This window comes from Gossypium arboreum, chromosome 12 (genome assembly GCF_025698485.1).
Source record: "Gossypium arboreum isolate Shixiya-1 chromosome 12, ASM2569848v2, whole genome shotgun sequence".
Taxonomy (NCBI): Eukaryota; Viridiplantae; Streptophyta; class Magnoliopsida; order Malvales; family Malvaceae; genus Gossypium; species Gossypium arboreum.
The window spans coordinates 85,305,277-85,377,365 of record NC_069081.1 but is presented as its reverse complement, the minus strand read 5'-3'; positions in this window follow the sequence as shown (position 1 = coordinate 85,377,365).

Here is a 72,089-nt window from a genome sequence, read left to right as displayed (position 1 = left end):
GGGCCAGAACGGTTTCTGGGTCCCCTGTCTCGACTTTGAAAATTTTCCATAAATTATCCAGAATGAATTAGAAGTCATGCCTTATATTTGAAGATTCCTTTTTGAGTCTAGTTTCATTGGAAACAAACGGTATCAGTATTGAAACCCTGTACAGAGAGATATTCAAGTTGTAACGCGCGAAGGTCAGTGTAGTCGACCCCTGTAACATGGGCGACTTTAACTAATAAACTGTACCAATTGGGCCGACCAAAAATTCTAGAAATAAATCCATGGATGGATATATGAGTCTAAATTCAGGTAAAATTTACGGAATCAGTTTCCGAGTTGTGAAACTCGAGATATGCTTTTTAAGGCGACAGCGACGCAGTTTTCCAGCTTGCCTGGGAATGTCAAATTGGTCGGTGCCATAAGTGGTTTTGGCTTGTTAACCCCTCGTGTCCGACACCGGCAACGGTCTCGGGTTTGGGGTGTTACACAAGCTCCATATTAAGTGATTCCAAGCCTCGTTTTTAATGTTCTTTACGTTTTTAGAATCCCGGAAGCTCGATTAAGCTTATGCTAGCAATAATTCAACCTAGGGTTTATATTTGGAAAAATACCCATAGGTGAAATTTGTGTATTTTGATGTTTTATGATAGAATATGGGGTTTTAAATTATGTTAGACAACTTGTGCTACACGGTTTTGAGTGAAAACGAGTAAAAGGGCTTAATCGGCAAAAATACCTAATAGTCACAGGTATATGTTAGAGTGAGAATTTGATGTTGCCATAGAAGGGAAAAGTGATCAGCATGTTATAAAACATAAGAATAAGGAATAAAGTTTAATTCCCGAGCCTAGGGGCAAAAGTGTAATTATGCAAAAGTTTAGGGGCAAAAGTGTAATTTTTTCAAAGTTCGTATTAAATGCTGTTTTGATGAATGTATGTATTAAATAAGATTAATTTGATTTTATAGATCAAGAGAAACGAGATTCAAGTCGCGATCGAGGAAAAGAAAAGATGGTGGACTAAATTGCAAAATCTTTATATTTTGGTACCAAGGTAAGTTCATGTGTAAATAATGTAGCATAATTGTTATTTTTAAGTTATTGATGTTAATTATATGATACGCTGATTTTTAATCGTGAAATATTATGCTTTGTGGTTAATGTTGAGTAATATGCAAAATTATGTTTACTACTTGATAAATATGAATTGCTACCGAGTATCGGTTTCGATATTCCATGGAAGACGACAAATGTGAGATTGAGGGAAAAAGCCCGTTTGAACCTTAGGAATAGATTAGGATACAAGTGACATGTCACTAGGATGGTTGAGCATCCGAACTCGTTGAGTTGAGTCCGAGTTCACTTATGGATGCGAATGTCCGAACTCGTTGAGTTGAGTCCGAGTTCGTGAGATGTAACTAGGCATCCTAGCTAGTTGAGTTGAGTCTGAGTTCACTTATGGATGCGAACGCCCAAGCTCGTTGAGTTGAGTCCGAGTTCACTTAGGGGCGGGTTACATGATTTCTTGATTACATATGAGGCACTTATGTGCAAATTATCCATGTATCCGAGTTGTATTCCGATGTGTTCAACGGGTGAAATTTCTAGTGAAATAAAAGAACACTTAAGATGCAAGCGACGTTTTGGTAAGTGTTGTGAAATGGACACTTTGGACAGGTATGTTCTTAACCCTTAGGTTGATAATAGATACAACAACGATAAGGTGGTAAGATGATAAATGATGTTTAGAAATATGATATATGTTTTGGTGATACCATGCTAAAGTTGTTTGGTATATTTGTATTGTTATGTTACTTGTTATTTACATATGAACTTACTAAGCATTTATGCTTACTCCCTCCTCTTTATTTACTGTAGTTTTGAACAAGCCAGCTCGGGAATCGGGACGGGTCGAAGGTTCGATCACACTATCCAAAGGACTTTCATCTGGGTAAATGGCTTGTAAAACTTAAGTATGGCATGTATAGCAATATACTTATTTTGTGTAAATAATTTTATGATATAGCCATGATTGGTTGAGAAAATGTTTGATATTGATAAGTCATGGTGATGGTTAAATTTAGATCATGTTTGATATCATGGAAGTTTAATAGGTTATCTAGTTCATAACAACTCATGAAAAGATGAAACTTGCCTTAAAGCAGAATATTGCTGCAGCAATGACATGAATTTGAAAAATCACTAAAAATAGTATAAATGGAACTAAATGATGAGTAAGTTATGAAATTTAATCTTAATGAGTCTATTTTCATGTAGATTGAACAAAACAGTCATCTAAATTATATTTTATGAGATATTTAAACTTTTGTGAAACAGGGCCAGAGTGATTTTTGGATCCCCTGTTCTAACTTTAAAAATTCATAATAAATTTTAAAAAAATAATTATAAGTTTTTCTTTATATGTACCGATTCCTTATTGAGTCTAGTTTTAATAGAAACAAAGTTCATAGTCATTGAAATTCTTTATAGAGAGATATCTGATTCGTAATACACAGAGGGCAGAGCAGTCGAACCCTGAAATAGGGGAGACTTTAACTAATAAACTGTACTAATTGGCCCAACCAAAAATTCTAGAAAAAAAATTAGTAAATAGATATATGAGTCTAGATTTAGGAAAAATTTACGGATCTTGATTTCATGTTTCGTAACTCGAGATATGATTTTTCTTGTAACTGTGACGTGGGTAGCTAGAAAGCTGTGAATATAGAAACAAATGATTTGAAGTTCTTAATTTGATAAATTATGTTCAGTAACTCCTCAAGCTCGACTCCGGCGATGGTTTCAGGCGTGGGGGCGTTACAAACGATGTATGATGCTGTTGTGAATTACAAATGAAAGATGATTGATTTGAGATGTTAGAATAATGAAATTATCCGGATTGAGTTAGATGATCTGAATGGTTTGCTAGCAGTGATTTCATTGATATTGGCTCAGAAGTATGTGAGAAAGGGTTGTGAAGCTTACTTGGCTTATGTGCTTGATACGAAAGTGACTAAAAAGAAGATTGAATCAGTTCCAGTTGTGTGTGAGTATCCAGATGTGTTTCCTGAAGAGTTATCGGGTTTACCACCGATACAAGAGGTTGAGTTTAGTATTGAGTTAATGCCGGGTACAATGCCGATATCGATAGCTCCGTACAGAATAGCACCAATAGAGTTAAAAGAATTAAAAGCTCATTTGCAAGAATTAACCGAGAGAGGATTTGCACGACCGATTTTCTCGCCCTGGGGTGCTCCTGTGTTGTTTGTGAAAAAGAAAGATGGCACGATGAGAATGTGTATAGACTACCGATAGTTTAACAAAGTGACGATCAAGAATAAATATCCTCTGCCCAGAATAGATGATTTGTTTGATCAGTTAAAAGGGGCTACAGTGTTTTCAAAGATAGATTTGAGATCGGGCTATTATCAGTTACGGGTTAGAGACTCAGATGTGCCAAAGATTGCATTCAAAACAAGGTGTGGTCCCTATGAATTTTTAGTAATGCCTTTCGAATTAACGAATGCACCTGTTATCTTTATGGACTTAATAAACCAGATTTTCAGACCGTACCTAGATCGATTTATTGTTGTGTTCATTGATGATATATTGATATATTCGAGAGATGAAACTGAGCATGCCGAGCATTTTAGAGTTGTATTGCAAACTCTGCATGATAAGCAGTTATTTGCAAAGTTTAGCAAATATGAATTCTGGTTGCGTGAAGTTGGTTTTTTGGGGCATATTGTATCAGCATCGGGTATTCGAGTCGATCCGAGCAAGATTTCTGCAATAAAGGATTGGAAGCCTCCGAAAAATGTGTTTGAAGTCCGCGATTTTTTGGAACTAGTTGGCTATTATAGAGGATTTGTGAAAGGCTTTTCGATGATTGCAACTCCATTAATGAGATTGCTTCAGAAAGATGTAAAGCTTGAATGGTCTGAGAAATGTTAGAAAAGTTTTGATCAGCTGAAGGTTCTTTTGACTGAAGCTCTAGTGTTAGTACAGCTAGAATCGGGTAGAGAATTTGTGATCTATATTGATGCATCGTTGAATGGCCAGGGTTGTGTTTTGATGCAAGAAGCCAAAGTCATAGCTTATGCCTCGAGACAGTTGAAGCCGCATGAAAAGAATTACCCAACTCATGATTTAGAGTTAGCAGCCATTGTATTTGCATTGAAGATCTGACATTATTATTTGTTCAGTGAAAAATGTTTTGTTTATTCAGATCACAGGAGTTTAAAATATCTGATGACTCAGAAAGATTTGAATTTACGACAGTAGAGATGGCTAGAATTTCTAAATGATTACGAGCTAGTGATGACTACCATCCGGGAAAAGAAAATGTTGTTGCTGATGCATTAAGTCAGAAATCTTTGTTTACTTTATGTGTAATGAATAATCAATTGGCTCTTTCTGATGATGGCTCGATAGTAGCTGAGTTGAAAGCGAAACCATTGTTTGTACAGCAGATTTATAAAGCTCAGAAGGCTGATAATAAAATGTTAGCTAAAAGAGCTCAATGTGATTCTAACCCTGATTCAAAGTTTCAAGTTGATTTTGATGATTGTTTAAGATTTAGAGGTCGAATATGTATTCTGAGGAATTTCGAGTTAATTTGGATGATTTTGAACGAAGCACATAGTAGTCATTTATCTGTTCATCCGTGAAGTACGAAATGTATAATGACTTGAAATAGCTCTATTGGTGGCATGGCATGAAACAAGATATCTCAAAGTTCATTTCTAAATGTTTGATTTGTCAGCAAGTTAAAGCTGAGCATCAGGTACCGTTTGGTTTATTACAACCGGTTATGATTCCCGAGTGGAAATGGGATAGAGTGACTATGGATTTTGTTTCGAGTTTGCCCCTATCTCCGAGAAGAAAGATGCAATTTGGTTTGTTGTTGACCGGCTGAAAAAATCAGGTCATTTCATTCCTGTGCGTACAGATTATTCGCTTGACAAGCTTGCTGAGTTGTACATCTCCGAGGTTGTGAGATTACGTGGAGTACTTATTTCTATTGTTTCAGATAGAGATCTGAGATTCACATCGAGGTTTTGGAAGAAATTGTAAGATGCACTGGGTACGAAATTACATTTCAGTACAGCGTTTCACCCACAAATTGATGGTCAATCTGAGTGAGTTATTCTGATACTCTAGGATATGTTACGTTGTTGTATTCTTGAGTTTGAAGGTACGTGGGAAAAGTATTTGCCATTGATTGAATTTTTGTATAATAATAGTTTTCAATCGAGCATTAAAATGGCACTTACTAAGCTTTATATGGTCGTAAATGTCGAACACTATTGTATTGGACTGAGCTAAGTGAGAATAAAATTCACGGGGTTGATCTGATTAGAGAAACAAAAGAGAGAGTGAAAGTGATCCGCGATAGTTTGAAAGTAGCACCAGATCGTTAGAAATCATACGCAGACTTGAAATAGAAAGATATTGAGTTTCAGATAGGGGATAGAGTGTTTCTAAAAGTATCTCTGTGGAAGAAAATACTTCGATTCGGTTGTAAAGGCAAATTGAGTCCAAGATTCATCAGGCCGTATGAGATTATCGAGCGAGTTGGACCAGTTGCTTATCGGCTAGCATTGCCATCTGAGTTAGAAAAGATTCACTATGTATTTCATGTATCGATGCTTCGATGATACAGATCTGATCCTTCACATATTATTTCTCTGATAGAAGTTGAGATTCAACCAGATTTATCGTATAGTGAAAAACTGATCCGAATTCTTGCTCGTAAGATCAAAGAGCTGAGAAATAAAAGAATAGCATTAGTAAGAGTGTTATGGCATCGACATGGGGCAGAAGAAGCTACGGGGGAACCCGAGGATGCTATAAGAAAGCAATATCCAAACCAATTCACTGGTAAGATTTTTTGGGACGAAAATCCCTAAGGGGGGAGAGTTGTAACAGCCCAGTTTTAGCTAAATCAGAACAGTGGTTTTTGAACCACAATTTCGAGGTTGTAAAATTATTTTAATATTATTTTTGGTGTTTACAGCATGTGAATATATATGTGTGAAAATTTCGTGAGCTAATGTTATCATTTAATAGCTCAATTTGAGAAAAAGACTAAATCGCGTAAAATGCAAAAGTTGCATTCTAATAGTTAAACGTGCTAAATTGCTATGGCTTATTAAATGAAGGGTCCTTATGTTGTAATTAGACCATGGATAGTGGGAATGAACATAAATGGCCATTAAATGAATGTTTTTAAATGGTTTTAAATAAGGTTAATTTGGTAATTTAGTTAAATAATGTATATTAATTAAAATAAAAAATGAAAGCATGTTCATCTTTGTTTATTTCTCAATCGGAATTGAAGAGGAGAATACTCCATTTAGGGCTCACATGTTCAGCACCTTTAATCCTTGATTAAGGTAAGATCTTTGATCGGTTTTTAATGATTTTTACATTTTTGTGATCGTTGCTTCGTGTTCTAGCTAGCCCATGCTTAAATTTTTGAAACTCTTGAAGATTTTGAAAGTTTCCATTGATGAATGTTTGAGTTATTGAATGTTTCATGATGGAAAATGAGTATTTTTTGATAGATTATCATGTTTTGTAAAGTGATTTTTGGTGAAATTGCATAAAAGGGGTTAATTTGTGAAAATGTAAAAATGTGGGGTTAAATGTGTGAATAAATGAAAGTTTAGGGCTGCTAGAGGTCTCTATGAAATTCAGCTAGCATGTGTTTAAATTGAATTGTGTGAATTTTGTATATTTATGAAATAGGGACTAAATTGTAAGAAATGTGAAAGTTTATGACTAAAGTGTAAAAATCTAATTGTGGACGAAATTGAAATAATATTTGATTTAATAAGTTCATTTTGAATACATTTAGATAAAGAAAAGAGGAACCCAGACCTAGATCAAGGTAAAGACAAAGTACTGGACTAATCAACTAGTTTTGTCGTTTTTACGTCTGAGGTAAGTTCGTACATGATAAACATTGTTACAATTATGTTTTTAATGATTTAATTGTATATATGTGACTACGACTGTGTACGACGACCAATCTACTATATTTGACACTTAGTGTTAGTTTCGAGATAGCTTCAGCTATATACAGCACTTAGTGTGCGAATTGGAATAGCACTAAGTGTGCAATATCGAGATAGCTTCAGTTTAATATGATAGCACTAAGCTAAGTGTACGATATCGTTATAGCTTCAACTAATCATTTATGCACTAAGTGTGCGAGTTCTTTGAGCATTGAAAGATTTCCGAATGATTTAACGTATTGAATAAAGAGGTGAGAATGAAATAAATAAATACGGGAAAATATAGGTACGTAAGATACCTATGTGGTAGTTGATAATATGTGTATGAAGCTTGATGAATTTTGTAACACCCCAAACCCGTGACCGTCACCGGATTCGACCACGAGGTGTTACCGGGCTTACTTCCCTTATTTCCCTCTTGGAAATTATGAAATTTTTGTTTCAGGCAGGCTAGCTAACTGCGTCACTGTTACCTTAAAAATCATATCTCGAGTTCCAGAACTCGAAAACCAATTCTGTAAATTTTCCCTGAAACTGTACTCATATATCCATCCATGGATTTATTTCTAGAATTTTTGGTCAGGCCAATTGGTACAGTTTATTAGTTAAAGTCACCCATGTTACAGGGGTTGACTACACTGACCTTTGCGCGTTACCACTTGAATATCTCTCTGTACAGGGCTTTAATACTGGTACCGTTTATTTCTAATGAAACTAGACTCAAAATGGAATCTGCACATATAAGGCATGACTTCTAATTATTTCTGGATAATTTATAGTAAATTTTCAAAGTCGAGATAGGGGATCCAGAAACCGTTCTGGCCCTGTCTCACGAGAACTTTAATATCTCTCAGTATACTGCTCATATGGTCGTTTCGTTTCGTCCATATGAAAATAGATTTATCAAGGTTAAATTTCATAATTTATTCACTATTTAATTCTACTTATACTATTTTTAGTGATTTTTCAATCTCATATCACTGCTGCTGTCCGCAACAGTTACTGCAGTAGACTATGCCAATTTCATGAATCTTTCCTTGACCTTACTAATCATCCATCATACATGACACAAATTATGGCCACCTTATCAAAATTAAAGTTTCTAAGACTCGTGGCTATAGGTTCTAGCATCCCACTCAACGACCACATAGGCCATTTTCACATGGCTTAAAGTTTACAACCCATAATTCAACAAAACATAATAGCCTATACATGCCAATTGTTCTCCTAGTTCAACTACGAAGACAATACCAAAAGGTTTCCAGCCGGTGTGATGACTTCAACGACGGTTCCGAGCACGCGACAACACGAGTCCAAGAGACCTAAAATGGGTGACAAGAAAACATCGAGTGAGTTTATAACTCAGAAGTCATAAGCATTCATCAACCATCCATTAGTAAAATTTTCACAACATGAAACGAAGAACGAGGCTAGGTACTTCATCCATATCGGAACTATACCATAATTCCTCGGACCTTTTGATTCAATCTCATTCCAAGTCATACATCCACATTTCATATTCTATACAATAAGATAATTGAGGCATTTTTACACACCAACTCATTCACACCACAATCATACAATTGCAATCATCACATAGATTTAAAGCTTACCACGCTCAACCCCGAGCAAGAACGTATTGCCTATTCGTCATGAGCTCAAGGTACTTACCCGATCTGCTGTCCATACTCAACTCGATGGAGACACACCCTCCATATAATTGTTCGATCTGAAATATATATATATATATATATAGAGTACGCATACACAAGTGCTTAATACTCGATTTCGCACACTTAGTGCCATGCGATTTAAGCCCGCACACAGTGCCATACCCTTGAGCTCGCACACTTAGTGCCATATATTTCCAGCATGCACACTTAGTGCCATATATTTCCAGCATGCACACTCAGTGCCATATTTTTCCAGCATGCATACTTAATGCCAATCTCGTCACCGTACACTCAGATTGCCCGACACTTAGTGCCGAAAGCAACTTTCTACACATTTCACTATTTCTTTTACATTCAACAAATGTCATCATTCCATACACATACATTTTCATTTGTAAATATATATATCATCCCATTAAACACAATTGCATAAATTTTACAATCATTTAAGCAATATCAAATACGTGCTTAATGACTTACCTTGTGTTCGGTAAATAATTCCAAGTCGGCTACTCGATGATCTTCGATTTCCCCTTGTTGGACGCCTCTCCTTTAGGATCTTGAGCTTAAACAAATAAATTAGCTCATTCAACCGCTTTGGTACATATATTGGTATCGACATTTTAATGATCTTATGACATACGGAACGACATGGTAAAATTTTTATCTTACTACCTTACGTTCTTAGCTATTCGGCTAATAGCCTTATGCAATTACCATACTATCAATAATCCAATCATATTCATTACTCAAGTATAGTATTTTCACATTCGGCAATAGTATTACATACAATAGCCGATTCTTCTTACTTTGTATTTATGCATCTATTTGATCATTAGTAGTTCAAACACCCATACACCAAGATTTATCAAGTTTAGCATGAAACATAACCTTAATCCTCAATGACCACTATGGCCGAAAATCCTAGTCAACCCAAAATCACAATTTCTAACACATAATTGTTCATAACACAATTAAAGCATCCTCTCCATTCCAACACTTCAAGACACATACATTTCCCACAAATCTCCAACTTCATATTCGGCCTTAGTGTACATACACAAGCCGATTTTTTCTTCCTATCATCCAACCTAACTATATGAATATTTAACTAGCTCACACTTCACCCATCCACAATCACTCATTTAACACAAAGAAAATAATCAACTCCCTTCACTATCTACCATGGCGAATACTTCATGCACCACCCAAATCCAAAATTTTAACATGGGCTAGTTAAAGAACTTAGTAATCAACTTACATTAAGCTGAAATTTCAAAATCTAACATGAATTACTAACCTTGTTTTGAGCTTAAAGTTGACCAAATCTCCCTCCCCTTTCTTTCTTCAATTCGCTAAGAGAGAACCAAAGGAAATGAAGTTCTCTTTTTTCTTTCTTTGCTCCATTCACGGCAAGGGGGGCAACACACACACACACACATTTTTTTTGTTTCTCGTCCTACAACCTTAATATTTTATCAATTTTGACATCAACCATTAACAAAACATGTTTATGACATGTTTTCTTTTGCCCATCATCCTTGTCATGGCGGCCACTAGGCTATCTTTAGGGAAATTTGACATGCAAATCCTCATTTTCACAACATGCATTATTAGGCCACTTTGCATTTGCCTAGCACATTTCTAAATTTTCTCACACAAGTCCTTTCTAGTGAAATTCACCTTTATAACACTAAATCAAATCATCAAAATGTCACACACAATTTAATACATATCATAGGCATCACAATAAATTTTAAATTATTTTTATGCCTCGGTTTTGTGGTCCCGAAACCACATCCCGTCTAGGGTCAATTTTGGGTGTCACAACTCTCCCCACTTAAGAAATTTTCGTCCCGAAAATCTTACTCGAGTATCGCTCTTTCATAGAGTCCTCAAGTTCCCAAGTGGCTTCTTCAATTCGTGTTTATGCCACAACACCTTCACTAACGGGATTTTCTTATTGCGCAACTCTTTTACTTCACGCATCATAATGCGAACCGGTTCCTCTTCATAGCTCAAATTAGGCTGAATCTCAATCTCGGGACAGGCGATTAGGTGCGATGGATCGACCTATATCGTCAAGCATCGAAACATGGAAAACGTTGTGAATCTTTTCGAGCTCGGGGTAAAATTAATCGACGCTCATCGCCCAACTCGTTCGAGATACTTCATACGGACCGATGAACCTCGGACTCAATTTGCCCTTACGGCCAAATCTAAGCACTTTCTTCCGTGGTGAGACTTTGAGAAATACCTTGTCTCCAACCCGATATTCAATATCTTTTCTTTTCAAATCCGCATACGACTTTTGGTGATCCGAAGCGCTTTCAAACTTTCACGAATTACTCGAACTTTTTGCTCGGCATCCTTAACCAAATCAACCCCGAAGATTTTTCCTTCACTAAGTTCAGTCCAGAATAATGGGGTACGGCATTTACGACCGTATAAAGCCTCGTAAGGCGCCATCTTGATACTTGATTGAAAGCTATTGTTGTAAGCGAATTCAACCAAAGGTAAATACCGTTCCCATGCACCACTAAACTCAAGGATGCAACATCTCAACATATCCTCGAGTATTTGAATTATCCGTTCGGATTGACCATCGGTTTGGGGGTGAAAAGCAGTGCTAAAATGCAGCTTGGTACCCAAAGCCTCTTGCAATTTCTTCCAAAATCGCGATGTAAATCTTGGGTCTCTATCCGACACGATAGAAATAGGCACCCCATGCAATCGAATAATTTGGGAGACGTATAATTCTGCCAATTTATCAAGTGAAAAATCCGTGTGGACAGGAATAAAATGAGCAGACTTGGTCAGTCTATCAACAATGACCCAGATCGCATCCTTCTTACTCGCTGACAATGGCAGTCCGGATACAAAGTCCATGGTGACTCGATCCCATTTCCACTCGGGTATCGTGATCGGCTGAAGTAATCCCGATGGCACTTGATGTTCCGCTTTCACTTGTTGACATATCAGACACCTTGAAACAAATTCAGAAATGTCTCGTTTCATACCGGGCCACCATTGTACATTTTAGTACTATCCGGGTGGATTGACATTCGACTACTGTGAGCCTCGTTCAAAATCATCGAAACAAGTTCCGAATTCCTTGGAATACATAATCGACCCTTGAATGTCAAGCAATCATGGTCGTCAATCTGAAATTCCGATTCCTTATTCGAAACACATTCGGCTCGCTTAGCGACCAATTCGGCGTCGACCTTCTGAGATTCAAGTACTTGATGAATCAATAATGGTTTGGTCTCTAATTCGACTACTAGCACCTCATCGGGTGAAACGGATAGATGAGCATCCATCGCTCTCAAAGCAACCAGTGCCTTACGACTTAAAGCATCGGCCACCACGTTGGCCTTTCCCGGGTGATAATCAATGATGAGTTCATAGTCTTTCAACAACTCAAGTCAACGTCTTTGTCGCAGGTTTAAATCTCTCTGAGTCATCAAATATTTTAGACTCTTGTGGTCCGAATAAATGTGACACCTTTCTCCAAACAAGTAATGCCGCCATATCTTCAAGGTGAACACTATGGCTGCTAGTTCAAGGTCATGGGTCGGATAGTTTCTCTCATGCGGCTTTAGTTGTCTCGACGCGTAAGCCACAACTCGACCTTCTTGCATCAACACACAACCTAACCCAAGCAAGGATGCGCCATCAGATATGACAAACTCTTTACCGGACTCGGTTGTACTAGTACTGGGGCCTCGGTTAAACAGTTTTAGTCGATCGAAACTTTCTTGTGACGTTCCGACCACTCGAACTTAACATCTTTTGAAGTAGTTTTGTCATCGGTGCAACTATTATCGAAAAACCTTTCACAAATCGTCGATAGTATCCGCAAGCCCCAAAAGCTCCTAACCTCGGTAACATTCCTTGGAGGTTTCCAATCGACTATGGCGAAATTTTGTTCAGTCCACCTTGACACCGATCACGGACACCACGTGCCCCAAAAGCTAACCTCTTTCAACCAAAATTCACATTTACTGAACTTTGCGTATAACTGCTTATCTCGTAAAATTTGCAACATTAGCCTTAGGTGCTCAGCATGTTCGGTTTCATCTCTCGAATAGACCAAAATGTCATCGATAAATACAACTACGAACCGATCCAAGTATGGCCTGAAAATTCTATTCATTAAATCCATATATACCGCAGGGGCATTAGTAAGCCCAAACGGCATCACCAAGAATTCGTAGTGTTCGTACCTCGTTCTAAAAGCGGTTTTGGGTATGTCCGATTCTCGGACCCTCAACTGATAGTACCCCGACCTCAAATCTATCTTTGAAAACACTGAGGCTCCCTTTAATTGATCAAACAAATCGTCAATTCGTGGCAATGGATATTTATTTTTTATTGTCACTTTATTGAGTTGACGATAGTCGATGCACAACCTCATGGTTCCGTCCTTCTTTTTCACAAACAATACAAAGTCGCCCCATGGAGAAAAACTTCGTCGAGCGAAACCTCTATCCGTCAATTCTTGCAATTGAACCTTCAATTCCTTTAATTCCGTTAATGCCATACGACACGGGGCTATTGAAATCAGCGTAGTACCGGTACAACTTCGATGCGAATTCCACTTCTCGAACCGGTGGCAATCCGGTAACTCCTTAGGAAAAACATCGAATACTCACAAACCACTGGTACCGATTCGAGTTTCCTTTCCGTCTCTTTACTTTCAAACACATACGCAAGGTATGTTTCACACCCTTTTCACATACCTCCGAGCGGTCATAGAAGATATTATCATTGGCGCTCCTTTTAAATCGATGAGACTCGACTCGGACTACCTCATTATTTGCACTCCTCAAATCAATGGTTTTCCTTTTGCAGTCCACCAACTTGCATCATGTACGGTCACCAATCCATACCAAGAATAACATCGAATTCATTAAATGGTAGAAGCATCGGATCGGTAGGAAAACAGATTCTCGAATTATTAGGGGCATCTCTTGCACACTTTATCAACGAGCACGTATTGACCCAAAGGGTTTGACACTGAATTACGAACTCAGAGACTCAACGGTAGAGTCTTCTTGGATGCTAAGGTTTCACATACATATGAGTGAGTAGAGCGGGTCAATCAATGCAATCACACTAGTATCAAAGAGAGTAAAAGTACCAGTGATAACGTCAGGAGAGGATGCCTCCTCTCGTGCGCGGATGGCATATGCTCTAGCAGGAGCACGGGTCTCGGATCGGACAGCCGTATTAGAGGCTCCTCTCTGATTACCACCCCTACCTCCAGAGATTCTCGGGGGCCTACCTCCAGCCGTCGTTCCACTAGGTCTTGCACCTTGCATCTTATTCCTCTCATCTAGCTCCGTGCAATCTCTAATGAAGTGGTCCTTCGAACCGCATCCATAACAGGCCCTATTAACAGACTTACCCCAACATTCACCTAGGTGTCATCTTCCACATTGGGGGCATTCAGGTCTCTCTTGACGATTATTGCCCACACTAGCTACCAAAGTAGCTCGGGAGTCCGTCAATGGTCGGGCTCTAATGGAAATTCCCGCAGTCGTCCTCGACTTACTGGTGTCCTCCCTGAACCTCTTTACAGCCGAGAACGGAGCTTTACTCGTCGATCTTTTACGGTAATCTCTTGCTTCAAATTCAGCCTTCTTCTTCTCCTTCCCAAGTTCTTACGCCTTGCAGGCTCGTTCGACTAGTGTCACGAACTCCTTTATCTCCAAAATTCCCACTAGTAACTTTAACTCTTCATTCAATCCTTCTTCAAATCTTTTGCACATCGCAACCTCATCAGCCACACACTCCCGAGTATACCGACTAAGTCTTACGAACTCATGTTCGTATTCAGATACGGTCATCCGGCCTTGCTTGAGTTCCAAGAATTCCTTACGCTTCTGATCAATGAACCGTTGACTAATGTATTTCTTTCGAAATTCGGATTGAAAGAAATCCCAAGTAACTCGTTCATTTGGGACTATGGAAATTAAAGTCCTCCACCAATAGTAAGTCGAGTCTCATAACAAGGATATAGCACACTTAAGACATTCATCGAGTGTGCATGACAGTTCATCTAACATTCTAATGGTGTTATCGAGCGAACTCGGCCTTTTCGGCATCATCGGTAACTATGGCCTTGAACTCCTCGTCCCCACGCTTCCTAATCAAGTCCACGGTGGTTTACTCAGCCTCACGGGATCGAATCGGAGGCATTGCAGGCTCTTGGGTGGAGTATTTAAATTCGGAATGGTTGGACAGTAGGATTGGTTCGGGCATATTCGCGACCCACTCATTCATCATGGTGAAGAAGGCTTGTTTAGCCCTTCATTTTGATTATTCGCGGATGACTGAGGCTCAACAGGCGGTGTCCCTTGCGCGGAGCAGCCGCTACACTTTCAACGTCATCCGCCAAGGGTCTCTCTACCCGGGTTCCATTGCTAATCAAAACAAAAATTTCAACCGTCGAAGTCATCACATTATTAAGCACTAACAATTTGGCATGTATAGCTAGACTCACACGCGCTATGGTAGTCCTAGAACCGACTAAACCATAGCTCGATACCAATTAAATGTAACACCCCAAACCCGTGACCGTCACGGATTCGACCACGAGGTGTTCTTGGGCTTACTTCCTTATTTCCCTCTTGGAAATTATGAAATTTTGTTTCAGGCAGGCTAGCTAACTGCGTCACTGTTACCTTAAAATCATATCTCGAGTTCCAGAACTCGAAAACCAATTCTGTAAATTTTCCTGAAACTATACTCATATATCCATCCATGGATTTATTTCTAGAATTTTGGTCGGGCCAATTGGTACAGTTTATTAGTTAAAGTCACCCATGTTACAGGGTCGACTACACTGACCTTCGCTCGTTACCACATGAATATCTCTCTGTACAGGGCTTTAATACTGGTTCCGTTTATTTCTAATGAAACTAGACTCAAAATGGAATCTGCACATATAAGGCATGACTTCTAATTCTTTCTGGATAATTTATAGTAAATTTTCAAAGTCGAGACAGGGGATCCAGAAACCGTTCTGGCCCTGTCTCACGAGAACTTTAATATCTCTCAGTATACTGCTCATATGGTCGTTTCGTTTCGTCCATATGAAAATAGATTCATCAAGGTTCAATTTCATAATTTATTCACTATTTAATTCTACTTCTACTATTTTTATTGATTTTTCAATCTCATATCACTGCTGCTGTCCGCAACAGTTACTGCAGAGACTATGCCAATTTCATGAATCTTTCCTTGACCTTACTAATCATCCATCATACATGACACAAATTATGGCCACCTTATCAAAATTAAAGTTTCTAAGACTCGTGGCTATAGGTTCTAGCATCCCACTCAACGACCACATAGGCCATTTTCACATGGCTTAAAGTTTACAACCCATAATTCAACAAAACATAATAGCCTATACATGCCAATTGTTCTCCTAGTTCAACTACGAAGACAATACCAAAAGGTTTCCAGCCGGTGTGATGACTTCAACGACGGTTCCGAGCACGCGACAATACGAGTCCAAGAGACCTAAAATGGGTGACAAGAAAACATCGAGTGAGTTTATAACTCAGTAAGTCATAAGCATTCATCAACCATCCATTAGTAAAATTTTCACAACATGAAACAGTAAACGAGGCTAGGTACTTCATCCATATCGGAACTATACCATAATTCCTCGGACCTTTTGATTCAATCTCATTCCAAGTCATACATCCACATTTCATATTCTATACAATAAGATAATTGAGGCATTTTTACACACCAACTCATTCACACCACAATCATACAATTGCAATCATCACATAGATTTAAAGCTTACCACGCTCAACCCCGAGCAAGAACGTATTGCCTATTCGTCATGAGCTCAAGGTACTTACCCGATCTGCTGTCCATACTCAACTCGATGGAGACACACCCTCCATATAATTGTTCGATCTGAAATATATATATATATATATAGTATGCGCACACAGTGCTTAATACTCGATTTCGCACACTTAGTGCCATGCGATTTAAGCCCGCACACACAGTGCCATACCCTTCGAGCTCGCACACTTAGTGCCATATATTTCCAGCATGCACACTTAGTGCCATATATTTCCAGCATGCACACTCAGTGCCATATTTTTCCAGCATGCATACTTAGTGCCAATCTCGTCACCGTACACTCAGTATTGCAGCACACTTAGTGCCGAAAGCAACTTTCTACACATTTCACTATTTCTTTTACATTCAACAAATGTCATCATTCCATACACATACATTTTCATTTGTAAATATATATATCATCCCATTAAACACAATTGCATAAATTTTACAATCATTTAAGCAATATCAAATACGTGCTTAATGACTTACCTTGTGTTCGGTAAATAATTCCAAGTCGGCTACTCGATGATCTTGATTTCCCTTGTTGGACGCCTTTCCTTTAGGATCTTGAGCTTAAACAAATAAATTAGCTCATTCAACCGCTTTGGTACATATATTGGTATCCACATTTTAATGATCTTATGACATACGGAACGACATGGTAAAATTTTTATCTTACTACCTTACGTTCTTAGCTATTCTACTAATAGCCTTATGCAATTACCATACTATCAATAATCCAATCATATTCATTACTCAAGTATAGTATTTTCACATTCGGCAATAGTATTACATACAATAGCCGATTCTTCTTACTTTGTATTTATGCATCTATTTGATCATTAGTAGTTCAAACACCCATACACCAAGATTTATCAAGTTTAGCATGAAACATAACCTTAATCCTCAATGACCACTATGGTCGAAAATCCTAGTCAACCCAAAATCACAATTTCTAACACATAATTGTTCATAACACAATTAAAGCATCCTCTCCATTCCAACACTTCAAGACACATACATTTCCCACAAATCTCCAACTTCATATTCGGCCTTAGTGTACATACACAAGCCGATTTTTTCTTCCTATCATCCAACCTAACTATATGAATATTTAACTAGCTCACACTTCACCCATCCACAATCACTCATTTAACACAAAGAAAATAATCAACTCCTTCACTATCTACCATGGCGAATACTTCATGCACCACCCAAATCCAAAATTTTAACATGGGCTAGTTAAAGAACTTAGTAATCAACTTACATTAAGCTGAAATTTCAAAATCTAACATGAATTACTAACCTTGTTTTGAGCTTAAAGTTGACCGAAATCTCCCTCCCCTTTCTTTCTTCAATTCGCTAAGAGAGAACCAAAGGAAATGAAGTTCTCTTTTTTTTCTTTCTTTGCTCCATTCACGGCAAGGGGGGGGGGGCAACCACACACACACACACATTTTTTTTTTTGTTTCTCGTCCTACAACCTTAATATTTTATCAATTTTGACATCAACCATTAACAAAACATGTTTATGACATGTTTTCTTTTGCCCATCATCCTTGTCATGGCGGCCACTAGGCTATCTTTAGGGAAATTTGACATGCAAATCCTCATTTTCACAACATGCATTATTAGGCCACTTTGCATTTGCCTAGCACATTTCTAAATTTTCTCACACAAGTCCTTTCTAGTGAAATTCACCTTTATAACACTAAATCAAATCATCAAAATGTCACACACAATTTAATACATATCATAGGCATCACAATAAATTTTAAATTATTTTTATGCCTCGGTTTTGTGGTCCCGAAACCACATCCCGTCTAGGGTCAATTTTGGCTGTCACAACTCTCCCCACTTAAGAAATTTTCGTCCCGAAAATCTTACTCTGTATCGCTCTTTCATAGAGTCCTCAAGTTCCCAAGTGGCTTCTTCAATTCCGTGTTTATGCCACAACACCTTCACTAACGGGATTTTCTTATTGCGCAACTCTTTTACTTCACGCATCATAATGCGAACCGGTTCCTCTTCATAGCTCAAATTAGGCTGAATCTCAATCTCGGACAGGCGATTAGGTGCGATGGATCGACCTATATCGTCGAAGCATCGAAACATGGAAAACGTTGTGAATCTTTTCGAGCTCGGGGTAAAATTAATCGACGCCATCGCCCAACTCGTTCAGATACTTCATACGGACCGATGAACCTCGGACTCAATTTGCCCTTACGGCCAAATCTAAGCACTTTCTTCGTGGTGAGACTTTGAGAAATACCTTGTCTCCAACCCGATATTCAATATCTTTTCTTTTCAAATCCGCACGACTTTTGGTGATCCGGCGACTTTCAAACTTTCACGAATTACTCGAACTTTTGCTCGGCATCCTTAACCAAATCAACCTCAAGATTTTTCCTTCACTAAGTTCACCAGAATAATGGGGTACGGCATTTACGATCGTATAAAGCCTCGTAAGGCGCCATCTTGATACTTGATTGAAAGCTATTGTTGTGCGAATTCAACCAAAGGTAAATACCGTTCCCATGCACCACTAAACTCAAGGATGCAACATCTCAACATATCCTCGAGTATTTGAATTATCCGTTCGGATTGACCATCGGTTTGGGGGTGAAAGATGCTAAAATGCAGCTTGGTACCCAAAGCCTCTTGCAATTTCTTCCAAAATCGCGATGTAAATCTTGGGTCTCTATCCGACCACGATAGAAATAGGCACCCATGCGATCGAATAATTTGGGAGACGATAATTACGCCAATTTATCAGCGAAAAATCCGTGTGGACAGGAATAAAATGAGCGGACTTGGTCGGTCTATCAACAATGACCCAGATCGCATCCTTCTTACTCGCTGACAATGGCAGTCCGGATACAAAGTCCATGGTGACTCGATCCCATTTCCACTCGGGTATCGTGATCGGCTGAAGTAATCCCGATGGCACTTGATGTTCCGCTTTCACTTGTTGACATATCAGACACCTTGAAACAAATTCAGAAATGTCTCGTTTCATACCGGGCCACCATTGTACATTTTAGTACTACCCGGGTGGATTGACATTCGACTACTGTGAGCCTCGTTCAAAATCATCGAAACAAGTTCCGAATTCCTTGGAATACATAATCGACCCTTGAATGTCAAGCAATCATGGTCGTCAATCTGAAATTCGATTCCTTATTGAAACACATTCGCTCGCTTAGCGACCAATTCGGCGTCGACCTTCCGAGATTCAAGTACTTGATGAATCAATAATGGTTTGGTCTCTAATTCGACTACTAGCACCTCATCGGGTGAAACGGATAGATGAGCATCCATCGCTCTCAAAGCAACCCGGTGCCTTACGACTTAAAGCATCGGCCACCACGTTGGCCTTTCCCGGTGATAATCAATGATGAGTTCATAGTCTTTCAACAACTCAAGTCAACGTCTTTGTCGCAGGTTTAAATCTCTCTGAGTCATCAAATATTTTAGACTCTTGTGGTCCGAATAAATGTGACACCTTTCTCCAAACAAGTAATGCCGCCATATCTTCAAGGTGAACACTATGGTCGCTAGTTCAAGGTCATGGGTCGGATAGTTTCTCTCATGCGGCTTTAGTTGTCTCGACGCGTAAGCCACAACTCGACCTTCTTGCATCAACACACAACCTAACCCAAGCAAGGATGCGTCACTGTATATGACAAACTCTTTCTGGGACTCGGTTGTACTAATCTGGGGCCTCGGTTAAACAGTTTTAGTCGATCGAAACTTTCTTGACAGCGTTCCGACCACTCGAACTTAACATCTTTTTGAAGTAGTTTTGTCATCGGTGCAACTATTATCGAAAAACCTTTCACAAATCGTCGATAGTATCCGGCAAGCCCCAAAAAGCTCCTAACCTCGGTAACATTCCTTGGAGGTTTCCAATCGACTATGGCCGAAATTTTGTTCAGGTCCACCTTGACACCCGATGCGGACACCACGTGCCCCAAAAAGCTAACCTCTTTCAACCAAAATTCACATTTACTGAACTTTGCGTATAACTGCTTATCTCGTAAAATTTGCAACATTAGCCTTAGGTGCTCAGCATGTTCGGTTTCATCTCTCGAATAGACCAAAATGTCATCGATAAATACAACTACGAACCGATCCAAGTATGGCCTGAAAATTCTATTCATTAAATCCATATATACCGCAGGGGCATTAGTAAGCCCAAACGGCATCACCAAGAATTCGTAGTGTTCGTACCTCGTTCTAAAAGCGGTTTTGGGTATGTCCGATTCTCGGACCCTCAACTGATAGTACCCCGACCTCAAATCTATCTTTGAAAACACTGAGGCTCCCTTTAATTGATCAAACAAATCGTCAATTCGTGGCAATGGATATTTATTTTTATTGTCACTTTATTGAGTTGACGATAGTCGATGCACAACCTCATGGTTCCGTCCTTCTTTTCACAAACAATACAAAGCGCCCATGGAGAAAAACTCGGTCGAGCGAAACCTCTATCCGTCAATTCTTGCAATTGAACCTTCAATTCCTTTAATTCGTTAATGCCATACGATACGGGCTATTGAAATCAGCGTAGTACCCGGTACAACTTCGATGCCGAATTCCACTTCTCGAACCGGTGGCAATCCCGGTAACTCCTTAGGAAAAACATCTGAATACTCACAAACCACTGGTACCGATTCGAGTTTCCTTTCCGTCTCTTTACTTTCAAACACATACGCAAGGTATGTTTCACACCCCTTTTTCACATACCTCCGAGCGGTCATAGAAGATATTATCACTGGCGCTCCTTTTAAATCAGTAGACTCGACTCGGACTACCTCATTATTTGCACTCCTCAAATCAATGGTTTTCCTTTTGCGATCCACCATTGCATCATGTACGGTCACCAATCCATACCAAGAATAACATCGAATTCATTAAATGGTAGAAGCATCAGATCGGCCGGAAAACAGGATTCTCGAATTATTAGGGGGCATCTCTTGCACACTTTATCAATGAGCACGTATTGACCCAAAGGGTTTGACACTCGAATTACGAACTCGAGAGACTCAACGGTAGAGTCTTCTTGGATGCTAAGGTTTCACATACATATGAGTGAGTAGAGCCGGGGTCAATCAATGCAATCACACTAGTATCAAAGAGAGTAAAAGTACCAGTGATAACGTCAGGAGAGGATGCCTCCTCTCGTGCGCGGATGGCATATGCTCTAGCAGGAGCACGGGTCTCGGATCGGACAGCCAGTATTAGAGGCTCCTCTCGATTACCACCCCTACCTCCAGAGATTCTCGGGGCCTACCTCCACCGTCGTTCCACTAGGTCTTGCACCTTGCATCTTATTCCTCTCATCTAGCTCGTGCAATCTCTAATGAAGTGGTCCTTCGAACCGCATCCATAACAGGCCCTATTAACAGACTTACCCCAACATTCACCTAGGTGTCATCTTCCACATTGGGGGCATTCAGGTCTCTCTTGACGATTATTGCCCACACTAGCTACCAAAGTAGCTCGGGAGTCCGTCAATGGTCGGGCTCTAATGGAAATTCCCGCAGTCGTCCTCGACTTACTGGTGTCCTCCCTGAACCTCTTTACAGCCGAGAACGGAGCTTTACTCGTCGATCTTTTACGGTAATCTCTTGCTTCAAATTCAGCCTTCTTCTTCTCCTTCCCAAGTTCTTACGCCTTGCGTGCTCGTTCGACTAGTGTCACGAACTCCTTTATCTCCAAAATTCCCACTAGTAACTTTAACTCTTCATTCAATCCTTCTTCAAATCTTTTGCACATCGCAACCTCATCAGCCACACACTCCCGAGTATACCGACTAAGTCTTACGAACTCATGTTCGTATTCAGATACGGTCATCCGGCCTTGCTTGAGTTCTAAGAATTCCTTACGCTTCTGATCAATGAACCGTTGACTAATGTATTTCTTTCGAAATTCGGATTGAAAGAAATCCCAAGTAACTCGTTCATTTGGGACTATGGAAATTAAAGTCCTCCACCAATAGTAAGCTGAGTCTCGCAACAAGGATATAGCACACTTAAGACATTCATCGAGTGTGCATGACAGTTCATCTAACACTCTAATGGTGTTATCGAGCCAGAACTCGGCCTTTTCGGCATCATCAGTAACTATGGCCTTGAACTCCTCGTCCCCACGCTTCCTAATCAAGTCCACGGTGGTTTACTCAGCCTCACAGGATCGAGAATCGGAGGCATTGCGTGCTCTTGGGGTGGAGTATTTAAATTCGGGAATGGTTGGACAGCGGATTGGTTCGGGCATATTGCGCGACCCACTCATTCATCATGGTGAAGAAGGCTTGTTTCGCCCTTCATTTTGATTATTCGCGGATGACCTGAGGCTCAAGCAGGCGGTGTCCCTTGCGCGGAGCAGCCGCTACACTTTCAACGTCATCCGTCAAGGGTCTCTCTACCCCGGGTTCCATTGCTAATCAAAACAAAAATTTCAACCGTCAGAAGTCATCACATTATTAAGCACTAACAATTTGGCATGTATAGCTAGACTCACACGCGCTATGGTAGTCCTAGAACCGACTAAACCATAGCTCTGATACCAATTAAATGTAACACCCCAAACCCGTGACCGTCACCGGATTCGACCACGAGGTGTTACAGGGCTTACTTCCCTTATTTCCCTCTTGGAAATTATGAAATTTTTGTTTCAGGCAGGCTAGCTAACTGCGTCACTGTTACCTTAAAAATCATATCTCGAGTTCCAGAACTCGAAAACCAATTCTGTAAATTTTCCCTGAAACTATACTCATATATCCATCCATGGATTTATTTCTAGAATTTTTGGTCGGGCCAATTGGTACAGTTTATTAGTTAAAGTCACCCATGTTACAGGGGTCGACTACACTGACCTTCGCTCGTTACCACATGAATATCTCTCTGTACAGGGCTTTAATACTGGTTCCGTTTATTTCTAATGAAACTAGACTCAAAATGGAATCTGCACATATAAGGCATGACTTCTAATTCTTTCTGGATAATTTATAGTAAATTTTCAAAGTCGAGACAGGGGATCCAGAAACCGTTCTGGCCCTGTCTCACGAGAACTTTAATATCTCTCAGTATACTGCTCATATGGTCGTTTCGTTTCGTCCATATGAAAATAGATTCATCAAGGTTCAATTTCATAATTTATTCACTATTTAATTCTACTTCTACTATTTTAGTGATTTTTCAATCTCATATCACTGCTGCTGTCCGCAACAGTTACTGCAGTAGACTATGCCAATTTCATGAATCTTTCCTTGACCTTACTAATCATCCATCATACATGACACAAATTATGGCCACCTTATCAAAATTAAAGTTTCTAAGACTCGTGGCTATAGGTTCTAGCATCCCACTCAACGACCACATAGGCCATTTTCACATGGCTTAAAGTTTACAACCCATAATTCAACAAAACATAATAGCCTATACATGCCAATTGTTCTCCTAGTTCAACTACGAAGACAATACCAAAAGGTTTCCAGCCGGTGTGATGACTTCAACGACGGTTCCGAGCACGCGACAATACGAGTCCAAGAGACCTAAAATGGGTGACAAGAAAACATCGAGTGAGTTTATAACTCAGTAAGTCATAAGCATTCATCAACCATCCATTAGTAAAACTTTCACAACATGAAACGAAGAACGAGGCTAGGTACTTCATCCATATCGAACTATACCATAATTCCTCGGACCTTTTGATTCAATCTCATTCCAAGTCATACATCCACATTTCATATTCTATACAATAAGATAATTGAGGCATTTTTACACACCAACTCATTCACACCACAATCATACAATTGCAATCATCACATAGATTTAAAGCTTACCACGCTCAACCCCGAGCAAGAACGTATTGCCTATTCGTCATGAGCTCAAGGTACTTACCCGATCTGCTGTCCATACTCAACTCGATGGAGACACACCCTCCATATAATTGTTCGATCTGAAATATATATATATATATATATAGAGTACGCACACACAGTGCTTAATACTCGATTTCGCACACTTAGTGCCATGCGATTTAAGCCCGCACACACAGTGCCATACCCTTCGAGCTCGCACACTTAGTGCCATATATTTCCAGCATGCACACTTAGTGCCATATATTTCCAGCATGCACACTCAGTGCCATATTTTTCCAGCATGCACACTTAGTGCCAATCTCGTCACCGTACACTCGTATTGCCCGCACACTTAGTGCCGAAAGCAACTTTCTACACATTTCACTATTTCTTTTACATTCAACAAATGTCATCATTCCATACACATACATTTTCATTTGTAAATATATATATCATCCCATTAAACACAATTGCATAAATTTTACAATCATTTAAGCAATATCAAATACGTGCTTAATGACTTACCTTGTGTTCGTAAATAATTCCAAGTCACTACTCGATGATCTTCGATTTCCCCTTGTTGGACGCCTCTCCTTTAGGATCTTGAGCTTAAACAAATAAATTAGCTCATTCAACCGCTTTGGTACATATATTGGTATCCACATTTTAATGATCTTATGACATACGGAACGACATGGTAAAATTTTTATCTTACTACCTTACGTTCTTAGCTATTCGGCTAATAGCCTTATGCAATTACCATACTATCAATAATCCAATCATATTCATTACTCAAGTATAGTATTTTCACATTCGGCAATAGTATTACATACAATAGCCGATTCTTCTTACTTTGTATTTATGCATCTATTTGATCATTAGTAGTTCAAACACCCATACACCAAGATTTATCAAGTTTAGCATGAAACATAACCTTAATCCTCAATGACCACTATGGCCGAAAATCCTAGTCAACCCAAAATCACAATTTCTAACACATAATTGTTCATAACACAATTAAAGCATCCTCTCCATTCCAACACTTCAAGACACATACATTTCCCACAAATCTCCAACTTCATATTCGGCCTTAGTGTACATACACAAGCCGATTTTTCTTCCTATCATCCAACCTAACTATATGAATATTTAACTAGCTCACACTTCACCCATCCACAATCACTCATTTAACACAAAGAAAATAATCAACTCCCTTCACTATCTACCATGGCGAATACTTCATGCACCACCCAAATCCAAAATTTTAACATGGGCTAGTTAAAGAACTTAGTAATCAACTTACATTAAGCTGAAATTTCAAAATCTAACATGAATTACTAACCTTGTTTTGAGCTTAAAGTTGACCGAAATCTCCCTCCCCTTTCTTTCTTCAATCCGCTAAGAGAGAACCAAAGGAAATGAAGCTCTCTTTTTTTCTTTCTTTGCTCCATTCACGGCAAGGGGGGGGGGCAACCACACACACACACACATTTTTTTTTGTTTCTCTTCCTACAACCTTAATATTTTATCAATTTTGACATCAACCATTAACAAAACATGTTTATGACATGTTTTCTTTTGCCCATCATCCTTGTCATGGCCGGCCACTAGGCTATCTTTAGGGAAATTTGACATGCAAATCCCTCATTTTCACAACATGCATTATTAGGCCACTTTGCATTTGCCTAGCACATTTCTAAATTTTCTCACACAAGTCCTTTCTAGTGAAATTCACCTTTATAACACTAAATCAAATCATCAAAAATGTCACACACAATTTAACACATATCATAGGCATCACAATAAATTTTAAATTATTTTTATGCCTCGGTTTTGTGGTCCCAAAACCACATCCCGTCTAAGGTCAATTTTGGGCTGTCACAAATTTATATATATGTGATAAATGATCATGGATTAGAATTGAATGATGATATGAGAACTACTAAGTGTATATTAATTGATGATTTGTATATTATGAACTATTGAGTATATTTGGTACGAACTTACTAAGCTAGGAAGCTTACTGTTGTCTTTGTTTTATATAGTATCAAAGCTAGCTCAGACTCGGGGATCGTCAGGAAACATCGTCACACTATCGATCAATTGTTGGTACTTTTGAAGCTTGTATATATAGTATATGACATGTATAGGTTAGAGTCATTTTGGTATGCTTTGATCTATGATGTTAGCCATGTGCTTTGGCTTGTTAATGATATAAATGTTAGTATGTTTTTAGTCATTTAAGTTGGCTTAAGTTATGTGATTGATAAGTGATATATGTGATGCATATAATGCCTTATATGTTGGCTTGTTTTTGTATGTTTTCCATAGTTGTGGATAGTTAAATGAATGTTGATTTGGTTAGTTACCAATGTTTGAAGAATGGTAAATTTTGATGGTTTTGGTATATGGATTTGGTATATTTTTATATGGAATTTTGTAGTTGAATTGGTTGATGATATATATATCTTGATATGTGATTGATTTGGCATGTTTTTGGTTGCCTAAAAATGTATTGAAATGGTGTTATTTTGGTTTATTTGTATGCTTGTGGAAAGAGTGGCAAATTGGCTTTACAAATGGCCTATTTTTGTTCACACGGGTAGAGACATGGGCGTGTGTCTCAGCCGTGTGCGACACACGGTCATGTACTGGGTGTGTGGTCGGTCATGTGACCTAAGTCAGTAACCTCCTTAATTTTCCCACGGCCACAACACAAGGGTGTGTCTCCGGCCGTGTGGTACAAGCCAGTATGTGTAACATCTTGAATTAGGGCCTAGTCAAAATAGTGGTTTCGGGACCACAAATCTGACACTATAAAATTTTTTTATTATATTTTCATGGTATACAATTTCATGGGATGATTTCGTGAAAATTTCGTTCGAAAATTTTGACATTTGGGCACTCAATTTGGTCAAAAGGACTAAATTGTAAAAAGTGTAAAAGTTGAGTTCTACATGTTAGAGGTGATACAATCTGCCTCAGATAAGTCGAGTCGTATGCCACGTGCCCGATCGTCGACGATAAAGTACCAATAATTTAGTTTAGAAATTTAATTAGAAGAAGAAATTTTGGAAGAATTGTATTTGAGAAGGTTTTAATTCGGTTTAAATAGATGGAGAGGTTCGATGGAATAGAAATTAAGGGATTGGAAGAAGTAAGGATAAGAGGAAGTTTTGGTTCGGTATAAGGTGTACTGGATGGAATGATGTGTCTTGGTGAGTTTTGTAAAGAAAAAATAATAATGATCGATATGGTAAGAAATGGAATTGAACAAAAGTGCAAATAAGAACCAATACCGATATGGTATCGACCCGTTGTTTATAAGCCCTTTTTGTTTGATTTTGGTTTGGTTAAAAGTGACCTCGACCAACTATCTAGAGAGATAGGAACCTCGGTATGCTCAAACGCCACACTACGAGTAGTGATAATTTTGGTTTTCAACAAAGAAAACGATTGACACAACTAGAACACTAGGTAGCCAACGAATCTTTGAACGAAAATCGGAGAAAAGTTTGCCTCACAATTTTGGCAGAGTTTCATTAACAAAGAGTCAAAAGTCCCTTTATATAGGCTGATTTCACCTATTTATAATGTTAGAATAGGCTAGCCGAACAGTCACAAACATTGAACTTAATGTACCAATTAAAAGATGAAATTAAACTCAAGTCTTTTCACATTCTTAAGCCAAATAACTCCATCCTTGAATTCACTTCAATTCAGCTGAATGAATGACTTTGATTGCTTGAAAAATGACTCTTGAGTTAGTCCTTGGTCAGCTGAATGGACACCAACTCTTAACTAGCTTCTTAATTGGTGTTTGAATGCTTGAAATGACCTTTGAAGTGGTAAAAACGGCTGGTAGTGGAAAAGGTTGCTGCCAAAATTAATTTGGATGATATAATGCACCTTAAACCTCCTTTACAAGATGTATAACCCTTCTTGTAACAACCCCCTTGCTTTGTAACCGAAAATGACTTGGAAAGCCACTTTATTTAATTTGTAATAGCCTTGAATTGTAATGGTTATGACTTGAAAAGACTCCTGCAATAAACACATTAAAATAAGCTTATTAAACACATGTAACCACTTATTAAACATAACACACATTAATAATTAACTTAGGTAAATGAACTATGCATCAATTATTCCAGCAACTAGTTAATTAAAGAAGCATCATTAAATAAACTTAACTCATGCATCAATAAATAATCCTAAGAACTAGATTAATTAAAAGCATCACTTATTAAATTAAAACATAATTAAAGAACTTATTAAATTAAAGAGTAAAACTAATTTAAGGAACTGAAGTAATTGGTGAATTAAATAAACTAAGCTGAACTTGCAGAAAAATGCAAGGTGAATTCGAGGAACAATCTTCCTTGATGTGACCAGGCGAAATATCGTCCCAGATACAAACTACGAGAGCTAAAATAGAATCTTTAAAAGCCTTGGCTCGGGCTCTTGTAACAGGACCTTGAGGCAGCTCCATAGGATACTTGCTCGAGCTATAGAGTCATAAGGCACACTTGCATCATTCCTCCCTCTTCGAAATGACTTGTCCTCAAGTCAGAATCTGCGTCAAAAGGGGTTAAATCATACACATTAAAAGTAGCACTAACATTATATTCACCTGGAAAATCGAGTTTATAAGCATTCTCATTTATGCGCTCAAGAATTTGTAAAGGCGCGTCTCCACATGGTAGTAATTTAGACTTTCGTTTGGCTGGAAAGCGTTCCTTATGCATGTGAACCCAGACCCACTCTCCGATTTCAAAAACAACAGGTTTCCATCCTTTGTTCACATTACGAACGTAGGACTTGGTCCTAGCCTCAATATTAGCTCGCAACTTTTGATGTAATTCCTTGACAAAATCAACCTTTTTCCTTGCATCTGCATGAACCAACTGATAAGTAGGCAAGGGCAAAAAGTCTAAGACTGTCAAAGGGTTAAAACTGTATACAATCTCAAAAGGTGAATATTTTGTAGTGGAATGAACAGATCGGTTATATGCGAACTCGATATGTGGTAGAAAATCCTCCCACGACTTCAAGTTCTTGTGAATGATAGCCTAGAGCAGTGTGGATAGTACTTGATTGACGACTTCTGTTTGGCCATCGGTTTGAGGGTAGGAAGTAGTCGAAAACAGCAGCTTGGTTCCTAATTTTCCCCATAATGATCTCCAAAAATGACTTAGGAACTTCACATCACAATCCGATACAATGGTACGGGGAATACCATGTAATCGAACAATGTCTCGAAAAAACAAATTTGCAATATGAACAACATCATCAGTCTTAGTGCAAGCAATAAAATGAGACATTTTTGAAAAACGATCAACAACCACAAAAATAGAATCCTTGCCCGTTTTTGTGCGTGGAAGTCCAAGAACGAAATCCATGGAAATGTCCACCCATGGTGCTTCAGGAATGGGCAATGGCGTATATAACCCATGAGGTTGAACCTTCGATTTAGCCTTTTTACAAGCTATGCACCTCTTGCAAACTCGCTCCACATCTTTTCGCATTTGCGGCTAGTAGAAATGTTCTTGGAGTGTGGCAAGTGTCTTGTTGACTCCAAAATGTCCCACAAGTCCTCCACTATGTGCCTCGTGCAATAATAAGTCTCGAACGGAGCCACAAGGAATACATAGTTTTCCCTCTTTAAAAAGAAAACCTTCGTACCTATAAAAATTTTCAAATGCACCATACCTTCGTACCTATAAAAATTTTCAAATGCACCATTCTCACAGGCAACAAAGATTTTACCAAAATCTTCATCATTAGCATATAAATCTTTCAACAAGGCAAAACCAAGAATTTTAGATCTAGACAATAGAGTATACCTTCTCGAAAGAGCATCAGCCATAATGTTATCTTTACCTTTTTTATATCTTATCACATATGGAAAAGATTCGAGGAACTCAACCCTTTAGCGTGGTGTCTATTCAATTTGTGTTGGCCTTTAATATGCTTTAAGGCTTCATAATCGGAGTGTATAACGAACTCCTTGGGCCACAGATAATGTTGCCATGTCTCAAGGGCTCGAATGAGCGTGTACATCTCTTTTTCGTACACCGAGTAACTAAGTACGGCTCCGCTGATTTTCTCACTAAAATAAGCCATAGGTCGTCCTTCTTGCATTAAAACTGCACCGACTCCAACGCCTGAAGTATCACTCTTGATCTCGAAGGTCTTTGAAAAATCTGGAAGAGCAAGTAAAGGAGCATTAGTGAGACAATCTTTAATTTAATAAACAATTTTTCTTGCTCTTCGTTCCAATAAAAAGCAGAATTCTTTTTAATGACGCTCATAAGAGGAGCAGCAATGGTGCTAAAATTTGGCACGAAACATCGATAGAAACTTGGTAGACCATGAAAGCTTTGAACTTGCGTGATACTCGTAGGCCTTGGCCAATATTGAATGGCCTTAATCTTTTCTTGGTCTACTTCAAGCCCTTCCACACTAACTACAAACCCTAAAAAGACAGTTTTGTCTGAACAGAAAGAACACTTTTTAAGGTTAGCATTTAATGTTTCTTTTCGTAAAACTTCCAAAACAGATTTAAGGTGCCTTACATGGTCTTCAATCGACTTGCTATATATCAAAATATCATCGAAATAAACAACACAAAACTTAGCAATAAAGGACCTTAACATATAATTTATTAACCTTATGAAAGTGTTGGGGGCGTTGGTTAGGCCAAATGGCATGACCAACCATTTGTACAACCCATGCTTGGTCTTGAATGCCATTTTCCACTCGTCTCCTTCTCGCATCCTAATCTGGTGGTAACCACTTTTGAAATCGATTTTTGAGAAAAATTTGGCTCCACTAAGTTCTTCAAGCATATCGTCTAGATTTGGAATTGGATTAATCGTAATTTTGTTTATGGCTCGGCAATCCACACACATTCACCATGTTCCATCCTTTCTTGGCACTAATAGAACAGGAATGGCACAAGGACTAAGGCTCTCACGAATGTAACACTTTGCCATCAATTCATTGATTTGCCGTTTCAATTCTTTAGTTTCCTCTGGATTGGCTTGGTAAGCAGGATGATTTGGTATTATAGCACCTGGCATAAAATCTATCCGATGTTCAATTCCACGAAGGGGTGGAAGGCCACTCAGAACTTCCTCCGGAAAAACATCTTTAAAATCCTACAACAAAGTCAAAACAGAAGGTGGAAGGGTGTCAGGCAAATCGTTAGTAGAAAACAGATTTTCCTTGTACATAGGTACAAGAACAGGTCGATTTATTACAAGTGCTTTTCATATATCACTCACTTTTGCAAAGACACTCATTTTTTCAATTTTTTTCTCTTTTTCATCTTTTTTGTTGCTAATTTTCTTTTCACTCTCTTTTTGTAACACCCCAAACCCGGCCCAGACGTTATGTCTGAATCCGAAGTTCCATATTGAAGCTAAGAATTCATGTTTCGTTTTAGTGTTTTATAATCCGACTTATGTTAAGCTAACAAAGTGAATGGAAGCTGGGCACCAGGTAGGAATTCGTAACAGAGGAGGTGACCATGAAGGCTGCTTAAGTACCAAGCTCTTTGATTGGATCCAATCCTAGACATGCCCACAACCATTGCCACACTTGGTTACAACGAGTTGTAATTTCTTTGAGTAGATATCTTTGATAAATCAAATAATCGTGACGTCGTGTTATTTTGAAAGCAAGTATCGTTTTGAAAACGCGTCCTAAGTCTAGCACATTTGAATTATTATCAACCAGTTTAAATTTATTAAAAATAAAATAATCCCAGAAAAGAAAAGGAAATAAAGTTAAAATGGCCTTTTACAACCCAAAAATAAATAGTAAATAAGATAACTAAAGAAAACCAATCACTTATTTCAAAAGCCCAAAAGCGATCACCGTGGCCACTCTGAATCCCCTCCGGCTCCAAGTCTCGAAATCAGAGCTCACCTGCAAGGTTAAGGAAAGGGGTGAGTTTGGTAACTCAGTGCGCAACAAGCCCCTTTCAGAGCCCAAAAAAATATCAGCCTGCTGGGCCTAAGCCCAAATTCAATCTCAGCATATACTGGGCCGAAGCCTTTACATTATTCATATCACTGGGCCGAAGCCTTTTCATTATTCATATCACTGGGCCGAAGCCTTTACTGTACCAATATGGCCCATATGCCTATTTCAATAATACATGCAACATCAATGAACATATGCAAGCCCATTTGGGGAGACTACTCAACCCACCAACCGCTACTCTCCACCCGTACCAACCAAGCTCTCCATGTGGGGAATTACTCAACCCACCCAACCAAACTCTCCACTAGCAGCATAGCTGCTTTAACATATAACTGGAGGCCTAGCCTCTTTTAATAACCGGGGCAAAGCCCTCTTTGATAAACTGGGGCAAAAGCCCTTTTCGGTAAACTAGGGCAAAGCCCTTTTGCACTTCCTCCATCCATATAAACCCAACCCATGCATAAATGAATACATCATGTGCATATCATACATAACATGTGCATATCGTATCAAATCATATATATCAAAATATCATGCATCAAACTCATAATTAAACCCTAGGGGTAAAATGGTCATTTTTACCTAGGGGCAAAACAGTCATTTTCATGTTATAAGGCTAATTTCAAAATTTTACCAAATATTAGGGTTTTCCATGTTCATTATCAGTTACTAACAATTTCATGTGTTTTGATAGCGATTCTAGCCCATTCTTAGCGAAACCAAGTTATTGGGCCAAAAACCCCTAATGGGCCCTATATAGCCGAATTAGTCATCTAGGCCCATTTAGCCCATTTCCATAACGGTCTTAGCCGTATTAACGTGCAATCTGATAGGATTCCATTTTCTAGCAAATTTACCCAAATGGGCCCGGAAGCCCATTGGGCCCGATTTCAGCCCCTGAGGCCCAACTTACCATCGTGCACCAAATCGTGCCCTTACCTGTTCCAACGATCCCGATCATCGAACTTAGTGAATCTAACTAACCTATGAGCGTTCGCATGCTCACGAGTCCTTGAAATGGCAGAATTTCGGCATTTCGGCTTTTCGGCAAACATCGAGTTAAGCTACGAAAGAGGGTTCGTTGCACACCTGATTTGCAATATTCCTTGATGAGATCTCCTATGTGATTTCTCCTATAATCAACCGCTTATAGATTAGATCATGTTAGTAATTAAACCAAATCGAAGACTACCTATTAACACTTACATATTTGGCCACCATCCCTAATGGCCCTAGAATTCATACCTTTGCCGAAATTGATGACTAGATCTAGATTTAGTCACTCCACTGATCCAAGCTTATCCAAATCGACACCCCACACCTTACTGCTCCTCCAACGTATCTACTCCACCATAGAACCCATACAAAAACAAATGAAGAAGCTGAATAAGGCTTATATCTCCAATCGGCCACCTCCCTAAACTATAGGGGTTTCGGCTTTTGTCAACAGTTACTATTGAAATCGATTTAGAATACGAATACTTACCACAATCCCTCTTCTTGAATCCATTTAAAGCTTAGAAGATAAAAGGATTGGCCACCAAAAAGTGAAGGAAAACAGAGAGTTGCTGTCAACAAGAAATCGGCACCACAGGTTTCGACTTTTGTGACTTTTCGGCAAAAGTAAAGATAGAAGTAGTAGATGAACGGGAGGGAATAGTGAACAGGTTTAGAAAAAGAAAAGGAAGGAAAAGTGGATGGAAGGGTGGTGGTTCGGCTAGAGAAGAAGAAATAAAAAAAAGAAAGGAATAAAACTATGGTTTACAGAAGAAAATGGCACAGCTAAATTCCTAAATGCCGAAAATGCTACCCTAACACCCCTCTGCCGAAATCCCCTCCCTAATCCCCTCTAATCGGCTAACTCTATCTCCCTTTCAAATCCCTAAAATCTCTCCCCTTATCCCTCCTTAATCCATGCATTTGACTGATTCAAACTCTCTCCCACAGAGTTCCATTCGGCTACAACTCCTACATGCTCAAAGCATAAAAATTAACATCACCTTTGCCATCATAGGGAATCGAACCCAGGTCTTCCCCCAACCACTTACACGCCACCTTTTTAGCTCCCTAGTGGCGTCACTTAGCCACTTTACCAGAGGCTCTTTTTGTGATACATTTTACCCACAATTTTTAATAAGACCACCTATCCAAATCCCTTAACTTCTTAAGTCCAAAATTCAAAAATTCTACCGGGTTTCGGCTAACACATGGGCCTTCCATAAGCCCATTTACGCCCTCCAATTATGAATTTCACAACCAAATATCTAATTTTAAAAACTTTACCAAAATATCGAGAATCACGACAAAACCCTAAAATCAGGATATTACACTTTTGTTTTCTTTTTCTTGTTTTTTCATATTTTATTTTTTTACAGTCTTCTTTTTCTTTCTCCCTCATCTGTTCAATGGATTCCTTTAACTTTAACTGGTTATCATATACTTGTTTGGGAGTCAAAGGCGCCAATGTGACATTCCTTCCTATGAACTTAAATGTATACCGATTGGTATACCCGTTGTGGATTACTCGTTGATCGAACTGCCACGGACGACCAAGAAGTAGGTGCCCCACATGCATCGGTACGACATCACAAAGTACTTTATCCGAATATTTTCCAATGGTGAAGGATACGAGCACTTACTTTGTCACTTTGAGTTCTCCACCATCGTTGAGCCACTGAAGTTTGTAGGGACTCGAATGTTTGGTAGTTGGCAAATCAAGCTTTTCAACCATCAACGTACTCGCTACGTTTGTACAACTGCCATCATCGATGATGACACTACATACTTTGCCACCAACTTGACAATGCGTATGGAATATGTTCTCCCATTGTAATTTGTTCTCCATGCCTTGGAGACTAAGACTTCATTTAATAATGAGTAGTTCACCTTGCATAGGATGTTCTAAGTCCTCTTCAACTTCAGAAGTCGATTCAAACTCTTTTTCTTCCTCGTCCTCCGTTTCGATTTCGCCATCCACGCGCAACACTATGGTCCTTCAATTAGGGCATTGGCTAGCTATGTGACCTCTTTTAAGACATTTAAAATATTTTATGTCCCGATTTTAGTTGAAAGAAGCCTCGGGAGCCTTGCCTTTGTTGGCTTCAATGATTGGCTTGTTGGTTTTCGGAGGGGCTGTAGAGTCTTTTCCTCGAGAAAAGGGAAGGCCTTTACTCGAACTTTGGCCCTACTTTGAAATGTTGCAAGTGGAAAATCCTCGGCTTGAGGCTTTTCGCTTAAGTTGCTTTTCAACCTTGATGGCCATATGGACCATATCAACCACTTCAAGATAGTGTTGTAGTTCGACAACGTTTGTGATATCTCGGTTTAAGCTGGCCAGAAATCGTGCCATTGTTGCTTCGAGATCTTCTTGTACATTTGCCCGAATCATCGCAATTTCCATCTCTTTATAGTAATCCTCGACGCTTTTAGTCCCTTGCGTGAGATTTTAGAGTTTTTGATACAACTTCCAGTGGTAATACGAAGGAATGAAACGTCACCTCATTGCCGCCTTCATCTCGGCCCACGTGGAAATAGGTCGCTCTCCATTACGACTTCGGCTAGTGGTTAAATGATCCCACCAGATCATAGCATAGTCCGATAATTCGATTGTTGCCAGCTTCACCTTTTTGTTTTCGGAATAATTGTGACAATTGAACACCAACTCGATCTTTTTCTCCCATTCAAGGTAGGCCTCCGGAGCCGATCGACCTTGGAATGGTGCTATGGAAAGTTTGATGTTCTTGAGATCGTCATCTTCACGTCTCTGGTCTCTTTGACGGTGATCTCTCTGACCAACACTTGCATTAGATTCTTGTCCACTTTCAATTTCACTAGGATCATTTAGTTCAACATCTTGAACCCTTCGTCTTCCCCGGTGCCGGTTTGGCCTCTCCCGTCTATGGCGAACAATTTCAGGACTTCTTTCACGTGGCTCTCTTACTTCGACTTGGAACAATCGATCTTCGAGAGGATTGAGCCTTCTATCTAATATTCTTTCCATCTCTCGTAAGAGAGCTTCAATGTTTAAATCGGGGACGTTGCGAACTGGTTGTCGAGCTGGCCGTTCTTCCGAATTTGGTTCGGGTTCTTGTGACATTGTATTGATTAAATAAACCTCACCACAAAAACCTCGCAATCACTCGAAAAGAAAAAGAATATTTCACTCTCACTTATGTTTACGCTAAAAAAGATAGGCTTTTACCTTCACTTTTATTGCGCTCACAATCGCTCGTGCCGTTTACCTATCTTTACTTTTCTCGTGATTTCGTAAACAGATTTGCTAAGGCTTAAAATCTTTGTCTAGATGATCGATTTCAAAGGGGTAACAAAGGATTATTCGATTTACGATAGGGTAGGCTAAGAAGAAAAGTTGATTTGATTATAGTGTGGCGAATGTTTAAGGATGGAAGAAAAGGTGAATAAAAGAGTTTTAGGATCAGATTTAAATGAAATAAAGCAAATATTCAATTTTCAGCACAAAACAAAAAAAAAATTGAACTTTTTTTTTGAATTTTTTTTTGAATTTTTTTTGAATTTTTTTCGAACTTTTTTTTTCGCAACATTTTTTTTAACTGACTTGATGAGTCACGGACTATCCCAGGAGCAATTTCAAATGCTCATACTACTTGTTTAACCAACTCTGATACCAAATGATACGATCCGCCTCGGATAAGTCGAGTCGTATGTCAAGTGCCCATCGACGAGAAAGTACCAATAATTTAGTTTAGAAATTTAATTAGAAGAAGGAATTTCGGAAGAATTGTATTTGAGAAGGTTTTAATTCGGTTTAAATAGATGGAAAGGTTCGATGGAATAGAAATTAAGGGATTGGAAGAAGTAAGGATAAGAGGAAGTTTTGGTTCGGTATAAGGTGTACTGGATGGAATGATGTGTCTTGGTGAATTTGGTAAAGAAAAAATAATAATGATCGATATGGTATGTAACAACCCGATTTAGGGCCTAGTCGGAACAGTAGTCTCGGGACCACAAATTCAAAGTTAAAAAATTATTTTTATTATTTTTATGAGGTTATGGTACGATTATATAAGTGCATGTAAATTTTGGTAAGTTAATTTTAGCGATTTCTAGTCCAATTTCGAAAAATGACTAAATCGCATAAAAGGCAAAAGTTACATTTTACTACCCAAATGTGTTAAATAGCTAGAGAATCAAAATTGAAGGATTTTAAAGGGAAATTACACTTTTTTTAATAGTGTTAGCAGGCCATGGAGTGAGGGGAGACAAAATTGTCAAAGTTGGGTGAAGCTTAGGTCACCAATTTTGACTAGTTTCATTTCTAATAAAAGAAAAAGAAAGAGAAGGAAAGAGCTATCATCATTTCTCCCTTCTTAACTGAAAATATCAGTAAATATTTGGGGTTTTAGAGCTTGAAATTTCAGCAACTTGAAGCACTCATAAGTAAGTGATTTTGATAGTTTCTCTTAATGATTTTTGCATTTTTGAGACCCTTGAAGCATGAGCTTTCAAATAGGGTGATATCTTACAAAATAGTCAAGAGTTTAGGATTTTTCCATGGATGTATTTGTGATATATGCTGAGTTTTTTATGGAAGAATATGAGTCCTAGTTGTGTTATAAACAACTTTTGTGAAAAATGTTAGTATGAAATCACCTAAAGGGACTATTTTGCATAAGTTGCAAAATAGGTGGTTAGTGTGTGAAATAGTGAGAATTTTGTATTGCCCTAGTAGTAAAAAGAGTTTATCTAGGCTTGAAATATGAAGAAATTCGATAAAATTTAATTTTCGGGCATAGGGGTAAAATGGTCATTTTGCCAAGGCCTAGGGGTAAAATGGTCATTTTACCAAAGTTGTGAATTTATGAATGCTTAATTGTGTTTAGTGACTAAATGAATGCATATAATGTTCTTTCTATGGATGAATTGGTGTCCATTGTGATGAAATTTGTATATTGACATGATCTTGTGTAGGTTGTGCAAAATGGGTGACAAAATGGCTTGGGAAATAGCCTAGTTTGTCCACACGGGTAAGACACATGGGCATGTGTCTAGGCCGTATGTGACACACGGCTCACGCCCATGGGTGTGTGTTATGGTCGTGCGTCCCCTGCACTTAAAACTTTAAAGTCATTTTAGTACACGGGCAGGCCACACAGGCGTGTGCCAAGGTCGTGTCATAAAGTCAGTATGCATGCTAGTAGTACACGAACAAGAGACACGGCCATGTGTCTTGACAGTGGGAAGGACACGGTTATAGGACACGGGCGTGTTCTTGGGCCGTGTGGTTTTGACAGAATGCCCAGGTTTTCAGACACGGGTTTGAGACATGGGCGTGTCCCTAGCACACAGTCGTGTGTTCTATACCCACACGGGCATGTGGAGCCTTGATGCATGAAATTTGCTAAGTTTTTCATGAGTTCTCAGTTGGGTTCTGAACTACCCTGGATGTATGTTTTGGGCCTCGTAAGCCTGTATATGAGACAGATTGCTTGTGAAAAGAGAAGTTTTTAAATTGTTTGAGATTTCACGGCCCAGTTTTATACAGTTGGTTGAGTTTAAGTCAGTTAGCACCACGAACCCTATCCTAGCGTCGGATACGGGCGATAGGTGTTACATTTGGTGGCATCAGAGCATGGTTTAGTCGATTCTAGGACTAAACTAGCCAGAGTATGAGTCTAGCTATACATGCCATGTTTATGCATATTGATAGTGTGACGATTCCTAACGATTATAAATTGTGTTTTTCTTACATAGTAAATGGATCTTGATAGAACCACGGTAGATGACATGTAAAGTAATGCGTCGGCTCCCGCAGAAGGGACCATACTAGTAGAGAGTGAGCCTGTAAGTATGGGCCAAGGTGGAGGGGATAGGGAAGCCTACCTCAGAATGATGGATGCTTGGTATACGGAGTTCGTTCGTGCGAACCCGAACACTCCACCTCCCCCACCTCCCCCGATTCCTCAGTATGCCCCGATGGCTCCACAAGGTGTGAAAGTGTTCAGACGAGAGAAGCCACCAATAGACAAGATCCGGAAGCAAGAGGCCAAGGAATTTCAGGCTAGTGTAGATGATGACCCGCAGAGAGCAGAGTTTTGGCTAGAAAATACGATGAGGGTATTCGATGAACTGTCATGCACGCCTGAAGAGTGCGTAAAGTGTGCCGTGTCACTTCTACAAGACTCAGCTTATCAGTGGTGGAATACTCTCGTGTCTGTGGTATCGAGAGAAAGAGTAACTTGGGAATTCTTCCAAGGAGAGTTCCGAAAGAAGTACATTAGCCAGAGGTTCATGGACCAGAAAAGGAAGGAATTTCTAGAGTTGAAGCAAGATAATAAGACTGTGATAGAATATGAGCGTGAGTTTGTGAAGCTCAGCAAATATGCGTGAGAATGCGTATCCACTGAAGCTATTATGTGTAAGAGGTTTGAGGATGACTTCAATGAAGATATTCGAGTGTTTGTAGGCATCCTAAAGTTAAGAGAATTTGTGGTGCTCGTTGAGAGAGCATGTAAAGCAGAAGAGCTGGTGAAAAAGAGGAAGAAGACAGCCTTCGAGTCGCAAGATTTAAAGAAAAGACAGATGGGGAAGACGCATCAGTCCTCCTCCAAGTGGTCTAAAGAAATTAATACCCGATCGAACACTTCAGTGGGATTTTCGTAGAGGAATAAGAATCAACAGAACATGGCACCTAAAGCCCAAACTACTTTAGTTGCAAGTGTCGGTAGTGCTCAACCAAATAGGCTGGAGTGTTGCAATGTGGAAGACGTCACTTGGGCGAATGCTGGGTAAACGAGAGGGGCTGTTTCAAGTGTGGGTCACTTGACCACTTTATCCGTGAATGTCCAGAGATGGATGAGAGAGGGAGAAAACAAGATGTGAAAGCAAGCAGTGCTCCCTTGAGGGGTAGGCCTCAAAGGAACTCTGGGAGTGGGACTAGTAGTAGAGGTGCATCGAGAGATGCCGCGATGAGGTCTGAAGGCAAAGTGCCAGCGAGGACCTATGCTATACGAGCCCGAGAAGAGGCAGAGTTTCCAGACGTGATCATAGGTACCTTTTCTATTCACGATATAACTGTTGTCACTTTAATTGACTCGGGATCTACCCACTTTTACATATGTATGGAATTGATGGCTCGTATAAACATGCTAGTAGAGTCCACTAAGTTTGTAATAAAACTGTCTAACCCATTAGGCAAGAATGTATTAGTGGACCAAGTATGTAGAAATTGTCCTTTGATGATTAGAGGCCACTGTTTTCCGGCCAACTTGATGTTATTGATGTTTAATGAATTTGATGTAATTCTTGGATGAATTGGTTGACCTCCCATGGCGTTGTAATAGACTGTGGGAGAAAAGTAATTCAGTTAAGGTACGAGAATGGAAATGTTCTTCGAGTTGGGCCAGATAAGTCAGATAACTTGTCTATAGTAATATCGTCTTTGGCAGCCGAAAGATATTTGAGAAAAGGTTATGAAGCTTATCTAGCTTTTGTACTGAATACTCAAGTGTCCGAGTCGAAGATTGAGTCAGTACCAATGGTTTGTGAGTTTATAGATGTCTTTACGGAGGAGTTACCAGGGTTACCCTAGAGAGAGAGGTTGAGTTTGGTATCGAGTTGGATTCTGGTACGACACCAATCTCGATTGCACCTTATAGAATGGCCCCTACCGAGTTAAAGGAGTTGAATGTACAGTTGCAAGAATTAACAGATAAAGATTTTGCTAGACCGAGTTACTCACCATGGGGTGCTCTAGTGCTTTTTGTGAAAAAGAAGGACGGGTCGATGAGGTTATGTATCGACTATAGACAACTTAACAAAGTAACGGTAAAGAACAAGTATCCCTTGCCAAGGATTGATGATCTTTTCGATCAACTGAGAGGAGCCACTGTATTTTTTGAAATAGATTTGAGGTCGGGTTACTACCAGTTAAGAGTCAAGGAACAAGATGTGCCGAAGACTACTTTTCAGATGAGATATGGGCATTACAAGTTTCTTGTTATGCCTTTTGGATTAACAAATGCCCCAGCGATATTTATGGAATTGATGAACCGCATCTTCCGACCGTATTTGGATAGGTTCGTCGTCGATTTTATTGATGACATCTTGGTTTATTCGCGTAACGAGAATGAGCACGCGGAGTATTTGAGAACTGTGTTGCAGATCTTGAGGGATAAACAAATTTATGCCAAGTTTAGTAAGAGCAAGTTTTGGCTCAAAGAGGTCGGGTTTCTAGGATATATAGTGTCGGGTGATGGAATCTGAGTTGATCCAAATAAGATCTCTGCCATTGTGGAGTGGAAACCATCGAGGAATGTGATAGAGGTTCACAGTTTTCTGGGGCTAGCGGGATACTATAGACGATTTGTAAATGGATTCTCCGTGATAGCTACACAGATAACAAGGCTACTACAGAAAGATGTCAAGTTTGAATGGACAGAAGAGTGCCAATAGAGCTTCGAGAAATTAAAGGCTTTGTTGACCGAAGCCCTAATTTTGGTGCAACCTGAGTCGGGCAATGAATTTGTAGTTTTTAGTGACGCCTCCCTAAACGGTTTAGGGTGTGTGCTAATGCAAAAAGGCAAGGTTATAGCCTATGCCTCGAGACAGCTAAAACCTCATGAGAAGAATTATTCGACCCATGATTTAGAGCTAGCAGATGTAGTGTTTGCACTGAAGATTTGGCGACACCATTTGTATGGTGAAAGATGCCGAGTATTTACTGATCACAAGAGTCTAAAGTATTTAATGACTCAGAAAGAGTTGAATTTGAGGCAACGACAATGGTTAGAGCTAATAAAAGATTATGAGTTGATCATTGACTACCATCTAGGAAAGGCGAACGTAGTTGCCAATGCTTTGAGTAGAAAGTTGTTGTTTGCTTTGAGAGCTTTGAATGCTCAGTTGACAATATCTAATAATGGTTTGATCCTAGCAGAGATGAGAGTTAGGCTGAATTTTCTTCATAAGATCCGAGAAGCTCAGAAGAGTGATGAGAAGTTGCAAGCTCAGAAAAGTCAGTGTGAGTCAGGTGTTGAATCAAATTTTTAGACTGGTATCGACGGATGTTTAATGTTCAAAGGTAAAGTTTGTGTACCTAAAGATAGTGAACTCATTCAGAAGATTTTATGAGAGGCACATAGTGGTAATTTGTCCGTCCATCCGGGCAGTGTAAAAATGTATAACGACCTGAAGAAAATGTATTAGTGGTCGAGAATGAAAAGAGATATTTCAGAGTTTGTTTCCAAGTGTTTAGTGTGTCAGCAAGTAAAGGCTGAACACCAAGTACCTTCTGAGCTACTTCAACCTATTATGGTTCCAGAGTGGAAATGGGATCGTATCACCATGGATTTAGTGACCAGTTTGCCTCTAACCCCTAACGCCCTTATTCTGGACTAAGTTGAGAGAGAGTCAGATTCACAAGGTTGATTTGATCAAAGAGGCTAAGGAAAAAGTTAAGGTGATTCGTTACTGTTTGAAAGCCGCCTTGGATAGACAAAAATCCTACGCTGATTTGAAATGAAGGGAGATTAAATTTGAAGTCGGGGATAAGGTATTTTTGTAAGTTTCTCCATGGAGGAAAGTCCTCAGATTTGGTAGAAAAGGCAAGTTGAGTCCTCGTTTTATAGGACCTTATGAAGTTACCGAGAGAGTAGGGCCTGTTGCCTACCGTTTGGGTTTGCCACCAGAGTTAGAAAAGATTCATGACGTATTTAACATGTCCATGCTACGCTGATACAGATCAGACCCTTCGCATGTAATTACACCAACTGAAGTTGAGATTCTTCCAGATATGACTTATGGTGAAGAACCAGTCAAGATATTAGCTCGAGAGGTCAAACAATTAAGGAATAAGAATATACCACTTATGAAGGTTTTGTAGCATAGACATGGAATCGAGGAAGCCACATGGGAACCCTAGGAGTCTCTGAGACAGTAGTATCCGACTTATTCACCGGTAAGATTTTTTAGGACGAAAATCCCTAACGGCAGGAATTTAATAACCCGATTTAGGGCCTAGTTGGAACAATGGTCTCGGGACCACAAATCCGAAGTTATAAATATTTTTATTCTTTTTATGAGGTTATGGTACGATTATGTAAGTGCATGTAAATTTTGGTAAGTTAATTTTAGCGATTTCTAGTCCAATTTTGAAAAATTACTAAATCGCATAAAAGGCAAAAGTCACATTTTAGTACCCAAATGTGTTAAATAGCTAGAGCATAGATTGGAAATGAATGAGATTATGGACTAAATCAGAATATATAGTCGTACTCGAACTCGAGGTAAGTTCTTGTGGTTTTAATAATGCAATATTGTATTTGAATGCTAATGCTTCGATAGTACACGAGTTGTAAGTATATATATGTGAATAATTTGATATTATGTGATTATTTTGATGATATAACATGTTCTTGATGTTTTGCTATTATGATGAAAATGTTGCAATGCCATGTGATTATGAGATATTGCTATGTGAATGAAGCCACAATTCGAGTATGTCCGGTGAAGGTTTGGAAGTTTGATGGAATATGATGTTTCTTTGAAAAGAGTAAGTTTCTATGTAAATCATATTTTGATTCTTTTTATGTTATTATCTTTTGTTACTATATAAGATGTGGCTGCTTATAGAATGATCAATTGATGTAAACTACGAATTGGGATTGACCAAGAACGAGTTAGTAAAATGTTAAAGAGTGAAGAATTTCCCGATTGAACCTTAGGAATAAAAGAGATACGAATGATCCGTTGTGAGAACACATGTGTAGTACTATGTGCAGGCTACTATGTGTTTGAGACAGTTTTAGGTCACGTGTGTAGTACTAAGTGCAGGCTACTACGTATACCAGATTGTTAGGTCGTATGTGTAGTACTAAGTGCAGGCTACTATGCGTGCAAGATAGTTTTGATCACGTATGTAGTACTAAGTGCAGGCTACTACGTGTATCAGATGGTTAGGTCACATGTGTAGTACTAAGTGCAGGCTACTATGCGTACCCGTTAATTTCGATCACATCTGTAGTACTAAGTACAGGCTACTACGTGTATCAGATGGATAAGTCACGTGTGTAGTACTAAGTGCAGGCTACTACGTGTACCAGAACTAAGTGCAGGCTACTTTGCATACCAGAGAGCTTCGATTACAAGGGTGGTATATGCATAGGCCACCTTGTATCTGTTATTATTCCGATGAGTTCAACGGGAAATTTACTAAGTAAAAATACACATGTACATGACTATACGATGAATAAGTACAAGTATATCTATGTGAAAAGTTGTGAATAATGTGCTCGATAGTTTAGCAAATCTTTTAGTAAGATAGAATGGAGTCAGTGAAATTATGCAAAAGTGAAATTTTGTAATAAAACAATTCTAGACAGCAGCAGCTGTGTGACTTTGAAAAATTACCAAAAATGGTAGAAATTGAATTAGATGTTGAATAAGATATGAAATTAAATATTAATGAGTCTATTTTCTTATAAAAGAAACACTGAAGGCAAAAGAATTTCATATTCTATGATAATTGGATTTTTGTGAGACAGGGTTAAAATGATTTTGGAATCCCCTATTCTGATTTGGGAAAATCATTAAAAATTGTAAAAAAATAATTATAGGTCATAATTTGTATCCTTAAAATCCGTAATGAGTCTATTTTCAATAGGAATTGATGGGGATAACATCCGAGAGCTGTACCATGAGATAAATAATTTTTAGTGAAGAGAGGTCGGAACTATTGGACAGTGAAATAGGGGTATCTTTAATGAATAAACTGTACTAATTGGCTAAACAAAAAATTCTTAAAAGTTTATGGTAAAATATATATGAGTCTGGTTTCATATAAAATTAACGGATCTTAATTTTGAGTTTCGTAACTCCGGATATAAATAAATTAGTAACTATGACTTGAGATAACAACATGACCAGAAAATCTGCAAAAGTGTAATTATGATTACATTTTCATGGAATCATGTTGATAATATGCTTATTATTTTCATATGGACTTGCTAAGCTTTAAGCTTACTCCCTCCACTCCATTTCCTTAGTGTTCACAAGTCAGCTCGGGGTTGGAGACTGTCAGAGGCAGCATCACACTATCAAGCCAACAATTCCGGAGTATTGTCATATGTGTATTAAATAATTTCAAGTGAGTGGCGTGTATAAGGACTAGTTTTTATGTTAGATGTTGTTATGATTAGCCAAATGTATCGGTTTATATTGATTTATTGTATATGGCCATGAGATGTGGCTTAAATGGTTATGGCTTGTAAGCCTAATTATTCTTGCTATGTGTTAGTGTTTGTGATGTGTTTATAATTGGTTGTTATGAATGATTATTATAACACATGTACATGATGAATGCTCTAAGACCATTCGAGGTGGTCGTGGCCATGGAATGAATGTGTGGCATGGTATTAAGTTGATAATGATTGAATATGGATAATTGTAGAATGTGAATTGGAATGTCTAACTTGGTGTAACATGAGTATAGGTAATAAACACATGTATGACAACATGTAAATGCTTTAACGGAATTTTACAAAAGGATGATTAACCGTTAAATTAATGTTATAATGTGCGTCTATAATGCGTATAAGTATGGGAGAGAATTAAGGACAACATAAGGATTGGAAAATAGCCTAAGTGTTGGCTACACGGGCAGAGACACGACCATGTGTCTCAGCCGTGTGGAGGACACAGCCTAGCACACGGGCGTGTGGCTTGGCTGTGTGAATCATTTTGTTTTGCTGACGTCATAAACAGAGACTTACACAACCTAAGGACACAGGCGTGTTGAAGACACACGAGCGTGTCCCTGTGTCCACACGGGCTTGTGACCCTGTTTCATGAAAATTTCTCTAAGTTTTCCCAGAGCTTTTTAAAGTCCTCGATTTAGTCTCGAACCACCCCGATGTATGTTTTAGGCCTCGAAGGCTAGTTGAAAAGTTTTAATTTGGATGAAATTTTGTGGCCCAATTTTGCATGCTTATGAATGTTTAAGTTCGGTAACGCCTTGAGCCCTATCCCGGCTTCGGATATGGGTAAGGGGTGTTACAGTATGTATGCCCTGTTTTCACACAGCCTACACCACGGACGTGTCTGGTGGTCATGTGAGGGACACAGCCTGTTCACACAGGCGTGTGACCTATGATTTCATGAAATTTTCTAAATGTTTGAAATTTTTATATGTGATCGGTTTAGTCCCGAACCACTCTTAAGCATGTTTTATAGGTCTCGTAGACCTATTTAAGGGACTTCGTGTATGTGAATGATTGATATGCGATATTGAATTTTCATAAGTGTTATATTGTCCGGTAATGCCTCGTAACCCTATTTCAATGACAAATACGGGTTAGGGGTGTTACAATTCTATCCGTGAATACAACTTCTTTGCATCGTTATCTAGAACGTGTGCTGGACAACCCCATATTCTGAAGTGATTTAGAGTGGGTTTCTTTTCATGCCACAGTCTATACAGTGTCTTACAAGAAGACTTGGTTAACACATCATTCAGGATATAGCAAGCTGTTTGTATCGCATATCCCTAGAAGGAAGTAGGAAGTTGTGAATAGCTTAACATTGAACAAACCATGTCAAGCAAGGTACTATTCCTTCTCTTAGCTACGCCATTATAACAACCCATTTTTCAATGGAATCGGAACAGTGATTTCGGGACCACAAGTCCGATCCGAAAATAAAGTTTATTTTTATTTTATAATATGGTTCGTATTATGATAGACATGTCGTGTCAAAATTTTGATACGAAAATTTTATCGATTAAGTGCTTAATTACAAGAAAGACTAAATCGCATAAAATACAAAAGTTGAATACTGGTAGCTATAAGGATTAAATAGCTATGAAATTCAAATCTATAGGTCCTTATATGGTAACTAGACCATGAAAGAAAAGTATGTAGATTTTTGGTGACTCATCCATGGAAAAATTAGAAAAGAGTAGGGACTCAATTGGAAATTGAAATAATTGATTAATTAAAAAGATGATAAAAGATATCATCTTATTATTTTTTTCATCTTCAACCCCAAAATTATATGGAAACCCTAGGAGAGAGAGACGAAACTTTCAAGGCTTAATTGGGTAAGTTTCCTTGTCCTGTTTTTAGTAATTTTGATATTTTTGAAACCGGGATAATCTAATCTTTCTATTAGGGGACTAATTTGAAAAGTTATCAAGATATGAAATTTGGGTCATGGATGAATATGCTGAAACTTAGAAATTTATGGTAGAAAATGAAAGGTTGTTGATAGATAAACAACTTTTACAAAGTGATTTTTGATGAAAACATGATTTAGGGACTAAAATGTAAAGTTATGAAATTGGATGAAAAATTCAGAATTTTTATGAATACATGTGTTGTAAATTTTGTAATGGGATTTTGGTTAGTCTTGGAATAGGGAGTAACTTGCACAAGTTTCATTTTTTGAGCCTAGGGACGAAATTGGAATTTATGGAAAAGTGAGGGGCAAGATGGTAATTTTACCTAGGATGTAAATTGAGTCCAAATAAATATGAAATATGTGAAGTTGATGATTAAAGCTATTTATATAGATCCGGACAACACAAATTCAAGGTTAGAGCAAGGAAAAGAAAAAGTTTCGGATTAGTAGATTTTATACGCGAATAACTGTCGAGGTAAGTTCGTGTAACTTAATCGGGCATGTAAGTATGTTTAATTGAATGTTGTGTTGTATGGAATGTGACTTATATTGATGTATATTATTTGAATGCTATAATGAGAAATTTAATACATGCTTGATATGGTGAAAAAGGGTTAAGTCCCAATTGAATATTGAATTCTGATGAATATATGCGCTTTCCCGAAATGAATAAGGTTTTGCATTTGTTGCGGATGGGATTTAGCTCGGATGAGTAATCCTATTGAACTTGTTATAGAAACGATTTAGCCCGGACAGGTAATCTGGATATAATACCTCTCGAGTATACGTTATGATTAGGGTTTAGCCTAGATTGGTAATCTTAATTGAACTCTTTTGAGCATACGTTATATAAATGATTTAGCATGGATTGGTAATCATGTTATATGATATGTGGCTCGAAAGTATGTTCTTGATTAAGTGCCCTAATGGGTACCCTTGAATAAGAAACTGACAGATTATTGGATCGTACACCTCGAGTGTACTACTTGAGCATCCATCGGAATTTCAATGATTGAACAGACATAGAACTCTTGACATGGCATGAGAATCCTACCCAATCCATCCGCTACACACCAACTCCGTAATAGCCCTACGCACCATGTGGGGATAAAATCGACCCACCCAACCCTACACGCCAAATCATACCGAATTCGGTACTAACACAATATTTGCAGCAGAGCTGCTAGTAATAAGCTTATAGCCTTTCAGTACACTTCCTCCAAAATCATATATCCCTCCCCATGTAATGCATCATAAAATCATACGTGTATACAGTAATATCATGCTCAGAAACAGTCATACATAATACAGGGGTATTTCAGTCAATTCACTTCAAAAGGGGTATAATGGTCATTTTGTCAGTATGGGGTTTAAGTATACTTACCGACCCGGCAGTAGGTTCATAGTCGTCTTAGGCAACCCGTGCAACCTTAACAGTCAAACATTGATAATGGGCCTACAGCCCATATTGTGAGCTGATTTGGGCCTACACTCTCGTATGGCCTGCATAGCCCTAAAATGACCTCAACCGTGTAGTTCACACAACCTGGCCCACAATTTACCATATTTTGTGCAATTTCTTAGTGTGGGGCCCGCAAACCTATTGGGCCTACATGGTCCAATTCGGCCTAGAATGGTCCAATATCCTTTTGGCCCATGAATTCACGTGGCTATTCCGTTGACATCACGACCTCATTTTGCTACTAGGCCTGCCGCACGAGTGGCCATATGCCCGTGTGGTGCCGAAAACCCACTTTTTGGCTTTTCGGCTTTTGCTACCACACATCTAATGATAGTTTTCACACAAGTGTTCACACACCTGTTTACAAAAACGTGCCAAAAGCCCATGAGCACCAAACCTACATACAATCAAGGTATTTTGTTAATCGATTGATAATAGGGTTAACCACCACCCTTTACACGGTCGTAAGCTTATCAAAATACCACCTTTGGTTGAACAAAAGGTCTAGTCCTCCTAGTTCGCTGACTGAGATTGATCACCCACTCCTCATTGGAAACCTGTGTTACCAGCGTGATCTATTAGTTACAACTGCCCAAAACTCATGAGTCAGATCAACCCACATTAATTAAAACAACATAAAACCTCAACATAGAGAAGGTAACATTCGGCCAACCCCCCCAAAAGATGCAAACCAACCAATCCCAGTCAAATTCAATAATTACCAATAGGGGTTACCTTTGATCGAGCGATGAAGGGAAGGTTCCACTGCTTCAATATCGTTTACAACTGCTACCCTCCTCGAGAAACTAAGAAATCACGAACATCACACAAGAAATGGAAAATGAAATTCGGCAATAATAGGAGAATAATCAGCTCAGACAGTGCAAAGAAAGTAGAATAGATAAGAGTTGAGAGACACATAAAGAAACCGAATGCTTACAGATTTGCCAGAGAAAGCTTGCAACAACTGAAACTTAAAACAAAGGGATGCAGAATTCGGCCAATGTATCCAAATAAAAAGAGAAGGAAGAAAAGATGTATTCGATTTAGGGAAGTCGACTAAGAAGGGAGAAAAGGAGTAAGAACCAAATGGAACCAAAATTGAAAACCCGAATAAGTTAGAGAAAGGTATTCGGCCAAAGGAAGACAAGGGCCACAAAACTACCAAGTTGTAGAGAGAATAGAAGAAGTCGGCTATCCAAAGACCCCAAAATCGAAAGAGGAAAAGAAAAACCAAAGAAACCAAAAGTAACGATAGTTTTGAAGAATGGGAACATAAACCTCACAATTTCAGTACCTCAAAGGACTATGGCCGAATGTATATCATGGGAAATACCACTTTCGGCCAACTTCTAGCACCCTAACCACTCCATGATCCCCTCAACTTTCTCCCCAAATCTCTCCTCACAATCCTCAACAAACCAATTCAAACCCCTTTCAAACTCCTCAACCGTCCAATCTTCAGAATTCCATTGGCACACAAATTCTCGCACGGCCCTAAGCAAAATAAAACTCCCCTTTCTTGCGTGCAATTGGACTTGAACTCAAGTCCCTCGGCAAATAGAACCATGCCACTAACCCTTGGACCAACCAGCTTTTTATGACATGTTTTACCCCCTTAATTTAAGAGTCCTACTATCTAGAGCTAGGGTTTATTCAATTAAAACACAAATTTTACTCAAGCCAAATCTAGAACCCACGACTTTCTAGATAGCCATAAAGCATTAAACCACCAAGCTAGACATACTTTCACGTCACAAACACACAAAATAATTTTACCAGGGTTTTCAGGATTTGGGGAGTTACAATTCTACCCTCTTTAAAGAAAATTTTGGCCTCAAAATTTACCTAATTAGAATAGGTGAGGATATTGTTGTCGCATTGCCTCCTCGGGTTCCCACGTAGCCTCCTCAGAACTATGATTCTGCCAAAGAACTTTTACTAATGGGATTGACTTCCTTCTCAACACTTTCACCTTTCGATCCAAAATCTGGATTGGTTCCTCCTCGAAAGTTAGGTCTGGTCTAACTTCAATCTCCTCAACCGGTACCACATGCGTAGGATCAGAGTAGTAGCGTCTCAGCATCGTGACATGAAACACATCATGAATCCGCTCTAATTTTAGAGGTAACTCTAATTGATAGGCAACCGGTCCTACTCGTCTCAATATGCAATAGGGCCCAATAAAACTTGGGCTCAACTTGGCCTTAAGCCCAAATCTCAATACCTTCTTCCATGGCAAGACCTTCAAAAAGACAAAATCTCCTACAGCATACTCAATTTCTTTACGCTTCAGATCCGCATATGACTTCTGTCAGTCTGATGCCACCTTCAGTCGATCCTAAATTAATCTAACCTTATCCTCGGTATCAGATACTAACTCAAGACCCAGGGCACGCCGCTCACCCAACTTAGTCCAACATGATGGAGTGCGACACCTGCGGCCATAAAGTGCTTCGTAAGGTTCCATCTATATGCTAGATTGGTAACTATTATTATAAGCAAACTCTGCTAGCGGCAGGGACTCCACCCAACTACCTCGGAAGTCAATTACACAACTCCTTAACATGTCCTCCAGTATCTGAATCACCCTCTCCGACTGACTATCTGTCTGAGGATGGAACGCAGTACTGAAGTCCAACTGTGTGACCAGAGCTTCATGTCACTTCTTCCAGAATCGAGATATGAAGCGAGGATCTCTATCTACTATTATGGAAACTAGTACTCTATGCAGTCTCACTATCTCGGATGCATATAGCTTAGCCAATTTCTGCAATGAATAATCTACGCGAACCGGTATGAAATGAATTGTTTTGGTCAACTGATCCACGACGACCCACACTGAATCTTTCTTAGAAGGCGTTAGGGGTAACCCACTTACAAAGTCTATAGTTACTCTTTCCCATTTCCACAGCAGAATCTTAACTGGCTGAAGCAACCTAGAAGGCAACTGATGTTCCGCTTTAACCTGTTGGCAAGTCAGACATTTCCCCACAAAGTCTTTCATCTCTCGCTTAAGACCCGGCCACAAATAAATCTCATGGAGATCTCTGTACATCTTATTTCCACCCGAGTGCATAGCATAGGGGCTACTATGCGCCTCTCGCAGCAAAATCTGTCTTAAATCAGTATCCTTAGGTATGCAAATTCTACCTCGAATACATAGTGCCCCTTCACTGTTCAGCCCAAAATCCACAATATTACTGTTTTCGATCTGATGGAACTGAAGACCCAATGACTCATCTTCCAACTGTTTACTTTTAATCTGTTCCATCCACTCTAGTTTAACTTGAAGCTCAGCCAACAAGCTACCATCCTCAAATAAGTTAAGACGAGTAAACATTGCTCTCAGATTAGTCATAGCCCTACGGCTCAGTGCGTCGGCCACCACATTATCCTTTCCAGGGTGGTATTCAATCGAACAATCATAATCCTTAAGTAGCTCAATCCATCTATGCTGCCTAAGATTTAACTCCTTCTGAGTGAGGAGATACCTGAGGCTCTTGTGATCCGTGTAAATGATACACTTCTCACTGTATAAGTAATGCCTACAAATCTTCAATGCGAATACAACTGTGGCCAACTCCAAGTCATGTGTTGGGTAATTCACCTCATGTGTCTTAAGCTGACGAGACGCATAAGCTACCACCTTACCCTCTTGTATCAATACACAACCCAAACCAACGTGTGATGCATTGTTGTAGACAGTAAATTTCTTCCCAAACTTTGGCTGAATCAAGATAGGGGCTTCAGTCAGAACTTTCTTGAACTTCTCGAAGCTCTCTTGTTGCTCATCAGCCCAATTAAATGGCACGCCCTTACGTAGCAACTTAGTTAAGTGTGCGACAATTAGTGAAAATCCCTTTACAAATCTGTAATAATACCCAGCCATTCCTAGAAAACTGTGAATTTCTGACACAATCTTAGGCTGCTTCCAATCTACAACAACCTCAATTTTCCGAGGATCAACCCTAATTCCCTTAGTAGATACCACATGACCAAGAAACGTTACCTCACATAACCAAAATTCACACTTGCTGAACTTGGCGAACAATTGTTTCTCCCTTAAGATTTGCAAAACCATTCGTAGATGTTCATCATGTTCATTCTCAGTCCTTGAATACACCAATTTATCATCGATAAATACTAGCACAAACCGATCCAGGTAGGTTGAAACACTCTGTTCATCAGATCCATAAATGCTGCCGGTGCATTTGTCAGTCCAAAAGGTATTACCAGGAACTCATAATGACCATAACAAGCCCTAAACACCATCATCGGTGTCTTTAACTCTCAATTGGTGGTACCCTAATCAGATATCTATTTTAGAGAAAATCGATGCTCCTTACAGTTGGTTGAACAAATCATCAATCCTCGGTAGAGGATATTTATTCTTAATGGTCAGCTTATTCAGTTGTCTATAGTCGATGCACATACGCATGGATCCGTCCTTCTTTTTCACAAATAAGACTAGAGCTCCCCATGGAGACACACTAGTTCAGATAAACCCATGGTCCGGAAGCTCTTGAATCTGGGCCTTAAGCTCCACCAGTTCTTTCGGTGCCATTCTGTAAGGGGCGATGGACAGTGGAGCTGTACTAGGAAGGAGCTCAATCCTAAACTCCACTTCATGTTCTGGAGCTAATCCCGGTAATTCTTCAGGAAAGACGTCCAGGAAATACTTAATAGTCTTGATATCCTTTACCGAAGAGTCCCCAACATTTGAAACATTGACATAGGCCAAATACGCTTCACAACCCTTGCGAACCAACTCTCGGTCCTCAGTGCAGAAATTACATTACTCAAATAGTTTCATCACTCTCTAATTACCCCTACCTCCTCATCTGTCTCAGTTCTCAGTACAACCCTTTTAGTAGCACAATCCAAGCTTACCCGATGTTTGAATAACCAATCCATGCCCAGTATCAGGTCGACTCTCTGAAAGGCAGCACCATAAGATCGGCCAGAAACATAACTCCTTGTATCTCCAACGGAACATATAACATCCCGATTTTAAGCCTAGTCGGAACAGTGGTTTCGAGACCACAAATTCGACGAAGAAAATTTTATTTTTATTATATTTTTATGGTCTACGATGTCATGAAATAATTTTGTGAAAATTTCGTTCAAAAATTTTAACGTTTGGGCACTCAATTTAGTCAAAAGGACTAAATTGTAAAAGGTTGCAAAATGTGTGTTCTAGTTCACAAAGGTACTAAGTACTTGTGAGTAATGAGTTTTTAAATTGGATATCCTTAAATGGTAAATATCCCATTTTGTCATTAGTGGACAAAAATGGACATGGCATGGTATGTTTTTATTTACTTTTCATTAAGGGTATTTTAGTAATTTGGCAAATAAAGCCAAAATAACTAATAAAAAGATGTCATCTTCTTCATTTTTCTCATTCCATAACAGTATATGGAGATGGAAGACTTGGATAGGGGTTGTAAAACTTCCAAGCTTGATTGTAAGTCCATCTTTGCCACGTTTTTAATGTTCTTTGCATTTTTGAAATCCTTGTAGCTCGATTTACCCATTTCTACCATTAATTTGAGCTAGGGTTCATGTTTAAAAATTTACAAATATGTGACATGCATGCATTTTGATGTATAATGGTATAAAATGAGTGTTGGGTGTTAGATAAACAACTTTTGCTGAGCGATTTTACGTGAAAACGAGTAAAACGACATAATCGGTAAAAATACCTAATGTTTATAAGTACATGTTAGAGTGAGAATTTGATGTTGTTATAGAAGGGAAAAATGATCAGCATGTCATAAAACATAAGAAAATAGGATGAAGATTAATTTCTGAACCTTGGGGAAAAAGTGCAAATATGTAAAAGTTTAGGGGTCAAAATGAAAATTTGTAAAAATATGATTTATGGACCCATTTGAATAATGTGAGTAATAAATGAGCTATATTTGTAATGTTAGACCAAGGAAATCGAGATTCAGGCTAAAATCGAGAAAATACCAAGTAGTGGACTTAAATGGTAAAAATGGTCATTTTCGTATACGAGGTAAGTTCATATGATTTTTAATAATGCAATGTGTATTTTAATGTTATTACTTTGATAGCATATGAGATGTAAGTTTATATGTAAATAATGTATTGTTTTATTATGTTATAATATTTTATTTTGTGACATGTGATATAAGTTATAGTATTGTTCAATTAATGGACACAAACGGTGATTTGTGGTTGATGAATTGAGATTAAATGAGGAAATCTCGGCTGAACCTTCGGAATGGAAAAACGTGGTGCTAAGTGGATATACCACGATTACCATGTTGATACATGTAACGTGGTGCTAAGTGGATATGCCATGGTTACATATATCAATTCATTAACGTGGTGCTAAGTGGATATACCACGGTTAAACATTTAACATGGTGCCAAATGGATATGCCGCGGTTATACATGTTAATTTGAAAAGTGGCGCTAAGTGCGTATGCCACAATTACATGTTAGCCCAATAGTGTGGTGTTATGTGCCTATACCACTAAGTTGGGCATTAATTATGGAAGGTGGAGCTATGTGCTAAAACCATCGGATATTATTACTTTCTGAAGTGTTCACTGGGAGAAACAAAACAAGTTTGCTAAATGAAATTTAACGTGAAAAAAAAATGTGGGATAATACCGGAATATGAATATATGAGTTTTGAATTATGAGTTAGATATGTGATTGAATTTTTGATAAGATGAATATGGATAAGTATTATCTTGAAAGTTGATAATAAGAAATTTTAGTGAAGGAATGAAATTTGGGATAAACAGTATAAAATAGTAGCAGGGGAGTGACTTTGAAAAATCACCAAAAATGGTAGAAGTTGAACTAGAAGTGGAATGAGATATGAAATTAAAGCTTATTGAATATATTTTCATATAAAGGAAATAGAGAAAATAAAAGAATTCAATATTTTGAGATATTTATATTTTTGTAAGACTAGTTTAGACTGATTTCGTGATCCCCTATTTTGAATTGTAAAAATCATTAAAAATTGTAAAAAAATATTTAAGGCACATAATTTATATGGTTGGATTCCTTATTGAATTTATTTTTAGAAAAAAGAAACTATAACCTCATTTTAATTTGGTATCAAAAGATAATTAAATTTTAGTGAAGAGTGGTCAGAGCTACTGAACCGTGAAACAGAGGAGACTTCAATGAATAAACTGTATTAATTTTCCCAACCAAAAATTCTGAAATTTTTATGGTAAGAATACATCTGAGTGTAGTTTCTGAAAAAATTAACGGATCTTAATTTAGAATCCTGTAGCTCGAGCTATAAATAAATTACCGACTATGATTCGAGTAGACAGCTTGACCAGAATATGAATAAAAGTGTAATTATAGTTGTTTTACCTAAGGAAACATATTGGTAAATTGCTTATTAATTTCATATGGACTTACTAAGCGTAAAGCTTACCCCCCCTCTCCATTTCTTTTAGTATTGGCAGGTCGGGTCGGGGTTGGAGATTGTCGGAAGCAGCATCACACTATCAATACGTTGATGTGAAGCGTTGATAAACTTCAAGTGTTTTCAAGTGAGTGGCATATATAGAGATTTAGTCTGTATGATAGTTGTTAGTATGATTTAGCCAAATGTATTGGCTTATATGGTTAAATCGTATATAGCCATGTAATATCGTTTATATTCGATTATTGGGTTGTAAGTCTAATTGATTATGCGTGCTTGATCCATTGCTTTATGATATGTGCATGTGAATGAATGTTTCAAAATAAAATGAAATTTTCTAGCCCGTATTTTAGTTGGATGTTTGTATGTTTGTCCAGTAATGCTTCGTACCCTATCCCGGTCTCGGGTATTGGTAAGGGGTGTTACATTTAGTGGTATCAGAGCTATGGTTTAGTCGGTTCTCGGACTAACCTAGCATGTGTAAAAGTTTAGCTATACATGCCACGAATCCGTGATAGTGTGATGTCTCCCGATGCATATGAGAACAGTCTTGTTTAAGCAGAGGTACTCTCCAACCGAGCTACACCGACCATGTTTAATGCGATGTGAAGGTATTTGACTGAATTTATGATCATGATGAGTCTCGATTCAGAAAAGTATGAATAAAAATTCATGATATGTACGTGATAATACGTGAGACGAAAGTTCATGTGGTGATGAATACCCATGCTTGTTTGATGCTCATATGATGTAGTGCACTTGGCCTACTTGATAAGATGAATGGGATAAATATAAATTCATAGAAGTATGAATAAAGGTGCATGATATCATGATGTGAATAAAAAAAAAAAGTGTCATTGTTCCGATTGGACGTTGAATGTCAAGGATATTTTTTTATGAGATAAATGATTGTAATGAAATAAACTTATTTAAGTTAAATTGTTTGGACTGAATTAGATGATTGTAATGATATGTATATGATGATGCGCAAAATGAAAGTTGCGATTATGATACAAATATTCATGTTTGTTTGGCCTTTATACGATGTCATAAGTATGATTTGTTTGATTAAATGAATAGATAAACAAAGTTATCTAGAAAACATAGAATGCATGCATAACTGCACTAGTTTAAATAAGATAATTGGAATATTTGTGTTATATAGGTGTGAATAATAATTGGCCTGAAGTGAATTATATGCTTGTGAAAATGATACTATGATGATGAAATAGTGTTATATGCATATGTATAAGAAAGTCGAATCAGAGGCCCTACAACCCCTCCCCCTTATCGAAGTGGTTTTTATAATGGAATTTCAAGAGATTTGTACTGAATAAGTTTCCGATTGAGAAACCAAAGAGTTCAGTGATAGAATAATCATAAACATGATTAGAGATTGAGAATGAGTTGGTAAGTAAAGTTAGAACTAGTTGGAGGAATGATATTTGAAATGTGTAATATCTGAGTGTGACAGTTACGGCTGGACAAATTTTAACAGTCTCTTTAAAGATGTTCTATGTGTTTATCCATTCTCAGAAATATTTATATGGCTGTTGATTTTCTGAAGAACTTCTTGTTATATAGGGATGTTTTCTAATCTTGATGCTAAATGAAAACATTGGTAGCCTGACTGGTTTGTAATCTGTAGTGCTCTATTCCCTCAGGCATTCTATTACATATCGTCTGATAAGAATTGATGAGAGAATATGTATGATACTATGATTCTGTTTCTTCTACTTGATGCTCCATTTGATATATATATATATATATAGGAAGATACATTGTTCTTATTGCATTTGATTCCAGTGGGATTAAATGATGTTTTCTTCTGGACTTCTTTTCTCTAAGGAATTATCGAGATCTTCTGTATTTTCCTATGAGTTTGGTTTTCGATCTTCCGACATAGTATCGTATCTTAGGTTTCTTTATTCTGGGTTTTTCTATCTTGAATTTCTTTACTTAGTTTTCTTGTTATCTTTGTTCCATAAATTGTCAATTATGACTCATGTTTGAAGTGCGTTCTTTAGATTGTAATAATCATGTCAAGTATGACCATACTTCTGATTTGATCTTGGTAATGTGGTGATTTTAGTATTGGGATTTTTCTAATTTTTGTGTAAGGATTTGACATCAGTAAAGGCATAGGTGATAGAAGCGCGAGTTTTAATCGGTATGGTGGATTACTTCTCTCAAGTAAGTCAATCATAGTTAATGTCTTTAATTGAGATATTTTGGTTACTTGAGCTAATGCAATTGAGATGGTTTTGATTAGCGTAATGAATGAATAGTAAAGGATTGCATGATGAATTGTTTTATAACTAGAAGAAAGGATTACTTGAGATGTCATTCATTGGTGATTAAGATCGACTCGAGTGTTCAATCGGTGGGAATTATTTATTTGAAAGATTTCATGTGACAATTATGTCAAGATCATTTTTCTCAAGTCTTATAATAGAATTTCATTTCTTTACGGATAAAAGGAAAATACTTTGAACGAGAAGTGTATATCTCTTAGAAAAATTTTGATATCAGTTAAAGCTACTACGAATGATGAAGTTTTCATCTTGTAAAAGCTGAAAAGTTTATTACATATTAGCAAAGTTCAGGTAGATAAGAATATTGCTAACCGAAGTATTTGAACTGGACTAGTCTGCATTGAGTAAAGACTTCCTGATTTTTAGTAATGTACTGTTGTACGAATTGTGATGTGTTTCAAGACAATAAGGTAATGTGATAGTTTAGAGCATTCGATGTCACAGAAAATTCTGAGTTGTTAATGGGGTTAAAGCCGAGCATCAGGATCTACCAGAGTTATCTCTACCAGGGTTGATATTAGGATGGAAATGAGAAAGGATTATTCTCGAGGCCATATCAGAATTATTTCCGTAGCGAAAAGAGGAAAATGTGATGTATCTTATTGTTAAATGTTTGACGAGATCTGTAAATCATACCGGTATTTAATGAATTTCTACTCATAATATTTATGGAATTCCAGATCTCTCTAATTGTTGAATTACTTGGAATTCTAGTATCCATTAACTAAATTGAGTTCTGAGTTTTATGTCATGATATCAGGGGAAACTGAGAAGGCTTTGAAAATTTAAGAACAATTGAGAGTTGAGTCCGCAAGTTTTCAAATCGTATGAGAAATTAAAAGATGTATTAGAGGCACAGCCTAAGTGGAAGTTCTTCGAAATCAAATACGAGATTGAGGAATCTAAGTGAAAACCACTTTTCCGATAAGATTTTCGGGGACGAAAATCCCTAAAGGGGGGAGAGTTGTAACATCCCGATTTTGAGCCTAGTCGGAACAGTTGTTTCGAGACCACAAATCCAACAAAGAAAATTTTATTTTTATTATATTTTTATGGTCTACGATTTCACGGAATAATTTTGTGAAAATTTCGTTCGAAAATTTTGACGTTTGGGCACTCAATTTAGTCAAAAGGACTAAATTGTAAAAGATTGCAAAATGTGTGTTCTAGTTCACTAAGGTACTAAGTAATTGTGAGTAATGGGTTTTTAAATTGGAGATCCTTAAATCGTAAATAGCTCATTTTGTAATTAGTGGACAAAAATGGACATGGCATGGTATGTTTTTATTTATTTATTATTAAGGGTATTTTAGTAATTTGGCAAATAAAGCCAAAATAACTAATAAAAAGATGTCATCTTGTTCATTTTTCTCATGCCATAACCGTATATGGAGATGGAAGACATGGATAGGGTTTGTAAAACTTCCAAGCTTGATTATAAGTCCATCTTTGCCCCGTTTTTAATGTTCTTTGCATTTTTGAAATCCTCGTAGCTCGATTTACCCATTTCTACCATTAATTTGAGCTAGGGTTCATGTTTAAAAATTTACCCATATGTGACATGCATGCATTTTGATGTCTGATGGTAGAAAATGAGTTTTGGGTGTTAGATAAACAACTTTTGCTAAGTGATTTTACGTGAAAATGAGTAAAACGACATAATTGGTAAAAATACCTAATGTTCATAAGTACATGTTAGAGTAAGAATTTGATGTTGTTATAGAAGGGAAAAATGATCAGCATGTCATAAAACATAAGAAAATAGGATGAAGTTTAATTTTCGAACTGTAACATCCTAAATTTGGGGCCTAGAAGAGTTGGGTTTTGAGTCTGGGATTCGAATAGAAGAAAACCTGAATAATTAGGAAGTTTTAAATATTATCGTTTCGAAAAAAATTATTTTATTAAATTACCACTAGAAAATTTTTCTTGTATTTATTATTACGGATATTTTAAATTTTATGAAATTTTAATTAGTATTATGAGATAAAATTATTATTATTAGAAAAATATTCTTGTATGTATGTTTGAAAATTTTTATGAAAATTATTATTATTTCTTGTATTATTGATATTTGAAATTTTTATTATTAGATATATTTATAAAATTATTATTATTATTGGAAAGGAAAAAAATATTAGTTGTAGCATACGATTTTCTGGATTTTTTGGGTTTTGTGATTTTAGTAAATCTTGAAATTTTCATGTTCTAAATATTGGAATTATGTTTAAATGTGTTAGTAGACCTTTAGAAGGCCCAAGACTAAGCTAAACACGGTAAAATATCAAGGTGGGATTTTTAAGTGAATAGGAGATTTGGTTAAGTGGGCTTTTAAGAAGAACTGCGTAAGTTATGACACAAATGAGCCTTTGGTAAAGTGGCTAAGTGACGCCACTAGGGAGCTATGAAGGTGGCGTGTAAGTGTTGGGGGAAGACCTGGGTTCGATTCCCTTTGTTGGCAAATAGATGCATTTATTTTTTAGTGCAGGAGGGGTAAGTGTTGGAGTTCGGTGGATTACGCTAGAGGAGAGTTGGATCAGTTTAACTGCTTGGATTAATGAGTGATAAGGGGAGAGATTTAAGGGATTGGGATGAGGCTAGGAGTTAGCCGAATGGGGGGAATTGAAGAGGGAAAATCGGCAGGGGGATTATGAGGGTAGTATTTCGGCACTTAGGGTATTGTTGGTGCCGTTTTCTTCTGCTTTTACACCTTAGGATTGTTCTTTTCCTCTTTTCCTCTCTAGAAACTACCACCTCCCTATTCTTCTTCTTCTATTTTTCTTCTTCAAACTATTCATCATACCTACTATTCATCAACACTTTTGTCGAATCCATAAAAGCGAAATCACGGGATCACTTGCTTGTGCTGATTTCTTCAACGCCGAGTTCTCCTATGTTCTTTTGCTTTTATTAATTTACAAATTATCTTTTCTTAATCTGGATTCTGACCGCAATTCTACTTCAAGGTTGTAGCCCGCATTATCATCTCCTTCATCACACAAAAGCGAAAAACCATAGAATTGGGGGCTTATAGCGAAACTTTAGAACTCAGGAGTCGAGTTTTACCATCGTTTGAAAGATAAATCGCACAGATTGCGTGGAGATCAAAAAGGAGTAAGGGGTAAGTGTTCATCATCTCAGATCTGGTTATATTTTACAAAGTTAGGAAAAGCCGAAGTCCCTAAAATATAGAGAGGCTGTCGAATTGGGCATGTGGCTCTAAAGGTTTTTAACTAACGTTTTCTATCAATGATTAGTGTCTTCTTAAGTGTTGGATTGAAAGCGTGAATCATTGGAGCAATCGGATTCGGAGCTAGCTATCGATTTTGGCAAAAGGTAAGATTTCAAAGGCTTGTAGGGACATGGTTCGATCATGGGTGAGTTAAGTTTTGGAGTTTAGTGATTATGGTTTGTAAATAAGCACTTGTGATAATCAATTGTAGGATATCGGAAGAGATCTCGAGGCGATCGTCGCAAATCGGTGTGTCTAGAACACCCTTTCTTAGTTCAATTAAAAAAGCGAAATGCCAAATTCGGCATTTCATGGTCATGTAAGTATGTGAATGCTCTCAAGTCATAGAGTAATTGTTAGATCTGGCACCGCAAGGTGGTAAGCACGTTCGCGTGATGTTTTGGCGTATTTCGGAAAAAGGGGGCTCGACGGGCCAAAACTGGGCCCAATGGGCTTACGGACCAATATGGGTAAGAGATGGGCAAATTAGCCTGTTAGGTAGATGGTGGAATCAAATTGCATAAAACAGATAAAAATTACTGAATTAGCTTGTGTAGTAGCGTAGATCACGAAATTACCCCTAAAGAGCAAAATTACTGAAATTACCCCTAAAGAGCAAAATTACCGATATACCCCTAGAGTTTTAAATTGGATGAACTGCATGATTGATTACTACTGTATTTTGCATGATATGCATTTATTAATATCTGTTGCATGGGGTTGGGGTATTAATGGAGGAAGTACTGAAAGTGGTTCATCCACGTACTGGAGGCTTTGCCTCAATGATGAAATTGAGAGCGTTCTTTCGCAACTGTGTGTGTAAATTTGGGTGGGTTGAGATATTCCCACATGGTGTGTAGGGTTAGTGCAGGCGGTGTAGCGGTTGGTGGGTTGAGTAGTCTCCCGGATGGGCTTGCATTCATTATTCTGTTGTTACTCATGTTCTTGAACCGGGCCTATGGGCCACACTTGTTATGTAAAAGGGCTAAGGCCTTGCTATTGTATTCTAAAAGGGCTTGACCTCTTGTATCTTGTTATCTGAATAGGGCTTAGGCCCAATGGGCTCGAGCTGAATTGGGCTTTGGATGGGTTTCTGTATACACCGAGTTTTCCCAAACTCACCCCTTCCTCTTCCATCCTTGCAGGTGAGCCCTAGAATTGGTGGACTTGGAGCTGGGCGGGATTCAGAGTGGCCATGAAGATTGACGATTTTAAATAAGTTTAGCCTTTATTTTGGATTATTTTATTATGCTTAAAGTTGTAATAAGGTCGCTCTTTTAATTACTTATATTTTGGGGATTATTAAACTGGCTAGCACTAGGTTCGTTTTATAAAATCTACTTGTTTTAAAAGATCACGATGACGCGCAAAGTTTCCATAAAGTAAATGTTTTCCCAAGAAAAATAAATATTTTAAGCAAACGATTTGCAACCTTAATCATTTTCTTAAGTGGTCATAATCAAACGGTTTTCTCAAAATTATACGAGATGTTAGAGTGTGGCAATGGCGGTGTGCATGTCTAGGATTGGATCCGAAGAGAGCTTGGTACTTAAGCGGTCGACGGACTCACCTCCTCTTCTTCCTGGTTTCCTACCAGTGCGCGACTTCCATTCACTTTAACCTACTTTTAAAAGTGTCTTTACAACACCAACTCAGCTTTTCCAAACTAAGTAATACGGAATGTTTTGAACGCATCAATGTGGCGCATCAGATCCGGTCATAACGTCCAGGCCGGGTTTGGGGTGTTACACGAACCTTGAGGAAAAAGTGCAAATATGCAAAAGTTTAGGGGTCAAAATGCAAATTTGTAAAAATATGATTTATGGACCCATTTGAATAATGTGAGTAATAAATGAGCTATATTTGTAATGTTAGATCAAGGAAATCGAGATTCGGGCTAAAATCGAGAAAATACCAAGTAATGGACTTAAATGGTAAAAATGGTCATTTTCGTATACGAGGTAAGGTCATATGATTTTTAATAATGCAATGTGTTTTTTTAATGTTATTGCTTTGATAGTATATGAGATGTAAGTTTATATGTAAATAATGTATTTTTTTTATTATGTTATAATATTTTATTTTGTGACATGTGATATAAGTTTTAGTATTGTTCAATTAATGGACACAAACGGTGGTTTATGGTTGATGAATTGAGATTAAATGAGGAAATCTCGGTTGAACCTTCGGAATGGAAGAACGTGGTGCTAAGTGGATATACCACGGTTATACATGTAACGTGGTGCTAAGTGGATATACCACGATTACACATATTGATACATGTAACATGGTGCTAAGTGGATATTCCACGATTACATATATCGATTAATTAACGTGGTGCTAAGTGGATATACCACGGTTAAACATGTAACGTGGTGCTAAGTGGATATGCCACGGTTATACATGTTAATTTGAAAAGTGGCGCTAAGTGTGTATGCCACAATTACATGTTAGCCCAATAGTGTGGTGCTATGTGCATATATCACTATGTTGGGCATTAATTACGGAATGTGGAGCTATGTGCTAAAACCATTGTATATTGTTACTTTCTGAAGTGTTCACCGGGAGAAACAAAACAAGTTTGCTAAATGAAATTTAACGTGAAAAAAAAAGTGGCATAATACCGGAATATGAATATATGAGTTTTGAATTATGAGTTAGATATGTGATTGAATTTTTGATAAGATGAATATGGATAAGTATTATCTTGAAAGTTGATAACAAGATATTTTAGTGAAGGAATGAAATTTGGGATAAACAGTCTAAAACAACAGCAGGGGAGTGAATTTGAAAAATCACCAAAAATGGTAGAAGTTGAAATAGAAGTGGAATGAGATATGGAATTAAAGCTTATTCAATCTATTTTCATATAAAAGAAATAGAGTAAACAAAGGAATTCTATATTTTGAGATATTTATATTTTTGTAAGACTGGTTCAGACTGATTTCGTAATCCCCTATTCTGAATTGTAAAAAGCATTAAAAATTGTAAAAACATATTTAAGGAGAATAATTTATATGGTTGGATTCCTTATTGAATTTATTTTCAGAATAAAGAAACAAGAGCCTCATTTTAATTTTTTAGCAAAAGATAATTAAATTTTAGTGAAGAGTGGTCAGAGCTGCTGAACCGCGAAACAGGGGAGACTTCAATGAATAAATTGTATTAATTGGTCCAACCAAAAATTCTGAAATTTTTATGGTAAGAAGAAATGTGAGCCTAGTTTCTGGTAAAATTAACAGATCTTAATTTGGAATCCTATAGCTTAAGTTATAAATAAATTACCCACTATGACTTGAGTAGACAGCTTGACCAGAATATGAATAAAAGTGTAATTATAGTTGTTTTACCTAAGAAACATATTGGTAAATTGCTTATTAATTTCATATGGACTTACTAAGCGTAAAGCTTATCCCCCCTCTCCATTTCTTTTAGTATTGGCAGGTCGGCTCGGGGTTGGAGATTGTCGGAAGTAGCATCACACTATCAGAACGTTGATGTGAAGTGTCGATAAACTTTAAGTGTTTTCAAGTGAGTGGCATGTATAGAGATTTAGTCTGTATGATAGTTGTCAGTATGATTTAGCCAAACGTATTGGCTTATTATGGTTAAATCGTATATAGCCATTTAATATGGTTTATATTCGATTATTGGGTTGTAAGTCTAATTGATTACGCGTGCTTGATCCATTGCTTTATGATATGTGCATGTGAATGAATGTTTCGAAATAAAAATGAAATTTTATAGCCCGTATTTTAGTTGGATATTTGTATGTTTGTCCGGTAATGCCTCGTATCTTATGCCAGTCTCGGGTACGGGTAAGGGGTGTTACAGAACATCTCTAAATATCTTATTTATCTTAATGGACTGCCCCAGCGGACTCAATACAAGAATTCCACTCGAGGTATTCTCAACCAGAATCCCCAAATTCTCAGTAACATTACAGGCAACATAGGCATGGGTAGGTCCTACATCTATCAATGCAATACAAGGTATGTTATGGATAAAGAACATACCCATTATGACATTTGGAGCATCCCCGTCCTCTCAGTGATGTGCAGCATAAACCAGTACCGGCTACCTTGCCTCAGTATAATCAGCACCTCTGCCTGGTGCTCTACAACCACGGCCCAAACCATTACCACTCTTGGCCTGACCACGACCTCTTGGCTGCTGCTGAACACCTCGTTGTGGCTGACCTGTATCCATACCTGTAGCTTGCATCTGATCGGGCCTCCACTAACAATCCTTAACCCGGTGCTCCAATGATCCACACCTCAGACATGCACCCAACTTCCTCCAACACTCGCCTTGATGGTGTTTCCCACAAACAACCCAGAATTGCGGTCCAACAGTAGCAGCAATAGGGACCCTAACTCTGATTGGTCCCTCAGCTCTAAGCTTTTTCTTAAACCTCTGAAAAGAATTTGAGGGCTCCGCATCCCTCTTACCTCTGTCTTTATCTCTGCCCTGACGCTCAGCATGCGTCACATCCTCAACGATTTTAGCTTGTCAACTAGTGCTGCGAAATCCTGCTCCCTCTGTGGAGCCATCAGAACCCTTAAACCATCTCTGTGGCCATCCTCAAATTGAACGCACCACTCGTATTCTGTTGCCACCATCCCACGTGCATAGCAGCTCAGCCGTAAAAATTCAGCTTCATACTCAACCACTGTCCTATCTCCCTGAGTTAAATTTAGAAATTCCCTCTTACAGGCATCCACATAGCTGGCACCCACATACTTAGCCTGGAAGGTAGTCTTGAAAAACTCTCAAGTCAAACGATTTTCTTGAGTGCCTTCTTTAACGGTAAGCCACTATTGATAAGCCTCGTCTCTCAGAAGGGATACTGCACCTTTTAGCTTCTGATCAGGGGTGCAGTCAAGGTCATCCATGATCCTTTCTGTGGCTTCAATCCAATATTCAGCCACATTAGGGGCAACTCCAGCAATACCCCTGAATATTTCTACCCCATTAGACCTAAGTCGTTCCGTAACTGACCCACACCCACACCACCAGTACCAGGCCAAGCGACCCTTTCTAGAATCCTCAACATTTCTTGGAACAATGCGTCATCCCCAGCTGCTCGATTTTGAGACCCTGTCTCAGCCATAGGTGAAGCTGGTGCTTCTCTAACCTCCTCATTAGGCTGGTGCCCAGAAGACAAAGACCCATCTCGAGCACCACCACGGCCTCTGCTGCGGCTTCTACCACGAGTACCTCTAGTGCTCATTATCCACTCACGCTTTTATCTGTATTACAAGTTTTATGCTAGTCAGTTATTATTCCAGTGATTATTATAGATGTTTTATGAACAATATTATTTTAGAGTTCATTTTCGCCATTCGCAGTCTTACTTACGATTCGTAGTATATTCTAAAGAGTTTCAGCACAGTTTTACTACCTAAGTAGTCTCAGTAATAATATTTCAATATTACTCTTTCAAAAATAACAATCAGAAGACTTACAAGATCGGTGCGGAGACTGGACGTACCACTCATTTAGTAAGCATAAACCCAAATAATCTCTTTAAACCATTTTAAAAACAACATTGTTGAAATTTCAATGTTTTTGGAAAACCTAAATCCACAGTCGAGTTTTGCAACCTGACTTTGATACCACTAAATGTAACATTCCAAACCTGGCCTAGACGTTACGGCCGAATCTGTGATGTCACATTGGAGTGTTTTTCTCCAAAACATGAATCCTATAAAAAAAAAAAACTTCTTTAGGTTCTCAAGAAAAATTTAGAGTGTTTGGTTCATTGCAAAAACACAGGTTGGCTTAGCGAAATATTGTTTAAAAGTTTGTTATTTAAACTTTAAAACGATGCTTGTTGCGGAAGCTTTAAAAATGTGTTTCTTAAGCGTGATGTGTCCAGAAAAAATCATTTGTTTGTGTTTACTTGAAAATTTGAATCTTATCACTAGCAGGTAAAATAAAGTAAATAAAATTACCAAATCAAAATAAAAATTAAAAGGCCTTATTGCATAATTAAAACCCAAAATTAAATCTTAAGTATAATATTAAAAGAACTACGTTGAGTGGCCACATCTGAGTCCTCCGTCGCATGGATCCATCTAAGCTTAAGGATTTCCTACACAATTACTAGATGGGTAAGTTTATTAAAACTCAGTGTTCGAAATTCCATAATATCAACTAGTCAGAATAAACTCAATCTGGGCCTTAGCCTTTTCAGTTTCATTTAGGGGCCTTAGCCCTTTTTAGTCTGATAACAGATGGGCTGAGCCCATTTCGAGAATGATCGTGAGTCTGGGCCTCAGCCAATATCAGTATAGTATGCAAACAAAGAATCCTACCCAATCCATCCGCTACACGCCAACTCCGTAATAGCCCTACACACTATGTGGGGATAAAATCGACCCACCCAACCCTACACACCAAATTGTACCAAATTCGGTACTAAAACAGTATTTGCAGCAGAGCTGCCAGTAATAGGCTTATAGCCTTTCAGTACACTTCCTCCAAAATCATATATCCCAACCCATGTAATGCATCATAAAATCATACGTGTATGCAGTAACATCATGCTCAGAAACAGTCATACATAATATAGGGGTATTTCAGTCAATTCACCTCACAGGGGTATAATAGTCATTTCGTCAGTATGAGGTTTAAGTATACTTACCGACCCAATAGTAGGTCCACAGTCGCCTTAGGCGACCCGTGCAACCTTAACAGTCAAACAGTGATAATGGGCCTACAACCAATATTGTGGGCCCATTTAGGCCCATACTCTCGTATGGCCCGCATAGCCCTAAAATGACCTTAGCCGTGTAATTCACACAACCTGGCCTAAAATTTACCACATTTTGTGCAATTTCTTTGCGTGGGGCTCGCAAGCCCATTGGGCCCACACGACCCAGTTTGGCCCAATATCGTTTCAGCCCATGAATTTGTTCATGGCCATTTCATCGACATCACGACCTCATTTTGCTACTAGGCCTACCACACGAGCAGCCATATGCCCGTATCGTGCCGACAACTCACTTTTCGGCTTTTCGACTTTTGCTATCACACATCTAATGATAGTGTTCACACACCTGTTTACGAAGACTTGCCAAAAGCCCACGAGAACCAAACCTACATACAATCAAGGTATTTTGTTAGTCGATTGATAATAAGGTTAAGCACCACCCTTTACACGATCGCAAGCTTATCAAAATACCACCTTTGGTTGAACAAAAGGTCTAGTCCTCCTAGTTCCCTGACTAAGATTAATCACCCACTCCTCGCCTGAAACCTGTGTTACCAGCGTGATCTATTAGTTACAACTGCCCAAAAATCATGATTCGGATCAACCCACACTAATTAAAACCACATAAAACCTCAACAAAGAGAAGGTAACATTCGGCCAATCCCCCAAAAGATGCAAACCAACCAATCCCAGTCAAACGCAATAATTACCAATAAGGGATACATTTGATCGAACAATGAAGGGAAGGTTCCACCTCTTCAACATCGTTTACAACTCCTACCCTCCTCAAGAAACTAGGAAATCATGAACACCACACAAGAAAAGGAAGATGAGATTCAATAATAACGGGAGAATAATCGACTAAGACAGTGCAAAGAGAGGAGAATAGATAAGAGTTGAGAGACACATGAAGAAACCGAATGCTTACAGATTCACCAGAGAAAGCTTGCAATAATCAAAACTTAAACAAAGGGATACAGAATTTGGCCAATGTATCCAGGTAAAAAGAAAAGGAAGAAAAGATGTATTTGATTTAGGGAAGTCGACTAAAAAGGGAGAAAATGAGTAAGAACCAAACGAAACCAAGACTAAAAGCCCGAACAAGTTAGAGAAAGGTGTTCGGCCAAAGGAAGACAAGGGCCACAAAACTACCAAGTTGCAGAGAGAACAAAAGAAATCGGCTCATTTCAAGAATGAGGAAAAGAAAAACCAAAAGTAACGACGATTTTTAAGAATGGGAACATAAACCTCACAATTTCAGCACCTCAAAGGACTATAACCGAATGTGCATCATGGGAAATCCCACTTTCGGCCAACTTCTAGCACCCCAACCACTCCATGATCCCCTCCTCAACTTTCTCCCCAAATCTCTCCTCACAATCCTCAACAAACCAATTCAAACCCTTTCAAACTCCTTAACAGTCCAAGCTTTAGAGTTCTACTGGCACATAAATTCTCACACAGCCATAAGCAAAATAAAACTCCCCTTTCTTGCATGTAATTGGACTCGAACTCAAGTCCCTTGGCAAATAGAACCATGCCACTAGCCTTTGGACTAACCAGCTTTTTATGACATGTTTTACCCCCTTAATTTAAAAGGCCTACTATCTAAAGCTAGGGTTTATTCAAGTAAAACACAAATTTTACTCAAGCCAAATCTTGAACCCACGACTTCCTAGTTACCCACAGAGCAGTAAACCACCAAGCCAGACATACTTTCATGTCGCAAACACACAAAATAATTTTAACAGGGTTTCCAGGATTTGGGGCGTTACAGGCCTGGTAACATGGGCGTATAGTTAGGTCGTGTGTCCGCTGTACCTTAATTTTGAGAAATAGAGTGCTTAGAATTGAGAACACCGGTAGAGACACAGGCATGTGTCTCAGCCGTGTGTGCTACATAGCCTAGAACACGGGCATCTGAAACCTACAACTAATTTCAAATTGAATTAATTAATCACACGACCTAGCACACGGGCGTGTGGCATGGCCGTGTGCACAAGTTAGAGAGTTACACGGGGTCAAACACAGCCTCTAGCATGGTCGTGTCCCGGGGTCACACGGGCGTGTCCTTTGGACTACATGGGCGTGTGAGCCCTGCACCTTAGAAAATTTTTATAATTTCGTGAAAAATTCTTCGAGCTTCCGATTAAGTCCCGACTTGATTCTAATGCTCATATTGGGCCTCGTGGGACCAATTAGAGGATTTTTTTATGATTTTGGTTAATAAATAGTAATTTACGTGAGTTTTCTAAAAAATGTTCTGAAAGTTTCGGTAATGCTCTGTAAGCCTATTGTGGCAACGAATATGGGTTAAGGGGTGTTACAACCATTCTGCTGTGGAGTGCCTAGTGTGGTCAATTGGGATAAAATCCCATTCTTTATGAGGTATCCTAAAAACTCATCAGACAAATACTCCTTACCTCGGTCAGATCAAAGACTCTTTATGGATAAATCTAATTGCTTTTTCACTTTCACACGAAACTCTCGAAATTTATAAAAGGTTTCGCCTTTATGGTGCATTAGATACACATATCCATATTGAGAATAGTCATCGATAAAAGTCACATAATAATCGTATCTTCCTCGGGCATTGATGCTCATGGGACCACATACATTAGTGTGCTTAAGTTTTAAAGGTTGGTTGTCCCTTGTACCTTTCGCATTAAAAGACCTCTTAGTGAATTTACCATCCAAACTAGATTCACATTGTGGAAGACTAACTTCCTTAAGCATATTTAAGGGACCATCTTTCATGAATCTAGTGATTCTTTCTTGTTTAATATGACCAAGTTTTAAATGCCATACCCCTCATTGGAGTGAGAAGTTTTAAGCGTTTTATTCATTATTTTAGTTTGAAGCATCGATTAGTTATTTGGTTTGATAAAGTAGATATTATTTTCCATCCATCCATTACAGATTAAAGGACGATTTCTATGAATAGCAATACCTTTATTAGATGTCACGGTATAACCATAATAAAATAAACATGCTACAAAAAATAAATTCCTATTAAATGAGGTACATAAAACACGTTCTTTAAAAAAATCTTCCTACAATTATCAAAGTGTAAAATAACTTCTCCCACTTGTTCGGCTGAAACGTAACTCCTATCTCTGGTCCACAAAGAGAGGCTCCGATCATGCAGACTTCTCATTTCACTGAACTCCTCTAAAGAAACACACACATGGTTAGTGACTCCAGAATCAATAACCCAATTGTCAGTTGATTCTTCCACAAAACAAGCTTCAACCACAATGAGTTCCAAGCCTTTACATTTTTTGGCAAGGTACTCCAAATACTTATTGCAGTTTGATTTGGAATGCCCTTTTCTGTTGTAGAAGAAATATTTGATCTCTTT